General features: G+C 38.3%; 2 protein-coding genes and 2 long non-coding RNA genes across 7 annotated transcripts in view; 3 read left to right on the plus strand and 1 right to left on the minus strand.

Moving 5' to 3' along the window:
• The window catches only part of AMY2 (alpha-amylase-like 2), a 30025-nt gene extending 25902 nt beyond the window's left edge, over positions 1-4123 (plus strand). For both annotated transcript variants that reach the window (XM_077390638.1, XM_077390637.1), the window contains exons 12-13: positions 3398-3496; positions 3576-4123. In XM_077390638.1, the coding sequence (XP_077246753.1) occupies positions 3398-3496; positions 3576-3767 (291 nt within the window). In that variant the 3' untranslated portion in view covers positions 3768-4123. The remainder of the gene's footprint in view (positions 1-3397; positions 3497-3575) is intronic.
• Positions 4124-18532: 14409 nt separating this feature from the next.
• LOC143886225 (uncharacterized) lies at positions 18533-20284 on the plus strand. Of its 3 annotated transcripts, none has more exons than XR_013253712.1 (2): positions 18533-19120; positions 19252-20284. It is a non-coding gene; the product is annotated as an uncharacterized LOC143886225 (long non-coding RNA). The 3 variants fall into 3 exon arrangements; XR_013253714.1 differs by having other exon boundaries at positions 19275-20284; XR_013253713.1 differs by having other exon boundaries at positions 18533-19114.
• A 7463-nt stretch (positions 20285-27747) lies between these two features.
• Positions 27748-45791, minus strand: LOC143886588 (rop guanine nucleotide exchange factor 1-like). The gene is made up of 5 exons (XM_077390639.1): positions 45256-45791; positions 44683-44799; positions 44071-44609; positions 29133-29486; positions 27748-28664 (listed from the first exon to the last, which is right to left on the minus strand). Exons 1-5 carry the CDS (start codon positions 45554-45556, stop codon positions 28242-28244), a joined length of 1734 nt encoding a protein of 577 aa, XP_077246754.1. The 5' UTR covers positions 45557-45791; the 3' UTR covers positions 27748-28241.
• Positions 45792-49562: 3771 nt separating this feature from the next.
• LOC143886226 (uncharacterized) overlaps positions 49563-52473 on the plus strand; it is a 4267-nt gene continuing 1356 nt past the window's right edge. Inside the window, exons 1-2 of the long non-coding RNA XR_013253715.1 lie at positions 49563-49930; positions 52395-52473. The exon at positions 52395-52473 is cut by the window's right edge and continues 55 nt beyond it. This is a non-coding gene — a long non-coding RNA (uncharacterized LOC143886226). The remainder of the gene's footprint in view (positions 49931-52394) is intronic.

The raw sequence follows: 52473 nt of genomic DNA on the forward strand, positions 1-52473 counted from the left end.
CTTATAGAAATTTTTTTGAGCTTCCTGATATCCAGTTTTCCTGTCAATCCTTAGCGGTTCTGAAAATAGGTTATATATATATATATATATATATATATATATATATATATATATATATATATATATATATATATATATATATATATATATATATATATATATATAGAGAGAGAGAGAGAGAGAGAGAGAGAGAGAGAGAGAGAGAGAGAGAGAAAACAGTTCCTACACATGTGTAGAGAGTTCTCTACACACTAGCTTAAAATACAGTGGGGGCCCACATTGTTTGGGTGATCCAAGCCATCCATTTTAAAGGCCCTCACATAGATAGGGGGTCTACAAAAAATCAGATCCATAGGATCATCCCAACCCTACGATTTGTGGAGGTAAAATGGATGTCTTTAAACCTTCACAAATTAGTCCATTTTTTGCCTCCACAGTTCGAATGGTTAGGATGATCCTATGGATCTGATTTTTTGTGGACACCCTATCTATGTGAGGGCCTTAAAAATGAATGGTTTGGATCACCCAAATAATGTGGCCCCCACTGTATTTTAAGCTAGTGTGTAGATAACTTATCTACACGTGTAGGAACCGTTTTCTCATATATATATATATATATATATATATATATATATATATATATATATATATATAGAGAGAGAGAGAGAGAGAGAGAGAGTGTGTTCCTGCACAAGAGTGCAGAAACAGGGTGGGGGCCCACATTTTTTTGGGATCACAAGCATTCCTTTGGAAGGCCCTTCCATGGATAGGGTGTGTCCCAAAAATCAGCCCCATTGGATCATCCTAACCCAATCAAAGGTGGAGGGGAAAATGGACATACAATGTGTGTCCATGTTTCTGCCCATTTTTCTCTCCACAAATGGAAGGGTTAATGTGATCCAATGGGGCTGATTTTTGGTACACATCCTATCCATGAAGGGGCCTTCCAAGTGAATGCTTTGGATCCCCCAAAAAATGTGGGACCACCTTGATTCTGCACTCTTGTGCAGGAACACTTTACTCTGTGTGTGTGTGTTGGGGGGGAGGGGGTGGGGGGGGGGGGGGGGGGGGGGTGGTGTGGGGGATTTGCTAGCGTCCATCGCAGAAGGCATTTCGCCGATGGGCTGTTGCATGTGAGAGCAGCCACCCAGGCTCACTTTTCAGCAGATTTTGTCTTCGTTCACGAGGTGGCTGCTCTCACATGCAACAGACCATCCGCGAAATGCCTTGTGCGGTGGATGCTAGCAAGTCCCTACACACACATCGTTTTACAAATTTTTTTTTTTTTTGAACAGGTAAATGCCTGTGAGAGAAAAATCATTCTGGTTATTCCAGTTTCTTCCAGTCGCTTATATGTGTGTGTGACACACACACACACACACACACACACATGAAGAAAGTGTTGGTTTGCTCGAGTGCCCAATCACATGGGTCCCACATTTTTTGTGGTGATCCAAACCATTCATTTGCAAGGCTCTATCATAGATAGGGTGTGTACCAAAAATCAGGTCCATTGAATCATCCTAACCCCTCCAAAAGTGGAGGGCAAAAATGGGCAGATTTGTGGAGAATCAGTGTCTGTCAATTTTGACCTCCACAAATGGATGGGTTAGGATGATCCTATGGAGCTGATTTTTGGTACACACCCCATCTATGTAAGGGCCTTTCAAATGAATGCTTTGGATCATCCTAACAAAGTGGGCCCACATGAGTTTTGGGCACTCGAGCGCATATAAGCTTGGTGCGCTCGAGCGCACCAACACTTTCCCTCTCTCTCTCTCTCTCTCTCTCTCTCTCTATATATATATATATATATATATATATATATATATATATTGTTTTACAATTTTTTTGAACAGTTAAATGCCCGTGAGAGAAACCATCTCCAATCCCAAATTTGGGGTGGGGGTGTTAACAATGACAAACCGCTCTTTTTGCGTAGATTATATAGATGGTACACTTACATTAGGTTGATTTTAGATAGATGTTTAACATGATTTAATAAATAGTAGGTCTAACCAAATGCGTAGTTATACGTTGCTTTAGTTTTTTTTACCCATTGTTCTTCACATATTTCTTTTTTTATTCTAAATTAAAAAAATCCACTTCTTAAAATGTTTGTCTTGTCTTCGTGAAACACCGAAATGGGGCGCAAGGTTGAAGGGTATTATTCTAGAAGAAAATCAAAATGCTCCTGAAGTGTAAATGGAATTGACGACAATATGACTCGCTGTCTGAATTGATATTGCTGTTGCTAGACTTTTCGATCAGACACTTCTCTGTGTGGAATCTCTATGGACAACAAGAGTCACTGAGTTGTCAAATGATGGATTTCTCTATAATGAGTTTTTTTAGGTTTCTGACATCGACACTCCCATGTTTTGATAATTGCACTAACTCATCTTGCCTTTTATATTATTTAAGCAGCTGTAAAAGGTTATTACAGTTCCCAAAATGCTCTCACAAGACAATTAAAAAAGAAAATACAAACTGAGTTTGTGCAAATTTTGTAACTGATAATAGGAAAGGAAGACGAAATTTTTCCTATGAACTGAAGGTGTACATCAAGTAGGGTTAGAACTAACTAATCATATGTAATAAAAAGAGACGAGAGAGCACAATTTGGTACACATGAATAATGCTTGTATTCAACTAGGGTCGATGTGGAATTTAGATTGTCATAGGACCTTAGAAGCAGGAATCTTCCCTCGGGGTGCTGCTCCCACCTCCAAACCTCGATTAGGCGCTCCTTAGGAAGAAGCTTCCAGGGAGTGCGATCCCAAAGAGACGGGAACTGCTCCAATGATGATACAAGCTTGCTTCGATTACTCCATAAGTCCCACCATCACCAACTTCCTTGCATCAAACTCCTCTAACTCTTTAAAGCACTTCCTTGGAGCAAGCACAAAGGCTTTGCATCTTCAGAAGGCACGAGGATGTGCATGTAAATGAAGATGGTTACAAATTACTGCTTTTTTTTGTGTACTTAAATTTGAAAGATACTTATGAAAATGGTTAGAAACTATTATTGTTTAATGTACTTGAATTTTGAAAGATATATAAAGAAAATATTGCATACACGCTCCCATGGCGCTCCCAAACTTAGACTCTTCTAGACCCCATACTTCCCCGCCCCGCTCCCTCCTCCGCCCCCGCTCCGCACCCGCTTCGTGCTTCTAAGCATAGGACTCCAGAATTACTTGATAAGTTGATTGTTATGCTGTTCAGAAAGAATTGCCTGAATTGTTTACTTATCTCTAAGTTACAATCTCAGTGATGCTCCGTTAATTGGACTAATTCTTTGCTGGGAGCTCTCTGTTCCTTCTTTTAGTTCTCATAGCTTGTTTTTTCTTTTATCCAACTTCACAATAATTTCTGATCCTGATTTATTCTAAAGGGATACGCATACATACTGACACATCCGGGAATACCCACCGTGTTCCATGATCATTTTTACGATTGGGGAGGCTCCATGCATGACGAAATTGTGAAACTGGTACGTAAAAGCCACGTCCATTGAAGTAGCTTCTTGTAACTTACATTCCTCTCTAATGCTCTTAGAAACATCTATGCAGATGGGAATCCGGAAACGTCAAGATATTCATAGCCGTTCTTCAATCAGAATTTTGGAGGCCCGTTCAAATCTGTACTCTGCGATCATTGAAGAAAAAGTATGCATGAAGATCGGAGATGGGTCGTGGAGTCCAAGCGGAGGTGAGTGGACACTCGCAACCAGCGGTGACCGATATGCAGTTTGGCACAAGTAATGTTCCCTACAACCAGTATTGGTTATGAATGAATAAGTCTACTGATTCAGAGAATATGCATAAATATGTTTGGTTGAAAATAAGATCTCGAATGATAGAAGTCTATGGCTTTAGTAGAACTATCAGTATGAATAGAGAAACCCATGTATCTGTTATATATAGGGTGTGGGTAACAAGTTTATGGCTATGGTTATCTTTGTTAAGAGTCTGTAAGGGTTTATGTAACCAATGGGATGGACATGAATAACGCAATTCAATTATAGTACTGAAAGGTGAATGCAAACAAGAAAGAAGATGAAGAAGAGATGAAAGTTTGTATTAAACAGTTGTTATTAAGGAGCCTAATTTTCTTAGCATTCTTGTCGCATGTCATCGCATCAATTCAAAGATTTTCTATGCTCTGCTATTCTATGCTTATGAGTCTTGGAATCCGACATGGATATTGAGTGTCTGATTCGACAAAAAATTACTTTATCAAGGAAATATAATGTTTTATTTTCACATGAAAGTTTATTAATAGAATAGATAAAACTCAAAAGATACTATATTTGTAAAGTTTTAGTAGTATACTCAACTCAACTAAACCTTTGTCCCAAACTAGTTGGGATCGGCTGAAAGGGCCGCTAAGTGCACGAGGCTCCCGCCATTGCGGGGTCTGGGGAGGGCTAGATGTACGCAGCCTTCCCCTGCTTTGCAGAGAGGCTGTTTCCGTGACTCGAACCCTGATCTATTTTAGTAGTATCTTGGAAAAAAAAAACAGGTAAAAGAGATCTAGAAGTATTGTAAAGAATTTTGAAATATTGGAATCCGATACGTGTCCGACATGGGTACCTCGCCCTGAGATCTTTAACGCAGTGTCTTATACCATGCGCTTGTTTAAAAAAAAAAAAAAAAAAACCCGCACCTTCAACACCTGATCTATTTTTAGAAAATGTCAAGAATTATGAACATAATGACACAACACATGCTAATATTCGGCCCATATAATGGTTTTGATTTATAATGCAAATTAATATGGTAAACATCTTGACACAATCATTTAATCAGGAGGTCCATCTCAATATGCCGTAAACAGATCTATGTTGAGGACTGCAAATGCACTGCTGCATATGGAAGTTGACACGAAGTTCACATTTAAATGCGTGAGAGACCCTCAGATGGTTAGGATTGTCCAATAAATGTTTTTTTTTTTTGTCATAGCCTATCCATGATGGGTGCAACCGTGCAAGCAAATGAACGGTCTGGATCGTGTACATGCTTGCCGCACATAATATCTTTGTTAACTTACCAAAGAAGATATTTATCTTTTATACTTTAACACTCCGCTGCACGTGAGGCCCACTTGGCAAACACGTGGCACATGTGGTCACACTTTGGGCCGACCATCGCATGTGGATTTTGCTATCCAGGAAGTTTGAACTCGAGATCTTTGGCTTTGGATTTTGCTATCCAGGAGGTTTGAACTCGAGATCTTTGGCTCTGATACCATGTTAACTTACCAACTTCTCCAAAAGCTTAAAGAAAGGCGTTATTGTTAAAGTATAAAAGATTAAATACTGCCTTTCTCCAACAGCTTGAGCTATTGGAGAAGTTGGTAAGTTAACATGGTATCAGAGCAAATGCCTGGGTTCAAACCTCCTTGATAGCAAAATCCACATGCAATGGCTAAACCCAAAAGTGGGGCCACATGTGCCACGTGTAGGCCAACCCTAGAAAGTGGGGCCACACGTGAGGGGGAGTGTTAAAGTATAAAAGATTAAATACTGCCTTTCTCCAACAGCTTGAGCTATTGGAGAAGTTGGTAAGTTAACAGTTATTTATCTTTTATACTTTAACAATCTTATTTAAAAATAAATACAAACATCGAGTACTTAAAAAACTCACTTCTTTTCCATTTTAAACCAACTGAAAATCTTTACCAAAAATTAAAGAAATATCTTGCATCCAAAAATCATTTAAATTGATTCGTGACCCAATACAGGAGTTCAACTGCTCTTCCTCTTTAGGTTCTACTACTATAAGAAAAGGCAAAAAGAGAATTCATCAAGAACCAACGAGAAAAAACTGTGTTCTTCTCTCTTAATACATTAGCTAAATAGATCATTGTATCAAACATTAGCCAGTCTTCACATTTTTATTTAGGCTGCTGATATTTGCACAACCATGTTTTGATAATGTTTGATAATGGGACAAACTCACCTTGTCTTTCCCTTTTTTAATTGGCTGCTGAGAGTTGTAACAGCTTTTGACAGTTGGTTAAATAATTAAAGATAAGGTGAGTTTGTCTCATTATCAAAACATCGTGGTGCAAATATCAATAGCCCTTACGGTAAATAGAAAAGAAAAATCCTAGAAAGACAGTGAGACACATTTGTATTGTATTCTCCAAAGGGCATCCCATTCTTGACAGGAACACCCTTTGTTTTTATTATCTCTCTACATCTTTGAGTGAACCTACTTTATTTTTAAGCTATTTAGTTTTACTAGGAACTTTTCAAGGTAAGTGCAAAGAGAGGGATGTCTTTCACCTCTTCTTGTTTTCTTTTCCATTTCTCATATCCTTTGGTCAGACTAGCTTTGCTTGAGAATTTTATAGTTATAGTAGGCAATTTTATCAAGCTGGGAAATGATACTTTCCTCCCCCTTTTGCTTGTCTTTTATCATTTTTTAGAAAAAAGGCAAATGAAAGGACTGCAGTAGAAAACCAGAAATGATAGGAAAGTGATGAAAAATATATGTCATTTCCCCCTCTGTTTATAGAGAGAGAGAGAGAGAGAGCATTCATCATTGGTACTAGTAGACAGTAAGGAATAATAAGGAGATTGAAAGATAGGTGGGGAAAATAATTGGGGGTCACATGCAAGCTGCAAATACACCTGCAATAATCACCATCATCCTCGTTAGTCATCACCATCATCATTCATACCTTGAAACTCCAGTGTCCTTCCAATGCTGCATTCTAACTTATTGATAAAACAAGTGATGCACACACCTTCCTTCCATCATCTCTCATGTGACCACCTGCCACATCCATCACATGCTCTTCTCTTCCATCCCTCTTTTTTTACTTTCTTTCTCTTGGCTTTTTACGGAGACTTATAGTATTGATATGAACATCTGTTTCTATTCCAAAATCTCCTTTTTGAGCTATTTTTATTGACTGTCATTTTCACTTTGATTGTCATTAGTAGTTTGCCATGTTAAAGAAGAATGCTAAGTTATTATTCCATTTGAGCCAATGAACACATTGTAACTAAAGCGAGGAGTGTCATTATCAAAACACTGGAGTGCAAATATCATTTGCCAATTTTTATCATGAAATCATGCCCCTCTTGGAGCACTTCCCATAGGGCCAACCCAGATAACACGAAACATATATGATTTGGACCGTTGATCTTGTGGGACCACTTTACATTGACTATAGACCAATGAAACTACTCTTATAGTATGAACTTGACCATTTTATTGGAACAATTTTGCTGCTTAGACATTGACCCCAGTTCCCTTTGTTAGGAACTGAATTTCAGGCTATTTATAAGATCTTAGGGGTTGCATGGGCTTTCACTGAAGGTCCCATGATAGCCTCTAATTTAATCATTTCCCTTGAATAAATGGCAATAAAATGCACTTTTATCTGGAAGAAAATGAATAAATAATTTCAGAAAATGATGCTTATTTGCAAAATTATCCAAATATATCATCAAACCAGCTTTCTATAAACATTAACTCTTCAAAACATAAAGCAACAGGTGTCAACATATCCAATTTGGATTGAATCTACTTATGTTTGAGTTACAATCCGTTCGGATCCCTTCCATTCGGTTGCACAAAAGATGGGATGGTCTAGGGGTTTTGCTTGGCATTTTTACGTGCCACACCAACAAAATCCCTTGTCTGGTTGCCAATATAGCCTTGAATTCTCTGGAGACTACGAATTATGTCTCCTACTTAATCATTGGGAGATGATATTTTCACCCCCGTGCATTACTCATGCGCTCCCCTCTTAAGGTGATTTAACGTGAACAGTGTGCAACTTTAATGCTTTTTGACGTCAAATCACCTTATAAGGGGAGCGCATGCGTAACGCAGGGGGGAAATATCATCGCCCTTAATCATTGCATGTTTTCTGATGTGTCACCCTTGTCCCTTGCCTCCTTGGTGGTTTTTTGCTTGAATTTCTTGGGAATGACTCTCTCTCTCTCTCTCTCTCCACTCTAAGAAATCCAAGCCAACAACAAAACACTACTTACCAATATTCTACGACGTAAGTTTCAGGTAAATCCAACACTTGTTTCCTCTCTACTGGCTACTTACTTACACCGCTACTATACAAGCTAAATACCTACAACCAAACTGATTGGATCCCACTCGGATTGTTCTTTGAATCATATTTTCATTGTGTGGGTCACAATCCATTTCAAATTGAACTGCCTCGTCAGTGTCCCAGGACTTATTATCATTGGTACACCGTTAGAACTTCGGAAAAAGGATATAATATGTTGTCCTCTATCTATGCGAATTATTCAATCAAACCAGGCCCTTTATGACAACGTCTGAGTATGTGAACCTTATGATATTGATCTGAATTATATGTAGACTTATCTAGAGTCTATGTCCAAGTCATCTACAACTTAGGATCCTTTGGATCCTGTCACGCCCCCAAACCAAATTCCGGTCTAGACACATAACAGTGCCACATATTCATCAAACCACGAATATGTAAGGCATTGTCACTGGAACAATACAATAAACAGAGCCACTAATATAATAACTAATTAATTAACTATCGGAGTAATCAATGCGGAAATTAATATCTCTTGTCCAATGGACTATATCAATGTAAACCAAATGAATTACTTAAAGATTATTCCTACTACTATTGTCTTAATCACTGAAATAAACGAAATAATAATAAACTCATAGACTGTCGTCTTTGCTCACTCCCAAGCCCGCACAACAAGCATCCTACTGTTCTCCACATGTAACATAGAATGGGTGGAATGAGCTAATGCCCAGTGATATAGACATGTCTACACTAATAACATGATATCAATCAATATAACAGAATAACTGGTAATATATATAAAAATTGGAACTGGCATAACAATCTAGCTAGCAAACTGCATAACTGGCATAAACATGCGTAACTGTAACTGCACCGGACGCCTACTGTAGTGAGACTAGTACTGCTAAACTACATAGCCAACCGAACCTGCCTACTAACTCGTAGGAAGATGAATCCCAACGATCTCGTACGGGATTACACCCTCGAAAATACTGCGTAGGGTTAAAACTGCGACTTGATCCGTGACCTTCCTTCGACGGCCTATAAAAGGTTTCATACACTAGCAATCAAGCATAACACTTCGTCGCAAAGGACATTAATTGCTGCATCTTCATTCGGATAACACAATATCCTGAAGCAAACTGTGACTAATAAAAGTCTATCTAGCACATACGTGCATATGATAGATCCGAACTAGGAGTCATACCATACTATGAATATTGACCCTTGTGTACACTAACACAGTCAATATAAATCAAGAACATGCATAACTTTGCATAATAAATCATATTCAATAAGTAGAATAACTATGGTAGAACAAGTCTACTCACCTGTGGTACTTGTCTCTGTTTGTTTCCCTCGAAAAAGATCTTTCATCAGTGTGTAGTGTCACCTACAGTCTATATTAATCCTTAATTAACACTTTGGATTAATATCTAGGTCTTACAGAACAAATCTGTGCCCTCAAAACTGCCCGAAAAAATATTCTAAAAATTCGGCATTAATAGTGTGTTCGGGCGTCCGAGACTCGCGATTTTGGTTTTCCCAATTCACGCAAGAATACTAGTTTCCTTTGATTTTCTACCCAAAAGCCTCATTTTCTCCTTCCTTTAAGCATGTTAAAATATCTTAATAAATTCCATCTTGATTTCTTCAATCGATTAGGGCATCAAATGCGGAAAGTCGCAAAGATCTTCTGGAAAAACCAATTTTCCTCAACCCTAATCAATGGTTCTTCACAGAAGAACACAAAACTTGATTTAATAACTATAGATACGTTCTAACTTTTATTCTCAAGAGATCTAAATCTTCATAGAGAGTAGAACAATTCATAATTGTAATTTAATTTGATTTACATACTTCTTTATGAGATGGATTCTCAAGCTTTTCCTCGTTCTCCTCTCCCAAAACTCCACACGCTTCCTCGTTAGGGTTAAAGTTCTGAAATATGTAGCTTAATTGTGTTTTTATAGATTCTTGTTTTTTTTAAGAGTCCTGAGGTAGCAGTTTCTTATAAACCCTAACCTATTCTAATTAAGTTTATCCCTTTTTCTTTTTTTTATATTAAATAAATCAGATTTAATTATTTTTGGGACAGAAATACCCTCCTCCAAAAACGTCAAACATTTTCGGGGTATTTCAGACCCATCGTACCTTTGACACCATTTCACACCTCAGTGTAAACCTAATTTAAATTAATTACTTGAAGCCCACCAAAATCTAACTTCCTTTAGTCCTATATAACAAAATAAATGTGCAAAAAGAAGAAGTGTTTTCAAACAGTTAGGTGCCTAGATGGGTCCCACTTAGAGTGGAATGAATTACTTTGGTATTTTAGAGAATAAGATCGGATCTTACCAGATTTGATATATTTAGTAGTTAGGATAGATTAAGCTACTAATTAACATTATGATAATCTTTATTTAGTTATTTATATTCTTATCATAAGATCTTTCTTGATCTTTCTATGTTTATCTTTGAATGATTTATATGAGCACATGTTATTATTAAAAGGAATGAATGAAGAAATTGATTACATAAAAGGGACCCCCCCCCCCCCCCCCCCCGATGGATAAAATCCCTCCTTTAACGTTATCTGTTAAGTTTTAAAGGCAAAGAAAAACATTAAAGGGGTGAATTTATCATCAAGCAGTGAACCATTCTCACAGAAATCGTTAAAGGGGGGGGGGGGGGGGAATTTTATCCGTTTAGGGGGGGATATCATTTCCCTTACATAAATTGTGCCTTCCCTCGAAGTGGATCAAGAGGCTTATCTTCCCTCCAAGAAGATCAATTCTGTTGCAAACTGAATCGGGTTCTTATCACAAACCATATGCAGAATGATTGTAAATATTATTTTCCAATGCACGACTCGTTAGCAAAAACCTAAAGAAGAAAAGTAAAGAAAGAGATTTCCGTGGAATGGAAAGAGAAATGACACAGTACTTCCCGGAGACCTATACCAATACATTAACGATAATGATAATTGTATACACTGAATGCTGGTGTAAAGCTGGGGGGCGCCTCTCAATCATTACACATGGTAACGTCTGGGGTATTGTCAACGCCTGCCAACATACGCGTGCCTTCGGCTGCTAATTATTGTAGCTTTTTCAAATGCCTATAAAAATATAGTAATTCCACCCATACATACACCTTTCGATCGAATATAATACTATATATCACACCTTCTTTTATGTTTCCCGAGATTGGATTCTGATCCTAACCCAAGACCCACAATCATGAAAATTTCCATGCATCGAGCAGTGGGAGTAGCAGTCACTTATTTTCTACGTATTATAATATACTCTACAGTCCATGTATACACCACCACTACTCAAAAAAAGGCTAAGGGGTGGAAAAAGCATAGAAACTTTTTCCATTTTTCTTTTGTTTTTAGACAGACAAGATACCCTTTTTATTGATTGATTGGACGTAGGATATCCATAATCATGGGAAGTTATAGCTCAATATCCTCAGATTTTATTCATGGGTCCTTTTCTGTCTGGACTCTGGACTTCATTTCTGTTTTGATAATGGCACTCCCTATTTTATTGAAACTGTTTTATTATTGGATGTTGGCACCTTTTTTGGGAGACTTCTATGTTTTCAACAGGCTTTAACAGCTGATTAGAGAAGTGTATAGACTGAAGAGAAGAGTGTCATTATTGAAACAAAGGAAGAGCATATATGATTTCCATTCTTCTCTTCTGTGTTCATGGGTCCTTAATCATCCCAAAAAAAAAAGTTTAGGGGTCCTTTCGTTAAAAAAAGTATGAAAGGGCTTGCTGTGCTGTACAGCTTTCCTTAGGCTTAAACTAAGTGTTTGCACTTCATCTTATGGCGAAAGCTTATTAATTATTATGTTGGAGATCATGTGATTGCTTAGGCTCTCTCCCTCTCTCATGTACAAAACAAAGAGAAGGAGCTGTACTAAGGAGAGAGGGAAAAAAGTGATAAATTTTGAAATAAATAATAGGTCATGTTATTGTGTGTGTTTTTTTTTTTAAATGTTTTTGGTAAATGCGAAAATTTTCTTTTCTCATGAGGGGTCTAGAGTGTTGAAGTTTGTTTTCTTAAAAATACTAGTATAAGCAGGGCGGAGCCAGGAATTTACACTTGGGGGGGGGGGGGGGGGGGGCAAACTAATTTATACTTGCCTGCATTGGTCATTGGGGGGGGCCATGGCCACTAAACTAGCTTATAATGCTTGTACTGCCAAAAACCACAAAAGAGGTTTTCCAAGTCATTGGAGGGGGGCCATGGCCACTAAACTAGCTTATAATGCTTGTACTGCCAAAAACCACAAGAGAGGTTTTCCAAGTCATTGGGGGGGCCATGGCCCCCCTCATGCTCTATGTGCCTCCGCCCGTGAGTATAAGGGCGTGAATATTAATATAGGGCATGAATATCACTTTTAAATTGACAAAGTTTAAAATTTAAACTCATAATTATTATGGGAAAATACATCAATATCAATATAGTGTTCTTTGTTACTGCATATTGTAAATAATGCGGGTGCTTAAGAGGGAAGAAGAAGAGAAATAAGAACACAACATCACATCCAAGAGAAAAAGAAAATAAGAGTAATGCTCAACCCATCCATCAGTTACATAAGTTAATCTGAATCTAAAATCCCCTTCTACAACTAATATCTATCTATTTAAATGAAAGACAACAAGAGGAAATTCGTTCAAGCTCCTCCACTAGCTAACTAAGGATCTAACATAACATTAATTGTATTGGAACTCACTAACTTTGACTAGTTTGGGAACACACAGACACAATCCACTAAAATTATCATAACTTTCTAATCACTTGTCCAATTTTCGAGAATACTTGTTGGAAACAACTCAAAAAGACTTACAACTTTGTAGTATATCACTTTTCATGATTCTGCCATTTAAAAGTTCAAAAATCAAGTTACAAAAATGGGCAGCAACATATATTATTGCAGGTATGCACCTTGGAACTCTACCAAAACAACCTAGGCATAACATGGCTGCCATGTTGGCACTACATCAGTAAAGAAGAATGATCTCGTGTATGAAATATATATCGGAGCCTAGAGTATAAGCATCTCTACCATCAGATGCAATCTGATCCGCTCCGCTTTGCAACACCTTACGATCCTTACCCTTTGATCCACTGAAATTTCTTGTGGAACCTTTGATTGGACACGTAAGATAGGGCGATTTGTATGCAATCTCTGAGTTATGGTCGATCGTTAGAGAGTCCAGATCAGAGATCACATGGTCAATAGGTCAAGTGCTTTGTAACCAATTTAGTAATGAAGTATTTTTTGCGACTAACAGGATAGGGTGCCGTCAGTGTAGAGTATGTGATATGTGTTGGATGCACGGGTGTGCTTACTAGTAGTGTGAAAGTCAAAAATTTAATTCAAGGGTTAATCAACTCCTTTCCCTCTGCCATTTAGGAAGAGGACTTATATATAAAGGATGCGTTGTAAAAGTGATGTATTTAAAGGTTGATGCAAATAAAATGACTATTTACAAATGTCAACTTCCATTTTGAATTTTAAACTTTAATCTGTTGAGAATAATTGTCGTTTATGTCCTTTGGAGAAAAGGATTGCTTCCTATGTGCTGAGGATTAGAATATATAACTAGAGGAATGCTAACTCGACCTTCCCACTTCTAAGATCTATGTCTATTTTGCCCCATAAATAAATCATAAAGCAACCTATTCTTCACACGAGTTTTCTTGCATAGTCGATTGTCGTTTTCTTGCATAGGAATTTGATGAATGGGAAGGATACTTGATTGTTCTCAGTCAAGTCATTCTAGTTCTATTTTGCATCCTCAACTTCTTCCTCACAGCTTTCAAAAGTTTTGTTCATTCCAATCCTTCCTCGAGTCCGAGCTTTTGGATGGATAGCTTGCCGGTATAGTATCCAGACCATAGATCACCTCCGTCATTGTCATATGATAATAGTCAACCATTGTGACCTTTGCGTGGGGGCGGGCAAGACAATTGACCATTTGTTTATTCAATATAGGTAAGCTAGAGAAGTATGAGCCAACATCTTGGTCTTGTTCAGAATTTCGTGGGTTTTTCCAGCCCACATCATAGAGCTCCTTGACGGCTGGATTTTTTAGCCGTGACTTAGCAAGGGAAGGATCCTATCGGAGCTCGACCTGATGGTCTCTATCTTGGTGCCATGGAAAGAGAGAAATGCCCGTACGTTTAAAAATGTAATCATAAGTGCATCCTCTTCCTATGCAAAGATCTTAACTTTGGTCATTTCTTAGGCTAAAGTTCTTCTTAGCCTTAGCCTCTACTCGGCTAGTGATATCAGACGATGATGGAAGGAGATTTGTTCTAGTAGAGATGTTGAGGACGTAGTCACCCCGAGGTGGAACCCCCATGATCTAAACAGGTTAAAGTTAACATTTGATGGTTTTAGTTTGTGTAATCTGGGGCCGACAGGCAGTTCTTCTTAGCCTTAATTAGCCTCTACTCGGCTAGTGATATCAGACGATGCTGGAAGGAGATTTGTTCTAGTAGAGATGTTGAGGACGTAGTCACCTCAAGGTGGATCCCCATGATCTTAGCAGATTAAAGTTAACATTTGATGGTTTTAGTTTGTGTATATCGGGGGTTGGCAGGCATTGGGAGAGTTCTTAGAGATGATAACGGCTCATCCAAGTTGGCCTTCCCTGGGCCGATTGGGATTAAGGACTCAAACGAGGCTTAGATCAAGTCGGCTCTTCAGGGTGGAAGATTGATGGTGAGCGGAGACTTGGACAACCTCATAGTGGAGGGTGATACCTTCAATATTATCTGATGGTTAACAAGAGATCGTCTGATCCTTAGACATTTTCAAAGTTTATTGATGAGATCTTCGATTGTGTAGAGGGGCATTGAGTCCAATTTAGGCCATGTTTGTTTCAGGTTATGACAACCGATTGTAAGCCCAAAACCTTTGGACTCAAAATTACATTTAAATTTGAGTTCAATATTAGGTTTAGGGCTAACAATCGGTTCTCATAATTTCAAACGAACAGGGCCTTACTCATGTGAGGAGATCGGCGAATGGTAAGGCGGATTAGCTTCCTAGACGGGTGTATCCAGACTGGCTTTTAGAGATTTTTTATTTTCTTCCCCCTTGAGTTTTGTTTTTTCAGTTATGTTTTTATTTCCGGTTGTACTCTTTGCAGCCTTGACTATGTGGATCGTACACCATTTCAAAAAATAAATAAATAAGATAATATGAGTAGGTAATCCATGAGTAGGGGTGTAAACGGATCGAATTCGAAGCGGATATGGCTATATACGAATTTGGATTCGGATTCGAATTCGAGGGATATTTAATATCTATTACCGAATTCGTATCCGTCAGATATTGTTCGAATTCGGATATTATCCATATATGTTTATCCGATAAATTCGAACATTTTATCACAGCACTTTATCTTCTTCTCCTTACTTCTCGAATGAATTTTCCAAACCCTAAAACCAGGCATCTACCTTCTCTTTACAAAATTAACTCTCAAACCCTAAAATATATGAGATCCTCTTCTTCCTTTTAAAACAGAGAGAGAGAGAGAGAGAGAGAGAGAGAGACGATGGGGATAGATGATGGTGTTGGTAGTGGTCTTTGGGTTTTTTTTTTTTATATGATGGAATGGGTTTGGGCTATTTTGAACAGGGGAAGTGGGAGTGCTGATAGTGGAAGATGAAGAGAAATGGGGATGTAGATGCGGATTGAGTTAGAGATGGAGGTGACTGTCGGTGATGGAGGTGGCTGTGAGAAGGTGGAGAGAGGCGGCGGTGGATTTTGGTAGAATTGGAGGCACTAAGGAATGCCGAAGATAGTGTCTCAGCCTCCTCCTTTTTCCTGTCTTCACTTTGCAAACCTTTGAAGTCCCCTCTTTTAATTGCATTTTGGGTTTTTATATAACCCTAAGTTGAAAAATTGATCTGAGCCGTCCATTTACTATCAATGACCTAGATGGCATTTTTGCTTTAGAATTCTCTAGAAGCTATGCCATCTTCTTTTAATCACCATCGTCCTTAAAATGAGAGATTACTTCATTTCCTACCCAAAACACTTTTTGTTTTTGTTTTTTTTCTAAAAGAAATTTTACTTTTCTTTTAGAAACAAAAGATAGTGTGTCATTACTAAAAATAAATATTAATGATATTATTAATAATAAATAAAAAGGATTTACTTCTCGGATTCGGATGTTAAACGGATCGGATATACCATTTACTAGATTCGCATCCGCTAAGAGCCAGATATCTCATAAACGGATTCAGATAATATCCGCTTGAAACAGATTCGGATAATATTCGCTTTAAACGGATTCGGATGCGTATAGTAATCGAATTTTCGAATATCCATTTACACCCCTATCCATGAGTCACTTGTAAGACGTACATATGGTAGGAGTCACCCACCTACAATAGGTCAGATTATCTGGACTGTTCATCATGTGGGTCCCTCGATCTGTAAAGAGTCCATAGCCAAAATACTCCACTCCTAGGGTAATCCCAACCAGGAGGTGGCCATTATAGCTTAAAAAGAGTATTTATAAAATAGCAACTAGAAGGGGTGGCCCGGGAAGAAAAGGGGGCTAATATGTCACTTCCTTTTATTAAAAGAACTGATAAATAGGCCCCCAAGGGTAGGGCTGCAATTTCACCCGTGAAAATGGGGATCCACCCCGCCCCGTCCCGAACAGGGCTGGGATTCCCCGACTTGGAGCGGGGATGGGGACTTAAAAAATTCCCCTAAGCGGGGATGGGGATGGACCCGCCCCGCCCCGTTTTAATATGCAAGCTATTATCAATATGCTCTTATTTTAGTATTGTTTTAGTGTTTTTTAAGTTAACAGTAAATTTTTTTTTAATGCTAGTGATATTGGCACTACCATATTTTGATGAGTGCGCAAACATGGCTTGTCTTTTTCTTTTTTTGAGTTGTTAAAAAGCTTTTTTGAGGTGAGGATTTTTGTGTGGGGCAGGGATGGGGACTAGGTATTCCCCGCCCCGCCCCACCCCGTTGCCAGCCCTACCCACGGGGCACGGGTTGACCCTATTACAGAATGCTGTGTTCAAGTGAAAGCAAGTGAAAACAAGAGGTGGCCATGCATGTATATACGGCTTTTACCTTTGTCGTAAAAAGGTGGGTGAGAGAGAGAGAGAGAGAGAGAGAGAGAGAGAGAGACTTTTTTTGTTTTGAATTCTGCATTTGTTCTACAGAGATTGAAATTGGTGAGGGGGTAGATTTGAATGAATAAATGCAAGAGAGTTGGGTGTGTTGAAATCCTGCAAAAAACAGGGGTGGTGTAGGTGAGGATTTATGAACCTGTACAGAGGCGTGGGGCTATGAGAGCAATCAATGTGACTTATCAGACGACAAATCGGAGGAATTGGGATGCTCTCTGCATCCCTCCTTTATTTCTCCTTTTTCCTTGGGAGAACCATTCTCTTCATTTGGATCAATGCTTTGAATAATTCCCATCTGTGACTTTCCTTCTCTAGAAAGAGAGAGAGAGAGAGATGATTCAATGTATGGGACACCCCAATGTTTGGTGTAAGCAAATATAATACACTGAAGAACATTGGGGACCATGATTTAGTGTCTGGTGTAAGAAAATTTAACCATTCAATTGGTGGGGTCCACAGCTCTACACCCTTTGTTTGGTGTAGTTGGTTCAATCTCATGCCCTTTGTTTGGTGTAATAAGTGAATTTGAGCTAAATTAGTGGGGCTCAGAAATCAACATCAAATGGCTGTTTGTTAAGTTGAATACACTGAAATTCAGTGTGAGTGATCATAGCATCCTTTATGGGAAAATTAAGAAGAAAATGAGAAGTAATGATTTGGTCAACTTAGCCATTGTCTACTAAGAGAAGAGAACTCATGGGAAAATTAAGAAGAAAATGAGAAGTAATGATTTGGTAAACGCTACTAAGTTGATTTACTTAAAACTTTCAGCTTTCTTTTTCTTCGTGTACCCCTTGCCAGCCAAGCATATGGGAATTTGCTAGGGTAGTTAGGAATGATAAAGGCAGCCACATTGAGAATTCCGCCCCATAAGCTTTTCCAAAATGGGTTGTTTTTAATAATCTAATTTCGTTTGGCTTCTGATATTGGAACTACCATGTTTTAATAATTGCACAAACTCAGATTGTCTTTTCTTTTTTAATTGGCTTGTGAGAGATTTTTGGGAAGTGTAAAAATCTTTTGACATGTCTTTAAATAATAAAAGACAAGATGAGTTGGTGCAATTATCAAAACATGGTTGTGCTGATGTAATTTCATCATTTTTAATTATCTGATTTGGTTTGTTTACTTTTGGCTACTGTTTGATAATGAGATAAACACTCCTTGCCTTCTACTATTTAACCAGCTGTCAAAAGCTATTACTGTTCCCAAAAAAGCTCTCAAACAATTAAATAGTAAAAGACAAGGAGAGTTTGTATCATTATCCAAAAATGGTACTGCAAATATCAGTAGCTTTTCTCCATTTTCTTCTTGAGGACTTAATTAGGGTATTGAGGAAAAAATAAAGAGGGTTTTGGGGTTTGCAGCAAGAACGAGGGAGAGGGGATTTGTGGGTGTGGAAGGCAAGAAAGATTGATGTGTGCATCAGTAACGAGGATGTGCGGATATATATGATTCTCCTTATTCAATGCCGGGGAGAACAATCCAATCTCCCCTCTTCATTACTCTCCTCTCTCCCCTCACTCTCTACTTATTCTACCTTCCCTCTCTCCCTTCTTTTTAACCCCCTCTTTCTCTTACCTTGCATGATAGAAAACCGGTCTCTCTCTCTCTCCCTAAACATCCTTATATCTGAATGGGAATAGAAGAAGAGGGTGTATTTCATGTGGGTTTATCAAAGGGTTTCTTACAGAGTTTATTGGCATTCTGTCCACCTCCAATAAAGAAAAACCCATGTCTTGTTTTTGTCAATGGAGGTGGACATCCTGCCAACTGAGCTCTGTTGGCTTCTCTTTGTAAAACCCATATGATATTTCTATATATGTGCCAACATCTCATCATCTGCTCATCTTGCCTTCTCCTTAAGGTAAAGGTAAAATCAAAACTACCCATCTTGTTCTCTTGTATCTATCCTTCTGTTTTTTGTGGTCTTGAATATCTCATCTAAAATTATTGTTTATTTATGTATTTATTTTTTGTCTGATGTTTGACTCCATGATGTAGAAATTGAAATGGTTCTTGATCAGGAATGATGGTCTGAAGGAGATTGAAATGTTTCAGATGCAAGGTTTAAAGATCCTTCAAAAAACCCAAAGTTTCTTTTTTCTTTTTCTACCGAAAACCCTAATTCTCTTGTGTGATTTCATCTGTGGAGTCTGTTGTAATTGAAATGAAGATAAGGAGGATGAGTACAAGGAGAGAGATGATGAGTTTTTACTAAATAATGAATAACAAAACATGAATTCTTCTTGTTTAAGGTTACTCCATGGTAGCATTGAAGGCCTCAGACCTGCTCTCAGTATTTTGTCATTATCATTTTTTACAGCTGTATCATTTTTAATCTTCTGAGAATCGGAGGGGTTGTGCATGGTTCACACCTTCTACATTACTGTCTTGTATTTGTATAGAATGCATGGGGGGTGATATTTCATATTTCCACTCCCTTTTGTTTGTCTTTTCCTCAGCATCACTACAGTCCGACCCCCTTTTGCTTCTCTTTACTTCATTTTGGAGGAATGACAAAATGGGTTGGAAATATCTTTTCCAACTCCTCATCTATAGCTGTGGTTTTGCTATGGTGAGAATGTGGTACTTGCACTCCAGAAATAAACTGATCATGCAAGAAAGTGAGGATGATGAAAGTTTGAGGGGCTTCTTTTTTTCTTTTTTCTTTGTTTCTTTTTTTGTTTGAAAAGATTGAATGGCAATGATTGAATGTGGGTTGTTGAGATTTTCTTTCCAGCCATCCAATTAAAGGATCCACCAACTACCATTGTAGATTGTTGGGAAAATGGAGTTTTTCTTATTGGTTTATTCTTGTGACATTGTCATGGTACAAAAAATAAACTGGCCATGCAATGGAGTGAGGATGAAGAAGGTTTGAAGGGTTTTTTTTTTTTTGAATAGATTGAATGGCAATGATTGAATATGGGTTGTTGATGGTTTATTCTCAGCCATCCAAGTTAGTAAAGGATCCACCAACTGTTCCATTGTAGATTGGTTGATAGAAAAAAATGGAGTCTTGATGGTTATGCTTTATTTGTACCATTGCTCACCATGGAAGGGCCCATCATTTGGACGGTTTAGATCGTCAAATTATATAGGGTTGGTGGTGAGGACGAAGCAACTGTTTTATTGACCATTTGTGAATTGATGGTATTACTGGGCTTGGTTTGGACATGGAGTGCTTCTAGTGTTAATGCAGATATTTGTTGGGAAAGTTTAAACCTTTCATCATGGGAATACAACATATATTTCAGATCAATGACTCGATCTGATCAACGCATGCTGTATCATATATTCATTTTTTGGTGGCGGTCCATCAGATCAATGGCTGTGATTGATACATGCATGCATGTAACACATATGGTAAAGTTTTTTTTGATACAAAGCCTTTATTCTTGTGTTGAGAAAATCCGCAGGACAATCCGATCAGATCGTGCACAAATATAACGGAAAAGTAAAATAAACAAGCAAATCAAACCACAAGATGAACACCAAGATTTTATGTGGTTCAGTAAAGTCTACTCCACGGGCGAGAAACACGATCTTCCACTATGAGAAAAAAACAATATACAATGATTACAATGGATTAATCACAAACCCGCAACCCTTTCGTTGTTTCTCAAACCTAAGATCGTACTCAGGAGAAAACCTGAGAGAAAACCCCAAGGCTCTGTTTGGTTGTAAAAAGTAGGGAAGATGGCTGAGTATTTTCTAGGAAAATGAAATACCAAATGTTCTTTGGTTGTCATTTTTTAGCTCAAATCTCATTTAACTACTAGACATGGAAGAGACATCATTATTAGCTTTTTGCTTAGGCGGCGCCTATGTGGCGGGATTGTCCCCTCCCCTACTTTTCCAATGCCAAACCTTGTTTTTGGTAAATTTTGGAAGGGAGAAGAGTAGAATATGATATGCCATGTGTAATCATTACTTTTTTCTTTCTTTCTCTCTCCTCTTTCTCTCTCTTCTACTATTTATTTTGTTAATGACACCCCTCCATTCTCCTACATGCTTTGATATCTAACCGAACACACTACCAAAATTCCCTCTAATCTTCTCTAGACAAGTCTACACATATCCCACCCTTGTCACCTCCTTGTTGACTACTACTTCCACTAAAATCTCATCTAACCAAACAGAGCCCAAGAGAAACCCTCTATTCTTCTTCTTCTCCCTTTCTCTCTCTTCACTTCTCTTTTTCTTTCTCTCTCTTTCGTTCTCTTGATTTTTTTCACTCTCCAAAGAAGAAAGTCACTTCCTCTTTTTTTTAGTTGTTTCCAAGAAACCCAAATAAGAGGGTTTCTATCTTTGCCTCTTGCCTTCCCACCCAAGCCACCTACGGTGGGTGGGAAATAAGGTACATGATCATATGATACTCAAGAACGATATTACAACAGGGTCAGATCTGATTTTCATTACAAGAGAAAAGATATTCTAATTTTCATTGTAAGAGAAAAGAGAATCCATTTTAAACAAGGATTACAAAAGATCCATATCAAAACCCTTTCGCAGCATTAACTCAACCCAATCTATTTGTCATTCGAAGGGTGTCTCAGGGTTTTGTAAGATATCGTTCTCTAGCTAAGTTTCTCCTAAAACCCTAAACCTAAGAAATCTAAAGTAGTCTAGTTTAACACACCACACACGTCTCAGTCTTGCATAGGAGATCTTGGTTTGATGGGTTGTCCTGTCCTGTGATGGCCTATCAGATCAATGGCCCCAACAAACAAGCACGTATGCCATTTGTGCACTGAGTCAGTCATTTTCCTTCATCAATAGGAGATATGTTGCTAATGTCAAATTTAGGATTTCACTAATTCTTGAATAATTACAATCAATCTAAAGGTGCTTATGTAGAGCACTTACACAGTAAACATGGAATGAAATCTAAGTTAATTATGGAAAGAGGAAATGCTAATCGAACCTAGTTTCCTAATCTATCTAGGTTACATGATCCAATGAGATCTTGACGCAATCCACCAAAGAGATCTTATGAGATCTCACATATTCTAATGTGCCCCCTCAAACGTATGTGGATTGAAAAAAATCTTCATACGTTTGATTACAATAGAATTCTCAAATATGAAAAAATAAAATCCTCCACTAGAATCCCCATAAGAAAATAATTGGTGTCAAACAACCAATTGCTTCAAAAGCTTAAGCTGTTGGAGAAGCTGTTATTTAATCTTTTACACTTTAACACCCCCTCACGTGTGGCCCCTCTTTTTAGGGTTTGCCTATACATGGCACATGCGGCCCCTCTTTTGGGTTTGGCATTCCATGTGGATTTTTGATATCGAAGAGGTTTGAACTCAGGACCTTTGCTCTGATACCATGTCAAATTTAGGATTTCACTAATTCTTGAATAATTGCAATCAATCTAGAGGTATGCTTATATAGAGCACTTACACAGTAAACATGGAATGCAATCAAGTTAATGATGGAAAGAGAAAATGCTAATCAAACCTAGTTTCGTAGTCTATCTAGGTTACCTCTACTAGCCAACTTGCCTAATATAATAAGATGATCCAACTGTGAGATCTTGACACAATCCACCGATGAGATCTTATGAGATCTCACATATTCTAACAGCCAATAGTTCTCGTTGTGAATAACTAATTAGGCATTAAGAGGTGCAAGTGGGTTAGGGTGTGGTACATTGAATGTTCAAAGTTCCAAACCAAACCAAGAATTAGGGTCTCTCAGTCATTTTCCTTCATCAATAGGAGATCATCTTGCTAATAGCAGTACAAATTATGAGGTGCAAGTGGGTTAGGGTGTAGTACATGAATGTTCAAAGTTCCAAACCAAACCAAGAATTAGGGTCTCCCTCCCTCCCTCCCTCCCTCTCTCTGGAATACATTTCTTGTGGAATTTTTTCCGAATATTTTTTGTTTTCACTATTTATAGGGAACCAATATAATTATGGCTTATTAAGTGGGATATCATTATAAATTGGAGGTCTAAATAAAACTTGAATTGCAGTGATTCAATTTACGTTTTTATGTGTAAATATTAAACAATGAAAAATAATGAAATTCTGTAAAAAAAAAATTCTTTTCCAAACTCTTCTATAAAATTCCTGCAATCCAATCAGCTGGAACAATGAGCAACCTGCAAGAATGGAAGGTAGTTTATTAGTTTTGGGTATTGGAAATTCTGTTCATAAAAATATGAATCAGACAGAAATAAAGAACATTTTCTAGTCTAGAAATTTAAAGTAGGGATAATTACATTTACACCCCCTCTAGTTTCTGACACATCCACTTCCACCCCTATAGTTTAAAACGTGATAAATACACCCCTGTAGTTTCAATTTGTTTAAGGTTTGCCCCCTCAGCTGAAGGTTCGTCCATAGATTGAAGGGTTAGGATGATCCGATGGAGCTGATTTTCTGGGCACACCATATCTATGTCAGGACCCATCAAATGAACGCTTTGGATCATCCAAATAATGTGGGCCCCTACCCGAATCCAAACACTACCAAAAAATATCCAAATAATGTGGGCCCACATTGTTTGGATGATCCAAAGCGTTCATTTGATGGGTCCTGACATAGATAGGGTGTGCCCAAAAAATCAGCTCCATCGAATCATCCTAACCCTTCAATCTATGGACGAACCTTGAGCTGAGGAGGCCTACCTTAAACAAATTGAAACTACAAGGGTGTATTTGTCACGTTTTAAACTATAGGGGTGGAAGTGGATGTGTCAGAAACTAGAGGGGGTATAAATGTAATTATCCCTTTAAAGTAATATGTGAGAGAGCCTTTAAAGGCAAATTATAAAGGTGTAAAGCAAAGATTGGAATGCCATTATTGATCCAACAAGGCAGTAAGGAGCATAATAATTTGAGAACATATTTTGCAGCTTACCACAACCTTGCTCAACACACAGACAAAAAGATTTTTTATATATGATGTTGTCTTCCTTCTCTAACAACTTTAGCAAAAGAACTTAGCTTTCTTCTCCCACCTTTCTCCTGAGACAATTTGGGACTAAACTTTGGAGCAAAAGAAAAACAATTTGAGATCTTCCAAGGAAGGTGGGCATGTGGGCCAGACAACCTATACAATCTAGCCCAAAATTTTGTTCAAAATAAAGCAAGTCAAACTATATTTCAAACCTTATGAAGTCAATAAAGCTTATGAAATAGTATTTCAAAGCTTATTTAAGGCAATGAAGTCTATTCCAGGAAAAAGATACCTATCCAACCAGACAATTTGGAGCTTTTTATGGTCGTAAAGCTAACAGGGAAAAGGGCATATCATCATTGTCTCAAACATAACATGAAGTTGATCGAAATTTGAAAAACAGCTTAAACTTACAAAGACCAGAAATTTAAGAGACAAGCAGCTCTAACCCTAACAGAAAATACATGGAAAAGACAATGACCCATTACTCAAAGCTATTTTCTCCATTTTTTTAAATGAGATACCATGTATGAATAAAAATGATTACAAGTGCACTTCAGGGAGTAAAGATTCCCCCATATAAAAAGAGTCCCCGGAAGCACCCAATTTGGCCAAGTGAATTTAGTGATGAATCGTTCAGGGTGACAAGGTTTTCTTAGGCCATGTTGGTGAGTCGGACGTGTCTTAAGGACTTGATCTTGCTAGAGGTAAATGCCCCAACTGGTGCGGTTGGGGTGACGCACTCTCTTCTATGTTGGATTTATTTCTCGAACAGTATTTGATGTCATGTACATTACTATGGCCCTTTACTATTACAATATGGGTGACCATTGGGTCAGTCGAGACAACAACATGAATGTGATAGGGAAAAACAAGATCATGGGCTACCAACAAGTCAATAGATCCATGGGAAATAGCGGGCATCGTGACATAAATTAGGGACCTGGTTATATCTAATTTTCCAAAATTTCAGCATAAACGTCCATTTGCTAATGAAGAGGCTGATAAATTAGCAAAAGAAGGTGCGGAAAGAGGAGAGATGTTGATTTTCCAGGCTGATCGGGCAATGATGATGAGGGGAGAATTAAGGGGTAGTTGAAGAGTTAACGTCCTTAGTGCTGGCTTTCCATCTGGGATAGGGAAAAACAATCACCTTGGGACTCTTGGGATGAGAAGAATATGTATTCAAGAGTTAATGTAGTTGTTCTTACACCAGTGGGACACCTTGTCCCCGTGATGTAATACGATTTATAGTTTCAATAAAATTGTTACCTTTCAAAATAAAAACAGTCGAGGGGATCTTGTGAGTAGTAAGAGCTGAGAGAGAATGGAGAGCGATTTGGGTTTCATCAAAAATAACATTTTGAAAATTGTACAGGAGACCTGTAAGGAGATGGAGACATTTATTTCCTTTGTGATTATTGCTATAGCCCAGGAAGGAACACCACTGAGGGAGAAATTGCAGCCTGTTTGAGTAGTAAGGTCGGAGATGAGTAAAGCATAGACACCTAAAGTTTGTATTGGATAGTTGTAGTTTGCTTGAAGATTGTAGGCCTATAACATAGTGAGTTTTCTTGATGTATGCATCCAAAAGTTTTGAACAATTTTAATGTATAAAAATTTTAAATTTTAAATTTTAATGTATAGCTTTAGGCCTTTGAGCGGGATTTTTAAAATTTGAATTAGCCGGGTAGAAAGTGGTGGAGCAGTCTGAGTGTCGTGGCAGGTCACAGCTATGATTTCATGGGGTCCACAAATATGGCACTTTCAAATGAGACCATTGTGCAATATAAAGGAAAGGAAGGGGGAATAGTGAAGGCATTTTCAGCCGCGGTAGTAAATGAAGAACTCTAGAGGGAAGTGAAATAGGTATTCGGCAGGGTAGCAACATGGTTTTAAATTTCGATCGAAATCCGAAATTTGATTTTTCGCCATTTACCAAATTTCGGATGCCATTATTTATTTATTTTTAAAAAGTGTTACAAAATTTTGGTCCTAAATTTCAGAATTTCGGAAATTTGGTCCAGAATTTGATACCAAATTACCAAATTTCGGATTTCGCCAAAATTTCAGTTTTCGGTGGGGTCCGAAACGGTTGCTGAAACCGAAATTTTAAACCATGGGTAGTAGTGCATGGAAATGTAGAACTCGTCGTAGTGGTTGACCCAGAAGATCATTTTTTGGCTTCTTACTGGTCTAGGAGCATGCTCCTAACCACCCTTAATTGATTCTATATAATGCAAGTAGGGACCCCTAGTCCCTAATGTAATCTTCATAGTATCAATGAAATTGTCAATTTTCAAAAAAAAAAAAAAAAAAATTGGACTGAATCTTACTTTAAATTGTAATTTGAATGTGAGTGCTTCAATTAGTAATAGAAGTCACTCTTTTTTTTAAATGATGCAATTTATATTGAGAACCAGGACAAATCCTCAAGACCAACGAAGTCAAGAATACAAAGGGCAAGAGAGAAGAAGTACAAAGAAGAGAACATTGTATGTCACGGCAAAAGAAAATAAAAATGGACCGGTCCGCCTCACTTTTAACCAGACAGCGGACGTGCCTAAACCATAGTAAAAGTCCCTGTTTCCCCTCTTAATTTTCATTCGTTCGTTAATATAGTAGTAGAGACCATCACGGGATGATGAAGTCCAAATTTCAACCCCTTCTCTATGTGTAACCTAGGCAGGAGCATGGTTTTAAATTTCAACCGAAATCCGACCGAAACCGAATCCGACCAAAACCGAAATCTCCGGAAATCCCATTTTTCGCTAAATACCAAATTTGACTTTCTTTTTTTTTTTTAAATGTTACAAAATTTCGGTCCAAAATTTCGAAATTAATTAAATACTCTTTTTAATTTCTTACCAAATTTCGGTCGAAATTTCGGTTTTCCTAGGGACGGAAACCGGTATTTTAAACCATGGGCAGGAATTGGAGCTCTGATTATTTACAATTCACACAGAACACACTTCAAGTATACAATGTCCTTTGGGCCATTAAGGTCGTGTTCTTCAACTCTTCTCATTCTGCTCCTTTTCTTTCGTTGTAAAAACGGAACATAAAACAAATTTTACTTCCATTTTTACGTCGAAAGAAATTCCAGAGCCAGTAAAACGGGTGAAACAGAATTGTGTGGAGCAAATCCATTTTGTTCTGAGAAACCAGTGGTTATAGCCGCAGAGATATATTTAAAGAAATGGGTAGATCAGGCCAGGTTTGGCTAATGCATTCTCTGGTATGTTTTAATTATTTAGTTCTCCTTCATAAAAAAAATAAAAAATAAAAAACGAGGAACAAATCTAAAATTCGAAGGTGATCCGTATTGGGTGGACGGTCATGATTGATCACTGGTGGCACTGGCAAGAATGACAATGTGCCTCGAGATAAGAACACTGCGGGCCTACACGTGCATTGCATGCGTGAGCCCCAACACTGATTGATCCACAGTATCCACCAACTTGAGCGCACCCAGGATCTCCAAAAGCCCAATAACACACTGATGAAATGGAACTAACCATAGGATCAAGACCCTATAAATGGGTCATCAAAGAAGAGCATAATACAATCAAAAGTCTACATACAGCGGATTAAAAATAAATTTAGTTAGTCAAGATTGTTTGATCAATGTGACATTTGGACCATGAGAGATCAGAGGATGGTGCATTTTGATGCAATACAAGAGACAAGAGATGAAGGTTTTTTCAAGGAATGATCTAGAACCAGATATACTACAGTGCAGACATGGTTCTCCCATCCTTTTCTATGGACTAGTTTCCAAAATGGAGTGCACATAATCATCTGAAAGAAAAGACGGTACATATAATTTATCTAGAGGTAACTAAAGATCCAGGAATATGGAGCAACAAAGTGAGTATAAAAAATTTAGAGATCAAAGCTTGGTTGCGTCCCAGAAGCTGAAGTGAAACCAAGACCAAAACTTGAACTGCATTGATTCACTTTCTATACAAGAACGAAATCGAAAAACCTAACCTTAACAAGTGCTCGGGACTCCACCATGATAGATCCTTAAAAAACCAGCCGTTGAAAGTACATTTGGTTGCATAACTTTAAATTAGTCACGTTCTGGGGCAACACCTGAATCTTTTCTAGCACTCAGGTTCCCAGCATATGACCATGGCCTCTCAGAAACCAGCTTTCCCAATTTGTCATCTTGGTTCCCCCAAAGCCTACCCTTGTTAAGTTGAGATTGCACCCTTGCAGGGCTTCCACCCACAGGTGTAGAAGAACAAAAGGTTGGAGTCGCAAATGGAGACGCATAAGGGGAATTTTGGATTGAAAAGGGGCTGGGTGACATCCTCTTCTGCACAGGAAGACCCCCAAATCCTCCTCTGCCAAAGAGAGAAACCGGTTCGGCTGATTCACATCGCTTGGTTGCATCGTCCACATAAATCAGATCATCGATCCTCGCCATTATGTTGAATGCCAAACTCTCCATAACCCTTGAGTAGCTCTCTAGGATTGACTGGCCCACATCCTGCAATTAAACTGGTCTTACTTTTTCTTTTGTTAAACAGAATTTTTTTTGCTCGAGGAGAAATAAAATAGAGGGAAAAGTGTTTCTGGTCGATCGACCAGATAACTTATCTGGTCCATCGACCAGAAACAGAGTGGGGCCCACGCTGTTTGGGTGATTCAAACCATTCATTTGATGGTTTGGATCATAGATAGGGTGTGCCCAAAAAAACATCTCCATAGGATCATCCTAACCCTTAGATTTGTGGAGGGTTAAAGCCGTCCATTTTAACCTCCACAAATCGAAGGGTTGGGATAATTCATGGAGATCTATGTCAGGGCCCATCAAATGAATGGTTTGCATGACCCAGACAGCATAGGCCCCACTCTGTTTCTGGTCGATCGACCAAAAACACTTTTCCCTAAAATAAATATGGATTGAAGAAAGAAAAACACATTTTCTTGGATAGAAATAGGGTGTAAGTGGCACCTTATTGTATTGAATTTTGTTCATGTCCAAAACAGTCTGTGAGAGGCCAGGGTACCGAAGCCTTAAGCTCTGTAAAAGGGTCTCAGCCCGATGTGCTAGAAGTTGGCTTTTGTCGGTGTCAATAACGAGACCTTTCACTTTTCCACTCCATGAAGGCCTTCGCATCTTTGTCTGGGGTGAACGTTTTTTATGTTGTTTCTGGTTCCAAACATGTATGGCAGCCTCAATCCTGTTTGCTATTTCCAGTGTTTGGTGCTCAGATGACAAGTCCAAGCAATCGAGGAGACGTTCGGGTGAAAACTGGTCAGCCATTATATAACGGTAGATGATATCTCCCAAACAAGATTTGCCGTTCTGCAAAAATAGAAAAAACATACCAATAGAATCAAGAATAATGAACACTTAAAAGTTAATTTATGAACCTTTAAGAAACGAAAAGTTGATTAATCTGAATTGCATCCTTTCCTTTCCAAAAAAAAAAAAATCTGAGTTGCAAGTTGTTCACAGAGTTTACATCCATTTGAGAGAGAGGTTTTGTAGTGGAACAAAGTAAAACTGGAAATATACAATGCAACTTAATTATATGGTAAGGTTTTTATGCCTAGTAGGGTATGTTTTATGTATCCAATATCCTGACATACAAAATTACTCCACCTATTTTAGTGTGTCAGTAGGCATGCAGTACAACTGAAATTGAAACAAGACGAAACAAGAAAATAATCTGGAACTTATAGAATAGAATTCCATAGATGACAAATGTACAAATAAATTGTGAATGGACTATCTTCCAAATAATTGTCTGGAATCTGGAAAAAAACATTCCTTAGAATCTGAAAGGTGATAAAACTGCAAGACTATTGTATAACCAAATATGCAAAGAGGAGCCATTTAAATATCATAGAGTCTTTTGGGTAACTGGATAACCTATTGTTTAACCTGTCCAAGTCTGAGTTTTGCCCTACCAAGTAATCAATAAGTACTTTGGCTCACCCTAGTTAATAAAAAGGGAAAATACATATACACCCCTTCAACTTTCTGACATTTTCAACAATAACCCTGACTGTTAAAAGTCACCAACTACACCCCCTGAGGTTTCAATTTGTATAAGGCAGTCCCCCTTAGTTGACAATTCATCCACAGATCAAAGGGTTAGGATGATCCTATGGAGCTGATTTTTTGGGCACACCCTATCTATGTCAGGGCCCATCAAATGAACGCTTTGGATCATCCAAACAATGTGGGCCCACTGTGTTTTTGGGAGTGTTTGGATTTGGGAATGGGGTTTGTAGGGGGGCATGGGGTCTTCATTAGCATTGATAGTGTTTCAAAAGAGGGGGTTTACCTTATACAGATTGAAACCTTAGGGGGTGTAGTTGGTGACTTTTAAAAGTCAGGGTTAGAGTTGAAAATGTCAGAAAGCTGAGGGGGTCTAACTGTATTTTTCCCTAATAAAAAATGACCGCATCCATCATTGACTCACACAAATAGAGTTCTATTTACCTTAACTGAGTTCTCCGAGTCAAGTTTTAAATCAGTAAGGTAAACTATATTAATAACTATGTACACCAAACACTAGATGATTGAATATAACTTACTGAAAACTGGACTCGACCAAACAAATGCATACTAGATTGAGAACAAGAACAAATAGGAGCCTTGGGAGTCTTGTGAAAGAAAGACAAACCACAGCCCCTAGAGATGCACTTAATGGACTTTCCAAATGAGAAAATGAACAAAAAAGTAAACCAACTCCTCATAGATGATGTGTGTAATATAATTACTCTATCAATGCAGGAATGTGACAGGTTCCCTCAGTAAAAAATCTAGATACCCTACAGTTTTCCTTCTTGTTATTGGTGAAGCCTGATTTCAGTCTAATCTGGAAAGTACTGTACACTCTACCCTGACTGCAGCGGTCCCGAATTTTTTAGGGTATTTTTTATACTGGGGGTAGTTTCGTACTTTCATGAATTAGGGTTTTTTCTCTTTATTGTAACGCGTCAAAACGCCATATAAAAAGGATGTGATATCAGGAGACGCCCTAGAGAGGTGTGAGGGTTTGTAATCTTTTCTTCAGAAGAGTGGAATCGTTGGCTTGTCGCTCTGCCGTGGACGTAGCCCATACCAAACTGGATGGATGAACCACGTAAATCTGTGTGTTGTGTGTGATCTTTCGTTTTATCTTTGCATCGTTATTCTACTACGTTGTTAATTCCTAACAACTGGTATCAAAGCCGAGGTTGAAAAGTGAATCTGACAGGATTTTTCGCTTGAGTGGGAGCGATGGCAGAAGATGGAAAATCGAAAGTTGAGAAATTTAATGGGCAGAACTTTCAATGGTGGAAGATGCAGATCAAGGATTGTCTTTATCAGAAAGATCTATATCTTCCGTTAGGCAAGAAGCCAGAAGTGATGAAGGCTGAAAATTGGAAGATTTTGGACCTTAGTTATAAATTCCGTTCCGGTCGCCGTTCCGTTTTGGCTACCGGAACAGAACGTTCCGGTATTCCGGCCGTTTCGTTCGGCGTTCCGGTCGAAACTTTCCGTTATGTAAAATACACTCCCCAACAACCATAAATGAATTTATGTAATTTTTTGGATTTTATTTTTTTTATTTCGAATTTTTTGGAAAAAGACGAAAAATGCCCTCCCAACAACTATAAAACGGTCATAAAACGAGAGCAAATCTGTAAAAAAACAGTCCCAACAGCTATAATGGCATTTCTGTAATTTTTTGGATTTTTTTACTATTTTATTTCGAATTTTTTGGAAAAAGACGAAAAATGCCCTCCCAACAACTATAAAACGGTCATAAAACGAGGGTAAATCTGTAAAATACACTCTCCAACGGCCTTAATGGCATTTTTGTAATTTTTTGAATTTTTTTTGAATTTTTTTGAAATTTTTAGCATTTCCGGTCGGAATAGTGAATTCCGGCCATTCCGGCCGGAACGACCGGAATTCCGACCGGAACGGAAAATATGCCCATTCCGTTCCGGAATCCGTTCCGGCCGGAACGGAACGGAATTTATATCTAAGTTTTGGACAGAAAGGCGTTGGCTACGGTGAGGTTATCTCTCACGTCGCAGGTGGCATTCAATATCTCCAAAGAAACCACAACCGCTGGAGTCATGGAAACCCTAGCTAATTATACGAAAAACCTTCTGCGTCAAATAAAGTTTTCCTCATGAAAAAGTTATTTAATATGACGATGTCTGATAACGTTTTTGTAGCCGATCATTTAAATGAGTTTAATATGATTATTGGTCAATTACAATCTGATGATTTGACTTTTGATGATGAAGTGGTGGCTCTGTTGTTCTTGTGTTCTTTGCCAGAAAGTTGGAATAACTTGGTTATGGCTGTAAGTAATACAATCACAGGAAACTTGGTATTCAACGATGTTATCAGTTGTATACTGAGTGATGAGATGCGGAGAAAAAGTTTAGATGTCTCATCTGGCACTGTTCTGTCGGTTGAAACAAGGGGCAGACAACAACAGAGAGGAAGTACTTCAAAGGGCAGAAAGTCACAATCAAGAGGCAGATCAAAGTCAATTGGAAAAGAGAAAACAGAAGGAAAAATCAAAGGAAAATGCTGGAATTGCGGCAAGACTGGACACATGAGGAAAGATTGCTGGAACGAGAAGAACAAAGACGAAAAAGGTCAGCAGAATAATGATGACGAAGCAAACATGATGTCTAGGAATGATGAGGTATATGGTGATTTGTGTTTATCTGCATTGGTAGATGTTAAATCTAAAGTTTGGTTCATAGATTCTGCTGCTTCCTTTCATTGTACTTCTCATAAGCATTATTTTCATGATTATGGACATGTAAGTGTGGGAAACGGACAAGAATGTAAGATTGTAGGAAAAGGTACAATTTTGTTAAAATTGTCTAATGGTGGCCACTTGAAGTTGGAAGGGGCACACCATATTCCCGACTTAAAGAAGAATCTCATCTCAACAAGCAAGCTGGACAGTGAAGGGTACTTTGTTGGTTTCGGTAACGGTCAATGGAAGATTACAAAAGGGTCGCTGGTAGTGGCCAAGGGTAATCTGGTTGGTACTTTGTACATGTTTACTGGCACTAATGATTATGCTATTTCATTAGCTTCCACAAATGGGAACACTACACTTTGGCATCACAGGCTTGGGCATTTGAGTGAGACTGGTATGAAGAACCTACACTCAAGAAATCTGTTACCTGGTTTGAAGGGGGTGGATTTTGAGTTCTGTGAAGATTGCGTGTATGGAAAGCAGAAGAGAGTTAGCTTTCTGAAAGGAGGGAACAAGAAGAAAACAAAAAAGTTGGAACTAATACATTCAGATGTTTGGGGACCAGCTCAGGTAAATTCTGTCGGTGGAAAATCTTACTTTGTTTCGTTTATAGATGATGCAAGTAGAAAAACATGGGTCTTTGCAATTAAAAATAAATCTGATGTGTTTGATGTTTTCAAGAAGTGGAAAGCTCTTGTAGAAACTGAAACAGGAAACAAAGTTAAGTGTCTTACGACAGACAATGGCAGAGAGTACGATAGTGGAAGTTTTAAGAGCTAATGTTCACTCAATGGAATCAGAAGATTGGAAACAGTTCCAAGGACACCACAACAGAATGGGGTTGCAGAGAGAATGAATAGAACCATCCTGGAGCGTGCGAGGAGCATGAGGATTCATTCGGGGTTACCTCAACAGTTTTGAGCAGCAGCAGTTGACACTGCAGTTTTTCTGATAAATCGGAGTCCATCTAGCGCATTAAATGGAGGGATTCCAGAGGAGGTTTGGACAGGGAAACAGGTAAATTACTCATTTCTGAGAACTTTTGGTTGCATTGCTTATGCTCATGTTGATAAAGAAAATAGAAAGAAACTTGATCCTAAGTCTATTAAATGTGCATTTGTTAGATATGGTGGTGGTGCTTTTGGTTATCGTTTATGGGATTATGAACATAACAAAATCATCAGGAGTGGAGATGTTATATTCAATGAGAATTGCATGTACAAAGATAGACAACAGCAAAGTAGAAAAGATGAAACATAGTTTTTAGAACTCGATGAGATTGCAGGTGAGGTCAGACCTAGTGTGCAAGAAATTCCAGAAAGTTCAGATGATGATTTTGGAAATTCAGATGTTGAGTCTGCAAGCAGTTATGGTGATAATCTTCAAGTGCAGGAACCGGAAACTCCTGTTCTTAGAAGATCTTCAAGAGAGATTAAACCTCCTGAAAGGTATTCTCCTGGTTTAAATTATGTTTTGTATACTGATTCGGGTGAGCCGGAATGTTTTCAGGAAGCAATGCAGGATGAATCCAGGATAAAGTGGGAGCAAACCATGAATGAGGAGATGGCCTCATTGAAACAAAACAAAACCTGGGATTTTGTGAAGCTGCCAGGCGGTAAGAAGGCATTGTACAACAAATAGGTATACAGGGTAAAAGATGAAATCAGGGGAACAAAGAGGTACAAAGCAAGGCTTGTGGTAAAAGGGTTTGCACAAAAGAAAGGTACTGACTTCAAAGAAATATTTTCTCATGTTGTTAAAATGACTTCAATTCGTATTTTGTTAAGTATCGTGGCTGTAGAAAATTTACATCTTGAGCAGTTAGGTGTTAAAACTGCTTTTCTCCATGGTGATTTGGAAGAAGAGATCTACATGCATCAACCTAAAGGCTTTGAAGTCAAGGGAAAGGAGAATCTGGTTTGCAAATTAAATAGGAGTTTGTATGGCCTCAAACAAGCTCCAAGGCAGTGGTATTTGAAATTTGACAAGTTTATGCAGGTTTCAAATTTTACTAGATGTTAGTCTGATCACTGTGTTTATTTTCAAATATTCGAAAATGGAGATTTCATAATTCTTGCATTGTATATAAATAATATGCTTATTGCAGGATCGAATATGCAACAAATTAATGAACTCAAGAAGAATCTTTCAAAAGCTTTTGACATGAAAGATTTATGTGAGGCGAAGCGAATTCTTGGCATGCAGATAAGGAGAGACAAAAAACAGAAGAAACTATGGTTATCTCAAGAAGCTTATGTCGAGAAAGTATTAAAGAGGTTCAACATGGATAAGGCGAAGCCAGTAGCTACTCCATTGGCAGGTCACTTTAAACTTTCAAAGGATCTGTGTCCGTCAACAAAGGAAAAAAAAGAGTACATGGCAAAAGTGTCATATTCTTCAGCAGTTGGAAGTTTAATGTAAGCAATGGTATGCACGAGACCAGACATCGCACATGCAGTGGGAGTTGTCAGCAAGTATATGCAGAACCCAGGAAAAGAGAATTGGAAGGCAGTTCAGTGAATACTCAGATTTCTCAGAGGTACATCCAATTATTGCTTATGCTTTGGGGGAGCAGACACAGATGTGCAAGGATCTGTTGACTCAGATCATTCAGGTGATAGAGACAGAGGAAGAAGCACCACGGGATATGTTTTCACTGTAGGTGGAACAACAGGTAGCTGGATTTCAAATTTACAGAAGGTGGTTGTTCTCTCATCAACAGAAGCAGAATATGTTGCTATTACTGAGGCTAGTAAAGAGATGATTTGGCTTCAAAGATTTACGGAAGAGTTGGGTAGAAAGCAAGAGAACAGCATACTGTGAAGCGACAGTCAAAGTGCTATTCATCTAGCAAGGAACTCAGCATTTCATTCGAGGACGAAGCATATTCAGTTGAGGTATCACTTCATTTGGTCGGTTTTGGAGGATGGACAACTGAAGCTTGACAAGATTCATGGCAGCAAAAATCCTGCAGATATGTTGACAAAGGTGATTGACAGGGAAAAGTTGAGCCTTTGATTGATCTTCATGTATGATTGATGGATGCGAGAGTGATAAGTCATCAGGAGTGAAGCTATTCAGTGGAAGCGCAGATATCAGTCTTCAAGTGGGAGATTGTTATTGGTGAAGCCTGATCTCAGTCTAATCTGGAAAGTACTGTACACTCTACCCTGACTGCGGCAGTCCCAAATTTTTTAGGGTATTTTTTATACTGGGGGTAGTTTCGTACTTTCATGAATTAGGGTTTTTTCTCTTTATTGTAACGCGTCTCAGAACGCCATATAAAAAGGATGTGATATCAGGAGACGCCCTAGAGAGGTGTGAGGGTTTGTAATCTTTTCTTCAGAATAGTGGAATCATTGGCTTGTCGCTCTGCCGTGGACTTAGCCCATACCAAACTGGTTGGGCGAACCACGTAAATCTGTGTGTTCTGTGTGTGATCTTTCGTGAACCACGTAAATCTGTGTTCTGTGTGTGATCTTTCGTTTTATCCTTGCATCGTTATTCTGCTGCGTTATTAATTCCTAACACTTCTGAAAACTTCACGAGTCCTTATGGACGTTAGATGAATTAAAAGATGGATTGAAAGTACAGAGGAAGAAAGATGAAACAAAATGAGCCAGGGTATATGCCAACAAAGCATGAGGGGGCAGCAAACACTAAACTCTTTGAAATCCTTCCCAATGCGAAGTTTCAAAAAGGGACTGAAATGCCAACAAACAAATGAGAAGACAGCAAACCAGACCTTAAATTTGCTCAAACAGGAAAAAAAACAAAGCAAAAGGGAATACAGTCATGTAATGGTCATTTGAATGGCCATTGGCCTTTGTCCTGGACTGTTAGGAGTCAAGGGCTCAGCTTAGATAATCTTGATTAGTTTTGGGAAAGGATTGGTTCACTTCTTGAATTTCAACTACAATGGGATTTTTTTAATGAGATAACTTTATCAAAAAACAAACAAAAACAAACTAAGCCCTGACCGAGATCATCTCTAACAACCAAAGAGCCTCTAGAAACACCGTTACACACCAACAAATCCGCATCTGAATTGGCCGACCAAAAGGTGTGAGGGAGAACAAACCGCATTCCCCTCTATAATCCAACACATCCTCGAAGACATCATCTATAAACCTCCAAGTAGTCCTTTCCCTCTTTTATCCAATGAATAACATTAAGGGAATACCCTTTCACCACTAGTGAATCAAGAAGAGAAAGGTCCCCAAGAAGAATGACACGCTTTATAGCCAGTGATGTTTAAAAACTCGAACTCGGATGAGAACTTGGACAATGTAAAACCTAGTCGGCTTGGAAAAATCATTGACTACCACAGTCAATTCTTCATTAACTGCGGCAAGTCAAAGGAGTCCGCGAAAAGCTCAAACTCGAATGAGAAGTAAGCCAAGGAAAAACCTAGTCAACTCGGGCAAGTTGACGATTGACTCGAGGATTTTTTTTAATGATGAAGCCAGCATTTCTGCTTCATTTGAATCCTGCACCTCAATCAATCCGACAACACCCATCTAATTTCCCCATCACATGCCCCTTAGACATTCCCCAAATGCCAATAGGGCCAGGATTTCCTAAACTAGAGCCATCAAAGCTTGCGTTAAAAGAACCAAGGGGGAGATTCACAAGAAAAAATGCTTAAAGGAATCACATCCCACAACAATCGCAAATTAGATCAACAGCATCCATAAACTCTTTTGTGGCAATTGCTGCCCACTAAGTTGAAGACTGCATGATGAAATGATCTAACCAATAGCCACTCCCCTTGAAAATTCTTCTATTTCTTTGTTTCATGCCAATGATATTTTTTTTCCTTACCTTTCCCCCCTCATCTTTTTACTTTTGTCTTACTCAATCACCACATATAAAGGCTATTGATATTGGCACCACCATGTTTTAATAGGGGTGCAACTTGGGTCGGGACACTCTACAGTCTCCTATAGTCTGTAACAAAGGAAGAGAAATATCCATCTAATCTCTGATGGAATACTCACTAGGTCAACACATGGAAACGATGAGTTTGTGAACATTGCAGAGGTATAGATTCAGAAGATTTTAAAAATGTTGTGGTTGCTGCTGCAAAACGGAGGGATAAACGATTGCTTAGCCATCTGCAACCTGATAATCGATTTTTTTCTGACGATGCTTCTCTTTCTGCCCGATAGGCTTGGCCGGTTTGAACACCTTCAACTAACTTTTTGCCACCATCTCGAACACGCGACTTCATATGGTGGTAGAGTTCAAGAAATGTGTGCTTTTTTATCCCTTCTGTGTTTTTTAAAGCCCTTGATCTGAAACTTTTCGTTTCAACTAATCAAATTTCCAACAAAGAATTCGAACGGTTTAGAAAAAAGAGTACTCACATGGATTGACACCCAATCCAACGGCTGATGCACAACCAAAGCCACCATAAAAAACAAAGAGCTAAGTAAACCAGCTACCAAAGTTTCTAATTTCTATCTGCGCAAATTCAAATGTATTCTGGATTTGACTAGACGCAGCCTTCGAGTTCACCACCAACATTTTAGGATTTGAATTCTGAATCTCGATCACTTTTGGTTTCTTTTTCCACGAAATCAACGTTAAGCATTTTCCTTACCTTCTTCTAAACTCCATTTCATTGGCGCCGGCGAGAATGATCGAAGGTCGCGAATGATCTTTTATCGGAAGACGTTGTTTCTTCTTCCTCGCATCCATTCCGGAATGCTTCTCAGTCAAAATTATGAAAATTCTACCTCTCTAAACCTCTAATACAGGGTAACACCGTAGCAGATCAGCCCTGAACATAAGGTGGTTGATTGTATAAAGTCTTAACAAGCTCGACATTCATAACAGATGCTTCACGAATGACGCAGAAAAGTCCTGAAATTTGAAATGGTTGAATCTTAATCCTGTGATGCGGTTCCTTCATGTTACAATAAGCTCAATCCAGATGGAGTGGAAGAGCCTCTCCATGCTCCTGCCATCCAATACTATCTTCAGCAATCTGATCATTACTCTTGATTCTTTTCTATGTTTCTCCAAACCTAAATTTGAACAACTTTGGCCAAAATTTTGTAAAGTTTCTTAATGATTGTTATTGATTTTTTTTCTATGTTTCTCCAAGTCTGAATGATTTAAATTTGAGAAATTGTTGACTACATGCCATGGTTTTCTGAAGGTAAATGGGTGGTTGAGTATCAACAGTTGGGAGGGTTCACGACTCATCCTTCTCAAACTCAAAAATCTGAACTTTTCCTCAAAAGTATTTCAGAGCTTGTCAGATAGAAGCAGGAAGGTGGAAGGATTACTTTCACTTCCCGTTTTTCCTTTTTTATTTGAAGGTATTTGTCCCACCTATTCTGTTTTAAAAAAATGGCAATTTTTCAAAAGCAGAGACAGCTGAGACTTAGCCTTAATCAAGAGATTATTAAGATTGGGTATGTGATCTTCAAGTACACAATGTTGGGTGGATTGGATCACGCACAGGGACAAGGCTTATTCCACCACATGGCCTACTAGTGGGGCATTGAGGAAGAAAGGAAAGGCGCATCTGAGGTTTGGGGATGAAAAACTTTAAAACAAAAAATAGTGCTTTCCTTTCCAGAGGGAAAGGTCTTTCCACCATGGAAAGCCTTTCCTAGCGTTACCAAACATAGTGGTGGAAATTTGGAAAAGCTTTTGCTTTCCACAACTTTTTCTGCACCCCAAATGGGCCCTTAGAGTAGAGTGATAGTGAGCTAGTTTTCTAAAAGGATAGATGGATTACCCCACATTCCACCTTTCTTTAGTGATGAGGTACAGCAGCTTTCAGTCTCAAAAGAACAAGGCAGCAGACTTGATGCTATGATAACTAAATACAGGTATAGATAAAGACATGGACACGAGAATATGAGATATGATTCAACATTTATTGAGAGCTAAGACTATGATTCCAGACCATGAGATAAGATGCAAGACTAGGGAGCAGTTTTAGGGAAAAAGAGAGGTGTATTTTGTCTGCTTTTTCGAATCCAATGGTCGTGTTGATTCTTCTACAGTAGAGGTAGAGCTCATCAATTTGGAATGCACTTTTTATTCGGCCACATAGAGCCATAGAGGGGAGACTAGATGTTGAGGGGAGACTCCACAAATGTGATTTCTTGGTGTAATGGTTATAGCATAGGGCCATAAAGGCTAGCAAGTTTCATTGATGAGGTTACTTTCTTTTCTTTTTTTGAAATGGTATTGATGAGGTTGCTTATATGATTAGAGGGGAGATTCATTGTCTTTAATCATATCCCTACGAGTGCTGACGACTTGGCTGATAAATTGGCTAAGACGAGGGGTGGCTAGAGTGCTAGACCCCTTATATATTCTGGGGCAACATTGCCTGCTAATGAATCTATGTAATTTTTCTCTTCATTACTAAGTGATGTGAGGGTTAGGGTTTGAAAATGGAAGAAGGGGCTTGAATCAATATGGGGTTGTAATATGGGCTGGAATACGGCTGAGAAGAGGGTGGCTAAGAACGAATTTCAGCAACAATGGCATCTTTAATTGAAATCTAAGCGCGAAGTGTGCTTGGATCTTTTGCTCTTATACTAAATTTGATGTATACTAGAGAGAGAAAGAAGAAGAAGAAGTACAAATCTGAAGGGAAACAAATCTCACAAAATAATCTCAATTGATCATCAAAAGTAAACAAAAAGTTGTAAATTGGCCTATAAATAGGCATTTAAGAATCCCCAAGAGACTAAAATACAATAAAAAGCAATAAAAACTAAAATAACCCTAATAATCCAACTAATACCCAAAATAACCCCAAGAAAAATAAAAAGATCCCTACGGGTCTCCCTAAGTGCGGCCCCGCCTAGAATAAACCCGCAAGGGATGTCTAACAGTGAGGGAGAGGACCAATGAGTAATAGGAGAAAAGGATTCCTCTCTATTCAGACATATCTCAATCCAACAGCACCCCATGATTTCCACCCCCCTTGAGGGTGCTTGTATTTTTTGCTTTTCTGTTGCTTTTTCTGTTTCTCTCTGTTTCTCTCTTTGGGTGACCTCCTTGGTCCTCCCTTTTAATATATTTTCGATTGCCTTTCAAAAAAAAAAAAAGTAACTCTACCCCATCATCCACAAAGCCTTTTGGAAAATAATGGAAGGGCATCTGGTGATGCCTTTACAGAGATGTCTATTTCTTTCTTTCCAAATTGCCGAAATGACTGCCAGGAGCGCAAGTTCCATACAGTTCTTCCCCTTACAGGCCAGGGTCCAAAGCTACATCCTTCAAATAAATCAGTTATATGCTTTGGGAAAACCCAAGAAATGTCAAAAAACGTCAGCATGCGAAAACAATTTCTTTGGTCACTTTGCAGTTGATGAATGTTGATCCCACCTAAAGACATAAGTAATAGTGATCGACATAAGGCGAGATTGGAACGACATGGTAGATTGGAACGACATGCTTATAAAAAATATTTTGCTTAGAAAAACCCCTTTGGTGGCCCAGATCCAAGTGGGTTCTCATCCTCCCCTTCTTTTATGATAAATGTAGACTCTAGTAGCTCGAAAAATAAAGCAACCCTCAACCCTTTCAAGCTCCCAATCGAGTGATAGGCAATTAGGCATCTAATCGATGTACAGACTATAGAGTTGCCCCATCTTTGTATTGACACTTGGTCCTTTCTTAGGAAAAGGATTGGTTTGTATAGCTAGTTTGCTTTATGTGACAAAGTTTACCCCAAAAATATTTTATCATTTTCCTTCGGTCTCATCATATATAATGAACAGTACTTGTCATAGAATTTCAGGATCACATAAATAAGATCGAAACTCTTTTTCCATTTTAGAAGGTTTGCATTCATATCATCATGATCAATACGGCATCCACTACAATTTGTGGAGGAAGACAAAGATGTCATTCGCACAATATGGCGTTCACATGAACGGTCATTGAAAGCTTCATGATTGACATCACAAATACTGAGTTTTGGACAGATATCACTTCATAATCTATATGGGCATTCTTGGGTGACTTGAGTTGGATGACTTCTTTCCCTACGGCTGAAAATCATATTTGAAGTCAATGATGACCAGACATTTACCATTAAAAAAAGCCAATGATGGCCAGATCACCTACAGTCCAAACTAAGAGATTATAATAAAATAAACGCATGAAAAAAATATCATTGCTGAATGCTGTCAGCGACTTATTCCTAAATACTTTTAACTGCTTTTTTCCTACATGTTGCGTAATAGAAAGAATGGAAACTTGCAACTGGAAGAGATACGCTAGATTTCATTCTGCTGCCTAGAGTGAGAATATTGGAGGAGTGGTGAAGACATGTGCAGCAAGGGCTACCATCAAAGAGAGACTTTATGACAACTACAAGTTGTCTACTATGAGAACAAAGAAAAGGTCTTTAAGGTAGTTGCCTCTCAGCTTGGCATTGAACAAAAGCATGATTTGCAAGCACTTGCATAAAGAGCCTGCAATGGATTGACAAGATTTGTAAAAGCTTTGCTTTGTAACAGTGGTGAACCACATCATAGATATTGAGTTGCATTAACTCAAGATAGGTAAAAGCAATCAATGGACATCTTGAATATGGTGACTACTTTCACTTTTAGAAGTAAAAATCTCAGGACATAACAAATAGATATTAGCACAGAAGAGAGACATTGGGAAAGCACTTTAAAAATTGGTTTCATGCGCTTGAGAAATCTTAGGAAGCACTAGAGTTGATGTAACCGCAATGGGTTGTGTTAACTTACCAACTTCTCCAAAAGCTTAAGCTGTTGGAAAGGCGTTATTTATCTTTTATACTTTAACACTCCCCCTCATGTGTGGCCCACTTGGCAAACACGTGGCACATGTGGTCCCACTTTGGGCCGACCATTGCATGTGGATTTTTGCTATCCGGGAGGTTTGGACTCGAGACCTCTGGCTCTAATACCATCTTAACTTATCAACTTCTCCAAAAGCTTAAGCTGTTGGAGAAAGGCGTTATTTATCTTTTATACTTTAACAGGTTGAAATGAATGGATGAAACCAGTGTTTAAAAACACGGATGTGACGCGGAACGCGAAAAAAGAAAAATCCTTGTCGACTCGGCACGGACGCGGCCAAGAATGTGGTTGACGCGGTTGATGTGGTCATAACTCAGGAGAGTCAAAGGAGTTTTTACTGACTCTGTAGGACAAAACGTGGAATGCAGATGTGGTGCAACGCGGAACGCAACCAAGAAAAATCCTTGTCGAATTGGGCGAGTTCCTTGTCGTGTCAACGAGTTTTTAAACATTGGATGAAACACATGGCAAGCAACTCTTCATGGAAGTTGCGTATCATACGAAAATTTACCAAGAACAATAGCCGATCTGGCTGGCACAACAAGGATCCATCTTTTCTGAGATTGTTAGGGACATTTAGCTTGCAATCAAAACAGGTATTAACAATTGAGTTCATTTTTCTGTAAGACATAACTAAAGGAAAGCCTCACACACAACTAGTCTCTTTAGGAAAAAGTTTTAAAGCTCACAGAAACATAATGTATGCTGGACAACACACAATACCGCAATGAACCTTAACAAGACGATACTCAAATTGAAGAGAAAGCAATGAAGTTCAATGAAGAAGCTCACGGATTTTGTGACCCTTCCACAGAGAACAATCACCACACCTGGCAACATGAAGTTGCCAAAGAGAAAAAAAATGTACTCCCCCAATAAATACAAGAAATAATGGATGCCAAAAAAAGAGTCTTCAAAAGACAAGTTATACAAAACTTCCAAATAAAATCCCCAACTAAGATAATAGGAAATACCAACAAGAAATGCCCATTTCATCTGCCAAATGTAGATAATATTCGCTTGTGTAAACAGGATAACAAAGAAGGAAGACTTAATTCATCCCCCACCCCAAGCCAAAGCTAAGATTTTAGAGCTGAAATACACCTGACTATCGAACTCATACAAAAGACAGCATATCATTGTAGAAAACCCCTATGTTTAATACAAATAACCACATATTGCGTCAAATCATACGGTGATCCCTTGTGAAATAGCTATAAAAAGTTCTAGCAGTAAAGTTTAGATTCAATCAGTTGTTTCTACCATCTTTCAGATTCAGCAAGCATTAAGCGAAAAGTTAGATCTAAATCAACACTCAGAAAAAGAACAGTGTTTGCACCTTGGGCAAGCTTTCCAAGTAAATGTCAGGGATCTCCATCTCCGCAAGAACGCTGCTATTGATCGCCATAGCCGCCTTGAGGATCTGATTAACACAGTCCCTACATTGCTGCAATAACTTCCTCGCATCACCAGACAACCCCTTCAATGGGACTCTCGGGCACGGAAGCCACCATTTGTCTTCTTGTCTCAGAGAAGGCCTCCCCAAGGCAGAAGAAGATTGATAGCCATTGAAGTCTTCCCCGTCAGCCAACAGTATCCCACGATCCACATACCAGAACTCAGTGTCCCGAAAACCATCAAGCATACCAAGAAGCATAGCGTCGAGCTTCTTGAGCGCTGGGAGGTTCATATAAAGGTCAGAGCGGGGGCGTGCTACCATGACCTCAAAGCTCCCCCCACCCGGGAATTCTTGCATTGAAGGGGTGAGTTCTACAATCGAATCGCTCACACATAATAGCCATTCCATCTCACGGTGCCACATTGACTTCTTCTGTGGCGCTAATGGCTCCAACCTCCATAGCTCCCCAAACACAGTGGCTGCCATTTTCACTCAGAAATTAACTAAATTAAACGAAATTAATAGAATACAAAGAGAGTGAGAGAATACTACCAGAGAGATTTGTAATTGCATTTGAAATAGCGAGCGACGTACACACGCCCTTCCCTCCTCCAGACATGTCTTCTCCGAGAAGAAGTTTCGCAAATCTCTCCTTCATCATCTCAACTTCTACAACAATGGAAAATTACAAAAAATTAAACAAAATTAAAAAAAAAAAAAAAAAAAAACTTTGTTACTAAAAATGTTAGAGTGTAAACCGATCAAGCCAAATTCACAATGTAGAGAACAAGATCTGTGCGTCTAACGACCCAGATTAGATTTTTTTTCCTAATTGAATACTTAAAACCACACTAGAAGTACGAATTTAAGCATATTTCTAAGTCAAAATCCAAAAGCTAAAAAAAAACCAGAAAATTACAAAAAAATTAAAAAAATTAAGTTTGTTATTAAAATGTGACAGTGTAGACCGTTCAAGCCAAATCCACCCTGTGGAGGACAAGATCTGTGCGCCTAAAGGCGCAGATTAGATTTTCCCCCAGTTGAATACTTAAAAACCACACCAGAAGTAAGAATTTAAGCAGCTTTCTAGGGCAAAATCTGAAAACTAAACTCAAAACAACAAACCTGACAAATCTATATCTTGCCTCTCCATCTTCCCCTCCCAAACCACCGCATCTCCGCCGCCTACCGCCGGAAAAAGCAGCGGCGCCGCCTCAACCCCAGCCGGAAAATCGGAATTCTCCGTCGTACGGACTGCGGCGAGAGAAGAAGACGCCGGAGAACTCGAAGACGCCTCGCCGCCGTACCTGCGGCCAGAAAAGCTGGTACAGCTCTCCGACTCGCTGACGTCAGCACTCAAGCTATAGCTCCCGAACCTCTCGCTCTGTAAATCGAAAGCATCGTCTTCCGAAGCTACACTTCCCATCGAGAGGAGACCAAAACCCTAACCCTAACCCTAACAAAAAATTCGCCGGAAAAAATGTAATGAGGCGGTTCAGGTATTTTATCCGGCAACTCCGTGGCCGGAATCTATCCGCCGGAGGTAGTTTTCATCGTACTGTTTCAGAGATCGGAGTCACGTTTCTGGTTCAGAAAAAAGCGAAGTAGAGAATATCACGCCTCTCTCTCTCTCGCCAAAAAGCCTGCACACTGGTTCTAAACTTCTAATGCTTTTCCCATCCCATCCTATCATGTAGGACCCACTGCCACGTCATCTTACACGTAGGATTATTCGGTCTGAGTTGGACCAATGGGTTCCAGTCTCTTACGTAGGAACAGGGAATCTGATTATGAGGTCGTTGGATTGGACTAAAAATGCTTTGAAGAGGACGAAAATGTCGGTCATAACTTATAAGCTGATATTCCACTAGTATGTTTTGCTAATGAGACGAACACACCTTGTCTTTTATGTTTAAGTAGAGGCTGCCAACAATCTATTGCAATTCCCAAAAAGCTATCAGCTGCTTATTTAAAAGGAAAAGACAAGATGAGTTTGTGTTGATACGAAAAATGTTTGCACGAGCTAAAAATGAACAAAATGACTGTTTTATAGCCTTTTGTTTCTTTATTAAAAGAGCAGTTCTAAACTGAAGGGCGCCTTTCAAACAAGGGGTGAAAGGGCGCCCTCATTGATTGAACCCTTTATCATTAATTAATGGTGCTTTTCTACCAATGGAGGCGTCCTTTCACCCCCCTTTTTGCAAGGGCGCCCTTCAGTTTACAACCCCTCCGTTTGGTTGCTGGGTTTTTTTTTTTTCTTAGGATTTACGTAGGATAATATTTAGTGGTCATATCAGCTTTTTCTTGCTGATATCAATAAAATCTTGTTTCGAAAATGGTGGTCTCTGTTTCTCTCTCTACCCTCTCTCTCCACTCATCATAATATTTTTCTCTAATTAATACTTGTCCCCTCTTTTGTTTCCTACCTTTACTCACATAAATCTCAGGAAAAGAAAAAAAACCCGGCAACCAAATGGAAAAATCATTAATTAATGGACTGTCTTGAGGGAATTGATATTGCCACTCCCACATTTGATAAGGAAATGGAAAAAATAATGTAACCTGGCACTATTGCCCGTCACATGCTAAAAATAAGATATTGTATTTATATTTCACTAAGAATATAGGCTTTAATGCATAAATTTCGGTGTTTTCATGTTTAATTTCCTAACTGTTGATTTATTAATCGTACCTTTCTGTATTAAAACCAGAGCAAAGCATAGATGGGACATCGTGCACGTAGGTCAATGATCCTATGCTTAAGTTGCCAAGATGTCCTTCTAACCCTAGAATCGACGACAACATCTCCTTTTTCTCAGAAATTTTCTTCCTGTTTGGATTGCATGAAATATATTTCTTGCAGAAAAATAGTCATCTCCAGGCTTTAGATGCGAGTTAAATAGTTATGATTTATTTAGAGGAATATCATTATAAATTGAAGGTCTTTGTAAACGAAACTTGAACTCTAGTGGTTCAAGTGACTTTTTTTAGGGGTGCAACTCGGAGTGATTTTTGGGAATTCGGGTTGAGATTTTACCTTAAATCAGGTCGGGTTCAGGTTGATTCCAATTCATTTTTAACCAAAAGCTCAACCCGACCCAAGTTGCACCCCTACTTTTTTTCGTGTGTTATCAAGCAATAGAAAAATAAGAAATTTTAGATAAAATTTTATTTTCCAAACCTTTTTTTGAAAATTTATGCAATCCAATTCCAAACAGATGCGCAAAAAAAAAAGTCCAACTTAAATTGATGACTTGCATCTGGATTGCTGGAATCAGGTGTTGGAATCGACATCCTATTTTGATTCCACCCAATTCAAGTGTTTGGTTAACAAAATGATCATAACCAAGGGGCAGAATCTACGGCGAGGGGGAATCAGAAAGGAAAAAAAAAAAAAAAATCCCGTCCCAAGGTATTCTGATTCCGCCTTGTCGCGGAGTAATTTTTTGAATTAAATTTTTTCCCTTAATTTTATTTTCCATTCCCTTCATTCTGATGCCAAATCCAATTCCCAATCCCACAACCCAAACGCATATTATATGGAAATCAAAGCCGCTCATCTTGTGGGGGCACACCATAGGTGGGACCACAGCTACTGTAGATGCCCTTCTATCCAGCCATGATTATTTATTATCATAAGGAGGCTTTCTTTGTAAGCAATGGGGGCACTCATCATCTCCCTTTACATATTATTATAACTCAAAATCCCAATGAACGGATGGTTATGATCATTGCCCTAGAAGATGTGTAAGTAAAGTTTCCTTTTCCATATTCTAACTCAAAAGCTCATCGAATGGATGGTTATGATCATTGCCCGAGAGGATATGTAAGTGAAGTTTCCTTTTATATCATGGTTGGACCCACTGAATGGATGGCATCATCATAACTCATAAATGCTTGACTTTTAAAAATAGTTTTACGAGATATGCTAAACTGAAGGGAGCCCTTGTTAAAAAGAGCGCCCTCATTGGCTGAACGTGGTCAAGGTAAAAGCCAAACAGAATTAAATGCACTTTGGCCACCCTTTCAGCCCTTTTTTGCAAGGGCGCCCCTCAGTTTAGAATTCCTCTAGTTTTACAAGCGGATGTTCGGATGCAGAGAAAAATTACCTTGGAATTTTTTTCTATGGAAAAAAAAATTCTAGGCTTTGCCTTACTCCTTTTTTCATTGAAAATTTCCCTATTTTATAAAAAAAAATTACAGCATGTGAGCTCTTTTTCGATTGTAGGAAAAATATTTTTGTCAGGATTTTTCTTTTCCACGATTTAGAGGGAAATGATATGGTTATGACAATATTCTTCCAATCATACAATGGAAAATCAATAAATTTTAAAATAGTTTTTCCTTTCTAATCTTTTTTAGAAAATTTCTGCAATCCGAACATGGCCTACTAGATCTTGGAATTTTTCTTTAAATAGAAGATCCATATTTTCTCTCTTAAAGTCTATTATAAACGAGAAATTATATGATGCCTGACCGTCAAAATGTAAAGGGCGGAAGGAGACAAAACAGGATGTAAATCTCTAACCATTTATGCCAAACACACACTCTCTCTCTCTCTCTCTCTCTCTCTAAGTTAAATAATCCTCCATTCATTTAAACCATGGAGAATGCTAAAAGGACCATCATAGTTAGCTTCTACGATATTTGTCCCTTTTGGGTCCGAAGTGTGCCATCTGGATGTGATCGGGTCTGTTGATCCCACCGGCGGATATAAGTCTGACACATGGATTATCAGGCCTTATTTAGGCCCTTTTTGTTTAGATTTTGCGAAACAATTGTGAATCATTGGGCTCAGTTAATTTTTAGTCCGATGATCAGGTTTGGACTCACAATCGGTTCTCAAAATCCCCTGTTAGTTTGTTGGTTTGAGATTTTGACAACCGATTGTAAGCCCTAAACCGACTATTGGACTCAAAATTTTAATCAGATTGGAGCTCACAATCGGTTGCCACAATTTGTAATGAACAGGACCAAAACAAGTAGGGGGCCGTAGTAGCCTCCTCTAAGGTGCGGTTTGTTTTGGATTTTGAGAATCAGTTTTGGATTCAAAGCTGATTATTTGACTCGAAATTGCATTTAATTTTAAGTCCAATAATCAGTTTGGGGACCCAAAATTAATTCTTAAAAACTAAAACACAGAGGGGCCTGGGAGAAGCTAAGACATTGATTTTTGTGGGCTTTAAGTCTTATGGATGCGAAATTCATTTTGCATGAGACAAGTACCATGTGAGTTTCTTTATGCTGATTGATCTACGAGATCAACGGGTAGATCGCAATTAGACACTCATGTTCTCGTATGTTCGGTTGGGATTTTAACTAGTCGATTGTCTCGAACAATCGATTGTACAATTGATTGTTCTTAAAAGAGTGTTCTGTAAACTGATATAACAATCGCTTATAAATAACAAACCGATTATGCGATTGTCATACAAATACACATTCCCGTATAATCAAAAACCTACATGCAAAACCCTAAGTCCATCGAAACCCTACCTGCAAAACCCTAGCTCCATTACTTTCTACCGATAACCTTGTGAAGCCCTAACAAGATAAAGAGATAGACGCTAGAAACCCTAGACCTTGTGAAAAAATCCTACATTCAACACCCTCACCTACTTTCGAAACTCTAAATCCTTCAATCTTCTCTTTTCTCCATTTTCTCTGTATTTTTCGAGTATTAGGGTTTCGAGTTTGTTTCAAGCAGAGAGGAAATCAATTTTATTTTCTTCTTCATCATCTGTTGAAGTGATCTGACCTCGTCTCTGGAAATTCGTTTGGTCAAGCTAATTTTCAGCAGGTATCAGCAGTTTGTAATTAGAGATTTCAGTTTTTTTTGGCTTTTTTTCCTGTTTCTTGAATTTCTTTCAGATTTTTCCAGTTGCGTCTAGTCATTTTACATTTTATTCGTAGATTTGTCTATTTCTTTTTTTTTTTTGGTAGTCATTATTCAACCAGAATAGCTTGAATGTAGGGTTTTTCTTCATCATCTTGTGGATTTTTTTTTTTCAGGAGGTATCATGGCTTGAATGTAGGCATAATCCTATTTGTAGGAATCAAAGTTTTTTTTATTTGTTTTTTCCTTCTCTTCAACATAGCCATACTACTTTCTCTCAATGATGGTCTTTCTCTGTGCTTTCATGTTTGCTGGTTTGTGCAATGTCATTATGTTTCACATGTTAATTAGACCAGTTGTGTGTTGCATATTTGGCATGTTCTTGGTAGCTGTAAGAGGAAAAATATAAAATGGGGAATCTAATTTCTCTCTAGAGTAAGAAGAATTGCTAGAAGAAAGCTATTGTTAATGCTTGTTTTATCCATCTTGTATGAAAGCTGTTAAAAGTAATTTTTTTTAATGAACCACGCCATTTTATATAGATAATAGAACACTTTTTTTTCTTGCTCTGCACTGACCATTGGTCCTTGATAAATCATAAAAGCAGAGATCCTACTAGCTGTTATTTATGATTTTGGTAGAATGGCATGGACCTATTTTAGGAAAAAATAAATGGCAATCCTTTTATGTTTTGTGGACATTGCAAGCCGTCTCTCGATCGCTTGGTAGGTGGCCAAAAGTTACTGCTTGATTTGACTGCATATTAAGCTTGGTGTGAGAGAAACTATCAATAAGCATGTTCAAATTTCTTTTTAGAATAGAAATTTCTTGATGAAAAGGTACAAAATGCAGGTGTGTTTCGGGTATGGCAGTAGTGAATTGAAGAGTTTGTATTTTTTTCATGACAAAAAAAATAAAAATGAAATTGGTTGTTTGTGATGCTGTTGTCTCTGATGAAACAACTTGGAAACTAAACACAAATGTTAAGAGAAAAAACAACTCTTTTTTTTAAAAAAACTTAAAAAACAATGACACTCTTGATATGAAAGAATATGAGAGTTGTCAAAAACTTGATCAATCTTTACTGAAAGTGTGTATGGAAACCCTTATATCATGTCCATTGGCTCAAAAGAGCATTATGACCTCTACTACTAGTCCTACAAAGAAGGTTTTTGATGGTTGGAATAAATTTATTGGAAGTTGAATGTGCTTGAAGCTCTAGAGGATCTAGAGACACTGGAAAGAGATAGAGATTGGAAAAGAAGTTTTTTTTTTTAAAGAAGAAAAATAACACTGACTATATAAAAGATGATTACAAAAGCACTTCAAAGGGTAGAGACTGCCCCATATACAAGGTAGCTCTAGAAGGTCCCAATTTGGCAGATTGGAAAAGAAGTGAATGGACTAAGATTCAAAAACACGGGTAGAAAGCAAACACACATGTACCAAAGTAGAGAGCAACCAAGTTTACAAATTCAGCTTATATGGTGAAAACTCCCATTAGTCTTTTTCTCTATTTGTTTTTCGATTGATTTTTAAACTGTACTATACACATTGTTCTTTTACATTAAGCTATAATTTCTGCTACATTTTTTCCTGAAATTACAGTTGATTGGAATGAGAAGAAACTGACTTTGATCAATTTAGTGTTAGTTTGTCAACAGCACTACAGATGCTTCTCCACGGTCCCATGTTGCTTAATTAATGGGAATGAGAACAAACTGTTCAGCTTGAGGACAGTTTTCTGGGTTGAAGTTAGCACTTTAGAAGACTATAAAGCATGCTTTAATAATTGCACAAACCTGGATTGTCTTTTCCTTTTTAATTGGCTTGTGAGAGCTTTTTGGGAACTATAAGTTAGCCATGTGTTTGGGTTTTTGCTGGATATGTGTTGCTTGCATTGGTGGGATGTCTTGTCCCCATTTGATGTAACCTGATTACAACGATTAGTAAATTTGTTATCTTGAAAAAAGAGTAAAAGACCCAATTACCCCTATAACCAGGGAATCTCAATCATTCAAAATTTGGACTTTTGGAATTCAGTCCTTGGTATCTCCTTTGATACACTTTTAATGGTTGTTTCAGACTCCTATCATATCCATTGAAAATGGAATTTGGGAGAACTCTTGCTGATGTCTTGCAATTTTTTTCGGAATTGTCTCTTCATAGCACCATGCTTAGTCATATGTCTTCTTAATTACTTATTCATTTCTGAAATCCAAAGGTATCATGATCATTCTCTATATCAGGTTAGGCTTTTGGGTAATGTAATGGGGAATGGGGATCGGTAAAATATAACGGATATGTAAGCTAACTCTACTATATGTAGGGGATACTGTTGTAGCCTGTTAGGAGACAGCTTGTCCTTATTTGGCTCTTTCTTGGAATAATAAATGTCAATTTTCAAATTTTTTTTTATCTATATCAGGTCTTTGTTCGAGCAACTGTGACTAATTGACTGAAGCCACAGATGCTCCAAGACTTCCTGTTAAAGTCAACATGAACAC

The sequence above is a fragment of the Tasmannia lanceolata genome, unplaced genomic scaffold (assembly GCF_043159265.1).
Source record: "Tasmannia lanceolata isolate RefF3 unplaced genomic scaffold, GAP_Taslan_0.1 ptg000011l, whole genome shotgun sequence".
NCBI lineage: Eukaryota > Viridiplantae > Streptophyta > Magnoliopsida > Canellales > Winteraceae > Tasmannia > Tasmannia lanceolata.

Excerpts from the sequence above, each read along its gene's own strand:
- LOC143886588 (XM_077390639.1), bottom strand. The coding sequence starts at position 45,556 with ATGGGAAGTGTAGCTTCGGAAGACGATGCTTTCGATTTACAGAGCGAG. Across the intron at positions 44,610-44,682 it reads TGCAATTACAAATCTCTCTG|CCACTGTGTTTGGGGAGCTA; the intron begins GTAGTATTCTCT and ends TGAAAATGGCAG. Across the intron at positions 28,665-29,132 it reads ACAAAATTCAATACAATAAG|GATGTGGGCCAGTCAATCCT; the intron begins GTGCCACTTACA and ends GTTTAATTGCAG.